At 38.4% G+C, this 72,089-nt stretch overlaps 4 protein-coding genes across 5 annotated transcripts in view; 2 read left to right on the forward strand and 2 right to left on the reverse strand.

The window, feature by feature from the left end:
* The first annotated feature begins 4,734 nt into the window (after positions 1–4,734).
* On the forward strand, positions 4,735–15,319 carry LOC145769058 (DNA polymerase zeta catalytic subunit-like). The gene is made up of 8 exons (XM_082580654.1): positions 4,735–4,900; positions 5,418–5,631; positions 11,397–11,471; positions 12,384–12,538; positions 13,110–13,223; positions 13,700–14,087; positions 14,547–14,712; positions 15,167–15,319. The coding sequence occupies exons 1-8, from the start codon at positions 4,753–4,755 to the stop codon at positions 15,317–15,319; spliced, it is 1,413 nt and encodes a 470-aa protein (XP_082436780.1). The 5' UTR covers positions 4,735–4,752.
* LOC145768483 (DNA polymerase zeta catalytic subunit-like) lies at positions 15,224–29,033 on the forward strand. Of its 2 annotated transcripts, XM_082579985.1 has the most exons (15): positions 15,224–15,315; positions 15,713–15,847; positions 16,485–16,583; positions 16,676–16,839; positions 17,460–17,554; positions 18,405–18,760; positions 18,850–20,566; positions 21,037–21,275; positions 21,809–22,127; positions 22,329–22,559; positions 22,844–23,032; positions 24,583–24,726; positions 25,131–25,442; positions 26,239–26,403; positions 27,062–29,033. In XM_082579985.1, exons 2-15 carry the CDS (start codon positions 15,732–15,734, stop codon positions 27,218–27,220), a joined length of 4,305 nt encoding a protein of 1,434 aa, XP_082436111.1. In that variant the 5' UTR covers positions 15,224–15,315; positions 15,713–15,731; the 3' UTR covers positions 27,221–29,033. The 2 variants fall into 2 exon arrangements, with proteins under 2 accessions (XP_082436111.1, XP_082436112.1); XM_082579986.1 differs by lacking the exons at positions 15,224–15,315; positions 15,713–15,847; positions 16,485–16,583; positions 17,460–17,554 and having other exon boundaries at positions 16,686–16,839.
* An 11,636-nt stretch (positions 29,034–40,669) lies between these two features.
* LOC145769485 (uncharacterized) lies at positions 40,670–49,868 on the reverse strand. The gene is made up of 5 exons (XM_082581131.1): positions 49,694–49,868; positions 46,122–46,249; positions 44,359–44,545; positions 43,626–43,774; positions 40,670–42,895 (listed from the first exon to the last, which is right to left on the reverse strand). The coding sequence occupies exons 1-5, from the start codon at positions 49,836–49,838 to the stop codon at positions 41,501–41,503; spliced, it is 2,004 nt and encodes a 667-aa protein (XP_082437257.1). The 5' UTR covers positions 49,839–49,868; the 3' UTR covers positions 40,670–41,500.
* Positions 49,869–58,388: 8,520 nt separating this feature from the next.
* The window catches only part of LOC145769575 (BTB/POZ domain-containing protein 16-like), a 19,854-nt gene continuing 6,153 nt past the window's right edge, over positions 58,389–72,089 (reverse strand). The window contains exons 7-15 of the mRNA XM_082581230.1: positions 71,129–71,244; positions 70,464–70,648; positions 69,644–69,757; positions 65,579–65,715; positions 65,239–65,330; positions 64,689–64,827; positions 62,878–63,001; positions 62,120–62,317; positions 58,389–59,472 (exon numbers count right to left, since the gene is read on the reverse strand). Of these exons, the coding sequence (XP_082437356.1) occupies positions 59,404–59,472; positions 62,120–62,317; positions 62,878–63,001; positions 64,689–64,827; positions 65,239–65,330; positions 65,579–65,715; positions 69,644–69,757; positions 70,464–70,648; positions 71,129–71,244 (1,174 nt within the window). The 3' untranslated portion in view covers positions 58,389–59,403. The remainder of the gene's footprint in view (positions 59,473–62,119; positions 62,318–62,877; positions 63,002–64,688; positions 64,828–65,238; positions 65,331–65,578; positions 65,716–69,643; positions 69,758–70,463; positions 70,649–71,128; positions 71,245–72,089) is intronic.

Genomic DNA, 72,089 nt, shown 5'->3' on the forward strand with positions numbered 1-72,089 from the left:
TTACATCTGTCTTGACTTTTTCTCGCAGTGCGTCAGCATCATCCGTGGAAACGTAGTGCAGAAATTGTAGCCACGACGTCTTGAAGGAGGGATGAAGACATGATGCCATAACGCATTTCATGTCGTTGAAGCACTTGTTGAATCGTTTCTTCACCCCTTCAAGGACTTTCACTCTCAACTCCTCACAGGTCACAAGATCACTGATCTCGGTCAACTTCTTCGCGCAAATTGTAATGGTTGGAAGCAGTGCCGGTCTTAGGGTTTTTCGGGTCCTGTGCGGAATATGCTTTTATGGGCCCCAATGACAATAATCCAATTCAGTGGCGTAGCTAGGTACTTTGAAAGGGGAGGGGTGGCGGTGGCGGTGTGATCGCCAAAGACGAGAACCAGCGGCGGGGGGTCTGGGGGGACTCCCCCAGAAAATTTTGAAAAATTACTTTGAATTTGGGACATTCTGAGAGCATGTTCAACAAAAATTTAGGTATGAATATTATTGTGAAATGGTGCTGTCCGGTGGCATAGCAAAAGGATAAGATCATGCTTTCTTTGGCATTTTTCGGAAATAAAGCTATGTCTCTACAGTATGTTGAGTCTGGATGCAACCTATTTCGTCCCCTGAAATCGTGTAACAAAATTAAATTTTGACTTATTTCGTCCCCTGAAAAGATCGAGAAATTTTGAAATGTTTGCGGCAACTCCGATCAGCGATTTCGGCTATGTCGTTTTTTTTTTCTCGATTTTTTCAGGGTACGAAATGTTCAGGCGACGAAATAGGTTGAATTCGTTGAGTCTCTATGTTTTCTTGTTGCGAATTCCTTTTCTGAATTCACTTGTTGAATTTTTCCTTTGAAAATGACAAAATTACTGCATTTTCTGAGTAAATTGCGGGCCCCCTAATTTGCGGACCCTGTGCGATCGCACGGTTTGCACATCCCAAAGACCGGCACTGGTTGGAAGCAAGACTCTGTAATACGCCTTGGACTCGCCCTGGAGAATGTCTAAAGCCTGGCAGATAGGTTTCATCACACGGAGATATTCGCCGAAGTAGTTGACGTCAGCTAGAAATAAATGAGCTGTTTAGAAATAAGACAAACTACGTTGTAACTTCAAAGTTGTAAGCAAAACAAACCACACAAAATTACCCTGTAATGATTTCTTTTAACAAAAACCATCGTGTAAGAAAATTTTATCAGCAACAAATTTCTTAGCTAACCATTTGTCAACAGTTTTACTTTAATCAATACGATAAAACCTTATTTTTGGACATCTTAGCATAGGTGATGACTGATGAGGCAATACTTACTGCATGCAGTCTATATTCTATAAACTATATACAACTTTACTTCGGCTATTATTAAAATTAAAATGAACATTATCGATTTCATACCTTGATTGCAGCATCGCAGCTCCACACCAGAAAACGAGATTCCCAAAAGACCGAAACTTTGCAACCAAACCGATCATATAGGATTATAGGCTATATAATATAACCATAGATATCTTACATATGTAAGATATCTATGATATAACTCCTTGACCACGCCAGTGTTGCGGAAAAAACGAGTATTTTTTTACTTTAAATTAAAAAGTAGCGGGTAGCGGGAGTGCGACTGAAAAAAAGTAGCGTCTCTCCCGCTACCGCTACTTTGGAAAAAAATAGCGCGCTACTGCAGCAGCTACTCCAACTAAAAAGTAGCGCCGCTACCTCTACTTTTACCAAAATAGTAGCGCGCTATTGCCCACCTCTGCATTTGAGACACTAAAGAAAAAGAACCAAACTCAGCAGCTACAAAAAAATAAAAACTCTCTAATTAAATCGCTCGATCAATGTTGACACTGACAGTAATCTATCACTATCTTTGATTATGGTCCTTTAGTTCAAATCTTAAAGTTGAATTCTGTCAACAAAAAAAGAAACCAGTGAAGCGGTGCAATTCACGCTTCAGATGATTCGATGTACACAAACGCAAAGGGGTTACTTCATGGCACTGAGCAAGTGACAATGGTGACAATTGGGCTGGCAACATTTCAGCAAGTGACTGAAGTTAGTAAATGATGAAACTGAGAAGTGAGAAAGTAGTAACTCAGCAAGCTGAAACTTGACATGTCATAAGTCAGCACATTCAGTTTAGTAAGCGATGACCAAGCAAGTCAGACATGAACTGGTCAATCTCATTTGCTGACATGTATTATACGGTTTTTCATTTTATTTTTTGTCATTTCTGAGTTGTCACATGCCGAGTGGTTCAACGACCAAAAAAATTTGTTTTTTCCAATTCCGTGATACTGCTACTAGCTGGCTAAGGTTTAATGTTTTATTGAAAGTATCGTACGTGATGTTCCATTTGTGAATGGAAAAATAATACCGGTACGGTAAGTCTTTAAAATTAAGCTGAATGCAAAGTTGGTTGTTAAAGTTAAAACCTCGGAAAAGTCAGCTTTCATGCATTCAGATATTTCTGGTAATTTAGCGTAAAGTTCATGAAATATATTCTTAACGCTTATCTTAACCATTCCCAGTCTTCGAAATTAGCCTCGGCAATCGGCAATTGCCGAGGTGATTGCCGAGGCAGATGCATGAATGGCACATTAGCCTCGGCAATAAAAATGCCGAGGCCACACGAGCGCTTGTAAGGACCACAAGGTTGCAAAAATAACCCTAATTTTCTTAGACCACACCAGACTAGGAGGTTGATTCAATCTTACTATTGCTTGATGTTTTTATTTGGGTTACTTTCTACTTCGCCGGCGCTTAGACACGTGCCCAGCTGGGAAAATTGAATCTTTCATAGAAATATCACCCTATTTGCATTGATTCAACGCCAGTAGACGTCAAATTATTGTAAGCATTTACTCCTTATCGCGCTTCGCCTTCCGTTATCTCGTCCAGCTGTATCAGAAACGATCGCGTCGCTTTCACAACGAACCACACAACATCAACAGACGTCGAATACATGTAAGTAAGAGGTTAACGCGTTAACCTTTAGAGTGAGCTTTGTTAATTGCGGTTTGTGATAGATGTCTGGTTCATGGGCTTCTAAATATACTACTATTTAGAAGTCCATGTCTGATTGCATAACAACAACAGGTGCAATTTTATGCGCTAACAATGCTCATGTGAATTATAAAAAAAGTTGGCAACCTTATAAATACTGGCTTAATTGTTACGCAAAAGTTATTGTTTCATCGAATGCTTGTTCTTTACCAGTGTCATTGCCAATATAAATTATGGTAAAGGAAGATACAGTTAAAAAGTGGAATTTACCTGCTATAGGTTATGAAACAGAGGGGACCGAAGGAAAAGTTAGTGTAGTATTTTGCAAAATTTGTAAAGAGTTTTATGACGGAAACAAATCGGAATTAGAAAAGCTACGGGGCCCAGTTAAAAAAGTAGTACAAAATTTGCAGCAACGGGACCAACTCATGAAAAAGTTCCAAATGGCCCATTTCTTGGCTTTGAACAATAAATCTTTCAAATTTTACAAAGAACTATATAAATTTGAAAAAAAAGTTTTTAATGCTGACTTGAGAATTGGATACTCTACTGATAAGGCTTGTAGAGAAATGATTCATTTTTTATCCAACGCATTAATGCAAGACGAGGTTACTGTGCCTTTAAACAGTAAAAGCAAGCAATATTTCAGTATTTTGTACGATGGGTCGTCAAATGCCAAAACTATGGACAAAAAGAAGTTTTCGTCATTAAGACGTGTTCTTTGGGAAAACCTACCTGTCACGTGCTATCTGTCGAGGAACCAGAGGACCGTAATGCGAAAGGTTTGAAGGATGCATTCGACGAAGCGTATTGAAGGGGAACTTCGAATTTCCGAAAAACAGCCGACTGATAGGCATTGGGTCCGATAGAGCCAGCGTGAACAAGGCCGCGTTCAACTTGCAAAAGGCAGAAGTAGGCGATCATTTGCTTTTAATGTTATGCATTGACGAGACAACCTCATCCTCCGATGCAGCATCTGATGATTCCGATTCTGACTAGTTCTTTATCAAACAGTATTTGTGTTGCTCGCAGTATTCCAATTGTGCCGAAATTATGCTAGTGTAAACGTAAATCGAGGCAATCTTCTCGCAGGAAGCTATTAATTTGTTACCGGCACCTGGTTGAGGAATTAACGCTAGTTTATGATAATTCAACGTCGCTAGATGTCGAATTAATGTAAAACTAATGTAAATTTCTTATTGGGCGTTGTTGTTACGCAATACGTAAATACAACCGGTCGGGAAAATTAAATCGATTTGTGCTGACTCGAACGTTGAATCAACCCAAAATTAACATATTCCCCCCCCCCGTGAGTTATTTAACATGAATTATCGTAACAGCGTGCGTATCGCGTTGCTCGCTTTATCGCTACTTTTGGTATTATTACATCACAACAAATCAAACAATGCGGTCTTGATAGACTACTTTAGTATATTTTTCGCTTCTCGTTTTACATGTTGTGGTAGCCTACATCGCCCTACAATTTTTTCGTAATAAACGTTCACAGCAATTGCCGAGGCAATTTCAACTTTTGCCATTTGGCCTCGGCAACGTTTTTGCCGAAGTAAAAATATGCTAATTTCGAAGACTGCATTCCTAACTTTAACCTAACTCTGGCAACACCTGATTGTAACCATGGCAACAAGTGGGTAAAAATAGCCATTTCATTAATTTTTTTATGATTAATACCTAAAAGGTGATTGAATATACAAAATACCTTAAATTGGCTGTCACTAGAAATAGCTTGCCATAGGTAGATGAATTCTGTATTTTCATTGCGCATTGTCTCCGTTGATTCGACCATTAGTAAACCAATCCCAAGCTTGGATGCTTCCTATTCCAACTTCAAGCAATCCAGGGTGTCCAGAGTGCCTGTTGTACGCGTTTTTGGTTCTACACCCGCAGGTAAGACAAAAGGATAATTCAGATACAGTAGAACTCGGTTAATCCGGATTCGATTTGACCGGCGATTCCATTCGGATTAGGCGAAGATCCGGATTAACCGATGACGGTTCTATCAAACCTGACTCATTTGTACTTCCAGTTTCATCCGGATTAGGCGAAGATCCGGATTAACCAAATCCGGATTAACCGAGTTCTACTGTATAAGCAAAAATTAACATACGGTATGCTTAAGCAAAAGTATGAGCATGGAAAGAAGTTCTATGCTATGTGATTACGGTATTAGTTCTATTTAAATGACATGTTTTCAGTCACCAAAGTGATCTGCCATTGTTGTCACAATATCTCATGATATTTAATCTCTCATTTTACTAAGTAAAATGTTGGAAGTTTATTTTTTTATTTCATGTTATCACCATCTTGGGAAAGTGTTCTACATTATTACTTCTATTGCAAGGTGTCTGTTGTGCAGTTCTTTTGTATGCTTTAATTTTTTTTAACATTTTCATCCTTTGAACAGGGCAAACCACTTGCCTCAACATTCATGGAGTGTTTCCATACCTTATGGTTCCATATTCTGGACCTAACTGCAAATCTACAGATAAGACAAATTTTGTCGAGCAGTATCTTCAACAAATGGCAGCAAGTCTTGATCAAGCTTTGAGTGCAGCTGCAAACATAGGCAATAATTGCATTCAGGAGCATATATATGATATCAGTTTGTTACGTGCGACGTAAGTTTTAACTGGGATTGTATTTTTTTATGTCAACTTTGGCAACAGTTTTATATTTTATTTTAAAATTCACAAACCTAAATTTCACTCATGTATTGTGGAAATTACATGTGTTGTATAACTATATATCTATAGGTTTATTTTACACTGATGTATATTTTTACATTGAAAACTGAAAAGGTTTACTGCAACTGCTTTTTGTTGTTATTATAACTTACTACTTTATTTGTATGTTATTAGCATTATTTAATTTGAACTTATGTAAAAAAAACTATTCTTGACAGTATTTTCAGATATCGTACATTATTTCAAATCATAAAAGTATTTTGGAATTAACATTTCATTTATCGTTTATTAGTTGTGACAGTAGTAAACATCTATGCTTTGCTTCATTTCTAGAGATATTTTATACAGTACCAGTCTTTGAAATTAGCTTTGGCAATCGGCAATTGCTGGGGTGATTGCCGACGCAGATGCATGAATGCCGCATTAGCATCGGCAATAAAAATTTCGAGGCCACACAAGCGCTTGTAAGATTAGGGTTAGACATTTCTCCCCTGAGTCGTTATGCCACAGCCATAGATTTGCTCCTTAGTCAACACCCTGATGGAGCTCTGAGAAAGAAGCGTGTGGAATTGCATGGGTAGCCTATCAAAGCACGAAAGCCGCAAAACGTGGACGCTTCATTGCGAACGGTGAAGACAGTGTAGATTTACAGCCAAGCGATGAGCCTCTTGATGTGTCTGATTTCAGTGATGACACGACAACCTCATCCTCCGACACAGCATCTGATGATTCTGACAACTAGTTCTTTATCAAACAGACTTTGTGTTGCTCGCAGTATCTCAATTGTGCCGAAATTATGTTACTGTATACGCATAGGCGTCGATTTTTTCTTAGAAGAGAGGAATTCTGGGTGGGCGAGAGTTTTCAAACAGATTTCATTGAATGTGTATGTTCGCAAATTCGCAATGGTTAGTCTTTCTCACAAAGACTGCGTTTAACGTCACGGCAGCAATTAAGTTTTAATAGGTTTGATGTTTCTTTTTTGCGCCTTGCGATCTTATGAGAGCTGCTAAACTAAACAAACTTCTTTCATGTTTTTCTTTGCGACCTAAAAAGCGCGTGACTCATGACCTGTTATCTTTAAAGTGGCGCTTTCGGATTTGCCGCAAAATGTTCGGACAGGTGACTGCTGACTGCGGATATTGCTGCTGTATAACTTCCGTTGGTCTGCGGCAGATAACCGATTGTTTTCCGAGGCCCACAAACAGCAGCTACAGTAACAAGTAGGCTACCATCAGGGTTAAGACGCATCCACTGGAATTCGGGAAAAAGCTTCCTTTGCAAAACACGACCTTCCCGAGCCGGAAGCCGATCCGGCAGCATGCTAACGTCAAATGGAGCAGGTAGGGATCCATGGCTCATGCTGTCTTCTACAACTACCGGTGCATTGCCTGAAACATTGACTTCACCACTGTCCATCCTTGAAGCACTGCTTTCTTCATCAATGTCATCTCTACGTTCATTCGTGCTGGACGTGGCTTCTTCAGCATTATCATCTCGACAAATTTTGAAAGCTGGTTTTAAGAATGCGCAAATAGATGTTTGACTTTGCTTTATGTTTAACTTTTCAATAATGAAATGACAACATCGTGCGGTGCCCCAATTTATAGCCTACCCAGCAACAAGTTTATGAGGAAAGATTTGTAAAAAGCGATTGTTTCAGTACGTCTTTAGTTTGTATCGGTTATTTTATTGCCGTGTTCATTATGATGTCATATTCATACTCCCTTACGCTGACCCGGAACTGAAGTTTGATTGTGACGTAACGAAAGTGAGACCATTCGGAGAAAAGATCAAACGTGGCTTTCTTTCAACAGGAATTGCCAGCGTGTGGCAGTTGCCCTACCAACAACAATGCAGTGAATACCGCCTTTTTCAAACGCAGCGTTGTTGCGGAATTGCTTTGTTCTGCCGGATACCTAGCGAGAGACATAGTGTAAAACAAGAAGTTGCGCTGCAGTTGGTTGGATAATTCAGCGTTTAACAAAGACGGAAATAATTGTAACGAACACTTCATAAGTGTCATGAAAACAGGGTGGACGAAACATATTTTGCCCACCTTCGTTTCACATCAGGGTGGGCGCCGCCCACCCTGGGGTCTGCTACTATTCGGCGAGTCCGATTCGGCGAGTCCGATTCGGCTAATCCGATTCGGCGAGTTCCCTATTCGGCGAGAGCCTTTTTCGGCGAGTGCCCTATTCGGCGAGTTTTTGAAATTTTATTTTTGAAAGGGAATTTTCGGGTACCGTAGCCTAATTATAATTGCCGTTTTTACATCGTTAAACGTTGAAATCGTGCAGAAAGGAATAAAAATAAAATGTTTGAACTATTAAATTAAAATTCGTTATGTCAGTTCAGTTGAGTTGTTTTTATTTCTGACCATCAATCCATCATATGAAAAATAATACAAACATAGCAAAGGTAGAAGCGACAAAACGCGAACGTTATAACGTGCTTGTGACCGAAGTAAGTTATTGAGTTGAAAGATATTTGGCACGGTTGCAACACCTTCAGAAAAATTTAAGAAATGAACGGAAAATAAAAAAAAGAAAATGTTACAAAAAAAAATCATGTTTAATGTCTATAAGTTAGTACTTTTGAATAGTTAAAATGATTAGTTGTTTGGATCAACAAATGTGTAGCCTACAGCTTGGATTGAAAGGAAATTATCGGGTACCGTAGCCTAGTTATCCCAACCAGCAGAAATTGCCGTTTTTACATCGATTTAACGTCGCTAAAGGTTGAAATCGTGTAGAAAAGAGAACTTTGCTGACTAGGATACGTTGAAACTGGGAAACATTCACAGAAGCTCTTCGATTTGTTCCGAGAACCCATTTAGCCTAACAGTTCATTTGTACATTGATTCAACGTCTGAATACATTATCTTAAAAATGCAACGTATCGAAGGGCTTCTGTGAATGTTTCTCAGTTTCAACGCAGGCCCTGAAACTCGTGTTTTTTTCCGGCAGCCATCGTGGCCTACCGAGAGCTCCTTCTCGGCGGCCAAATCTGCGTGCTTGGAGGCCAAAATACAATAACGATAGCACAAGTAAATAGCATTAAATTTGCAACAATGTTAAAATGATCACTTAGCGTTGTTGAAGTCTGGGCGACGTCCTGCAATAGAATCGTTGTAGCACGCAATAAATGCTTTATCGAGATTGTAATCCGGTATTGCAGGACCATCTAACGACCCTAAATTGTTTTAACTGCTCGCAGCTCAGTAAATTGTTTTAACTGCATACCGCTTTTCATAAAACCTGACCATTTATTCCATTATGATGTCACCATTGAGGGTGTGAAGTCACTAACCCACAGCGTTCTCAACTATGAAGACACGTGTTTTACCCACGGATGTCAACTAACCTAGTTTTCCTTTTTAACAACGATTCAATATCCGACAACATTGAATCGATATAAAAACGACAATATTACTAGCCGATGTAAATTAGCACTTCGGATTAACACTTCATCAAAATTAACATCGGGAATTGCAAACAAGACTTACAGCGCTGGTGATCGCAGCTGGATATATTCAATACAACAGTAGTGACTATGATGCGCTGACCTAATTCTGCGTCACTCTTTGATACTACATATTTTCGACATTCAATCCACGATCATTCTATTGCGAAATTAATATAATTGGCTAGAAGAAACTTGCGAAAAAGAAGCTAGAAGAAGAAGCGGCCAAACTTGGCCGACGTTGGAGGTAGCACAGGCGGTCATTCAAGCACTACTTAGCGACCATGACCACCGGCTGCTTTAAGGCTTGCAACGTATCCTAGTCATCAAAGTTCTCTTTTCTACACGATTTCAACGTTTAGCGACGTTAAAACGATAGGCCACACATTTGGTTAGCCTTTTCATTCTGTTACTACAATGTAAAAATGAACTGTTAGGCTAACTGGGTTCTTGGAACAAATTTTTGCTGGTAGGGATAACTAGGTTACGGTGCCCGATAATTTCCTTTCAATCCAAGCTGTAGGCCACACATTTGTTGATCCAAACTAATCATTTTAACTATTCAAAAGTACTAACTTATAGATATAAACATGATTTTTTTTTGTAACATTTTATTTTTTTTAATTTCCCTTCACATCTTAAATTTTTCTGAAGGTGTTGCGACCGTGCCAAATTTCTTTCAACTCAATAACTTACTTCGGTCACAAGCACGTTTTAACGTTCGCGTTTTGTCGCTTCTACCTTAAAAACAACTGAACTGACATGACGAATTCAAGCACGTTTTAGCGTTCGCGTTTTGTCGCTTCTACCTTTGCTATGTTGACGTGTATTGTTTTTGATATGATGGTCAGAAATAAAAACAACTGAACTGACATGACGAATTTTAATTTAATAGTTCAAACATTTTATTTTAATTCCTTTCTGCACGTTCAGCGACATTAAAACGATGTGAAAACAGTTAGGCTACGGTACCCGAAAATTCCCTTTCAAAAATAAAATTTTAAAAACTTCGCCGAATAGGGCACTCGCCGAATAGGGAACTCGCCGAATCGGACTAGCCGAATCGGATTAGCCGAATTGGACTCGCCGAAACGGGCCATTCCGCCCACCCTATTTCGACGCCTATGTGTATACGTAAATCGAGGCAATCTTCTCGCAGGGAGCTATTAATTTGTTACTGGTGTCACCTGGTTGAGCAATTAACGTTATTTTATGATATTCAATGTCTCTAGATGTCTTATTAATGTAAAACAAGCTTAAATTTCTTATTGGGGATTGTTACGCAATATAACCCGCCGGAAAATTAAATCAATTTCTACTGACTCGAACGTTGAGTCAACCCAAAATTAACTTTTCTCTCCGTGAGTTATCTAAAGTGCATTACCGTATCAGCGAGCGTATCGCGTTGCTCGCTTTATCACTACTTTTGGTATTACATTACAACAAATTAAACAGTGCGGCCGTGATAGACTACTCTAGTATATTTTTTGCTTCTTGTTTTACATGTTTTGATACAATTTTTTTGTACTAAACGCTTACAGCAATTGAAGTAAAAATATGCTAACTTCGAAGACTGCAGTACACATTGCTTATGAATGAGTTTATAATGGTAGGTTAGTTGTGAATGTTTCATGCAAAGTTGCAGACAGTTGTTTGCTCAAGCTACTCATGCATATTATGTTTTTTGTGTTACTGCAGAAATCAAACATTGGCAGAACTTTAAAAAAATATCAGCAAAAAAATTGCCAGCTTTTGTTTGAAATATTAGGTGCCATTAAAGTATGAGTCTCCCATGCTGTAGCAGTGATTTACTCCCCATTACCACTTTTAGCATGAGGTGTACCAAGCTGTATTATCATAACTTAAGTAATAAAACTAAATGTGTTATCACACATTTCCACGCACTTGTTTTAGTGATACACACTTTGTGAATACGTGGAGAGGTCACATAAGCTGCACCTGGGTAGAGGACATTATGCTTTAATCCTCATGCTCAAATAGCACCAAATTTTGTTGTAACATTATGACCTTTGAACTTGTCCATTTTCATTTTTCAGTGACAAATCCCCTACTTTTACCGTCCCTATACTGTACTATATATTTAGCATTGCTATAGCTATATACTCAGCACATTGTTGCATTACATCTACCGTATGTAAAAAGTATTTCAATTTTGCAATGGACTTATCAGCAATGTTAAAATGCAATTGTAAAATGTCATATTTTTATTTCAGGCCATTTTATGGGTACCATGATGTGGAGCAACTCTTTATGAAGATTTATTTTTACTATCCAAGTGATATTAAAAGGTATATATTGAAGTACATTGAAGATTTTGAATAAACTTATTGTCAACATGTCTATCAAAGCTTGTGAACATTTTATTCTACGAAATAAAATTTATAAGAATCTGCAAAGTTGAAAATGATGACTCAGCATACCAGATAACAATTAGGGGTTCAGCTGTTACACATGTTGATATTTTTTCAGTTTTTTTGTTATTATTCATGCCAATGTAATCACCATTTTAACCAATACTGTTAATCAGATGGACTTTATGTCTAGAGTCGGTCTGTGAGAAATCACAGAGTTGTCAGGTATTTTTTGGTTCAGCTTGACACTTCTGCAGGGCAGTGACACAACAATGTTTTACTAACTTTTTTGCATTGTTGAGCTTTCAAAAATACCTGAGTGAGGTGTTGTTGTCTAACTTTACAGTCCGACTTTTACTAGTTTCAGTTGTAGTTGGGTATTCGTCGGCTGCATAGCCGAGTGGTGAGAGCACTGGAATGGCAATCGAAAGGGCGCCAGTTTGACACCGCTCATGAGCATGCAGCTGTGTCTTTGGCAGGACACTTAAAGGCACGCCTGAAGGTGGACATGAAGATTGGCTTCCTTGCCTTCCCGTCCACATAATCTAATTCTAAATCTTCAACCACCAGGTGTAAGCCTGGATACGACAAACAAAAAAACAAATATATAGTTTTGTACTGGAACATGCCAGTATTGTTTATGCATACCAGTATTATGATTGAATTTAACAATGCATTACTTCTTACAAAAATAAGATAAAACTTAGTAAAAGCAATGCTTCCAATAGGCCTTGCTTCGTCAATTTGAGAAAGTGAATCAGATTGATGTGAGACTTTATTTATTAATTTAGTGATTTGTAGATGCAATTACTGTGATAGTAAATTATGTCACTGCTTTTATATCGACAGGGCTAATGAACTACTGCAGGCAGGTGCCGTTATGAATCATTCATTTCAGCCACATGAAGGCCACATACCTTACATCTTGCAAATGTTCATGGATTACAACTTGTATGGAATGAATTTACTGCACTCCAAATCATGCTGGTTTAGAAAACCTATTGGTAATATATTAGAATTCCTGATTAACAATAGAGAGTCAAACATAACATAGGTGAATTGTGTTTATTATTTTAAGGCAGTGATACCATTTCTTAAAGGAGCTAAAACTTATCAGTCTATCACAGTTGGAGGGTGAGAAACTTAGCCTATTGTTTTAGTGTTTTTTTTGAAAATGGTACTGATGACGTCACCAATCACCATTTGTGCAAAGATTGTTGATGGCCTCTCACAATGACTTTTAAGTTTTAACATAAACTCACTGCCACCCTCGAGTGATTTTCATGGATCTTGCTCCCAAAAGACTTTAAAGTGAAAAGTGTTGAAATTATATAGCTTACAGAATTTAATGCAATATTTAAGGAAAGAGAAACACTTCTCTCAATTCATACTACTTCATGATTATACTGTAGTATGAGAAATTCTTGCCGTAGTACCTTATCACACAATTCTCTTCATCCACTTATATGATAGACGTTGGCCTACTACTTTTACTACCAGCAGTTGTTAAATGTTTCTGTTTTTGATATGTCACATCTTGTGCGTTATGCTTATTATAGCTTTGTTTCATGACAGGAAAAGTGAATGAATTCATGATTGTACCTCGGATAGCATCAGGACAGAAACCCCAGGACAGTGACAACTCGAACGCTGTTCAACCCCAAGCAAGTGCAAGCGCTGACAATATCAGTAAGAAAATTTCTGTTTTATTTTATTTTTCTATCGAACTGTGTTGTATTCAAAGTTACATTTTTAACTAAAAGTAGACCACCTAATGTAAATACAGGACATTGCAAATATTAACTAATTCTGAATGTGCAAAACATATATTTTCACTGTAATTGACGAAAAAATTGGTGAACCTGTAATAAAGTTTGACTACGACTTCTTTCACTTAGACTGAAAAAGGTGTTAGGTCACGACCATCGAGTTCCCGACGGTGGTTTAGCAAACGTGACTAAAGGTAGATACGAATAGGGATTTTTTTCCGTTTTTGTCTGTTTAATCTGCATCTTTATGCAAAAGATTCGATGCGATGAAACAAAAGTATTACCGGTATGTAAATCACAGCTAATACAGCCTACAATAATAGTTATGCTGGGAAATTAATGTACTTTTTGCAACTTATCTATCTTTAATCCATAAGCGTTCTGTCTATATTACAGACTGCAGCCAGCAGTTCGGCTGGAATAAACTGAGAAAACATGAAGTAAACTCTGAGAGTGTTCTAGAAGAAAATGACAAAAAGAGCTCTTTCTCTCAGTCGAGAAGTTGTTCGTCATCAAGTTCCACATCTGTCAAAAACACTACGTCCTGTAATCAATCCTGTGTGGCCATGCTATGTCGAACCCTAAGCAACAGTCGAACTGATGAACTGATGTCTACTTTTCATTGCGAGAATGATGAAGAAACGCTATCAAGTCCATGTCCCCTTCACACAATTTGGAATTCTGAAGTCATACCAACTGACGCGTATGTGCCAACAGAAATAGTCTCAAAACAGACTTCATGTGAAATTGAAGTCGACATTCTTGCAGCTGACATTTTGAACAGGTATTTTCTTTAAGCTTACCATGAGCAATGCCAATGTGAAGTATGTAGTTATGAGCTGTGACTATATCGATGTAGTCTGGTCTACGGAAATTGAAAGTCTGAGATGTCGACAGTTTCACATGTGTTGTGAAGTTGTCTTATGCACTCAAGGTTCCACTGAAGAGGTTCCACGTTCGTTCGCGGTTCTCAGCTACATTGTTATTAGAGACGTATGCAGTTACAAAGTTATCATTGATCTGAGTCTTTATCAAGTTGATCCCGCTGTTTTTTTGTTATAGTTCTTCTCTTGAGGTGTAGAAAAATAGCCTTATACTTTTAGTTTGAATAATAGATTGGTTTTACATTTCATTCTGTTACTTTTTAAGTTTTTTTCTAGTAAAAGTGCATGATAGACTACTCCTCCATATACGGTTATTTTCTTACGCTTATAGAGATTAAGTAATGTTTTATTCTTTTTAGGGAAGACTTGGCGACATCAACAGGAAAAAACCCTGGTTTGGCAGCAATATGGGCCGATGAGAAAGCTAGAAGGAGAGCGAGACGTGAAAATTCTTTGATTGAGTCTCGAGCGCTTGAAGAATCACGTTCCGTCGAAATAACGGAAAGAGAACAAGGTTATCTCAAGGCAAGATTTTTTTCGATGAAGAATCATAGATTGCAGTCACTTGAAAAAAAAATACAAAAGTAAAAACAAAATAGAAGTTACACGTATGCTTTCGTGACATTCGCTACCATCAAAAACTTACGCCAATTTCTAATAATTTCGAATCGTGTACCAACCAATTTCAAACGGTTTTACTGTTGTAGAGGCTGTTGTCCAACTTGTAACCAATGCAGTTAGATAGAAAAACTTTTACAATTTCAAATGTTTAAATATGTCAAACAGTTTAAACGACGCCGTTTGTTGTAATTTTCCATATTACGAATTATCCTGGCCTTCTCATATTCATAGATATCGGTTTACACAATACTCATTTTTACTCGAATCAGTTTGAAAATACTTGTACAATGTACATGCATTTCATATAGCACATACACATCACCATATCTTTTATCGTGATGAATTTGCATCTTGACAGATTTTGAAAGAAAATCTGTTGAAAGAGTTTGATGATTCCATGATTGATGTAAAAGAACATCTGGAAGATTCAATTCACCCGTTCCTGGAGGAGATACCAAACATTCTTTCCTCTCAAACGCAACATCATGCAACGCCAGACAAATCAAGGTGAAATTATCATTCTGCCACCTCTTTGTGTTCGCTTAAATCATGTTGACTGTCAAAGATCAAAGTCAAGGTCTTCCAATTTAAAATAGTCATCAAAACTTGCTAATTTGAAAATTTTTGTGAATTTTGGAAAGTTCTTTGTTTATTACGAAACCTGCAGTTGCTAGTTAAAACTTCATTACCTGAAAGTCAACGCTTGAGCCACTATCCAGCTAGCAAATAAGCCCTTTTTTTAAATTGATTCTACATTTGTGCGCGAAGAACCATTATAAAAAGTGCTGGTGATTTTGACACGCAGTCATCAAGTTGTAAAAGAAGGAAAGAATGGTATTGTCACTTAAGAATAGACAGAGATACGCCAGGAAGTGGCGATTTAATTATTTCTCTGTTACCGTAGTATTTCTCCGGTCGTGGACATGAGCATAGTATCACAAGTTGTATCTCCTAGTGGACTTGACTTAACTGTGCGACCACCTGAACAAATGCACGACTCCTTTTTGAACGATCTAATGGAACTGGATACTGCGGAAAGGTATATCAATTAAATGTAATTTAACTAAGAAACCACCTTTAAACCACCCACTACCCAGACAGCAAATCAGTCATTTTTTACATTGATTCAACGTCTGCAGACGTTGAATCGATGTAAGAAACGACTGATTTGCTGTCTGGGATAAGGCCCGGTTATCTACTGTACGCTGATTGTTTCTATTTTTATTTGAAGAGTTGTTGCATCAAACCGTCACGTTTCATCACTCACTTTGTGTGGAAGGTGGAGAGATACTTGTAGTATGCTACCTCACCGCTTTACGTTGAACTGTCGTATCCTCATTCTGGGTAGAACTGCGGTTGTTTAGTTCCGTTGTTTCACTGTTTTCATGACACAATCTAATGTTCTAAACCTATGCGTTTTTGACGTTTGGCGATTGACGTAAGCCGAAAATTTCTCCCGAGTTTGAAATACTCAAAGTTTATTTTTGCAACAATCTTGTTAAATTAATTTAACTTTTTATTTTTTACTTTCAACGCACACGCAGCAATAAACATTAAATACAGTAGTTAAAGATTGCATTAAAAACTCAATAAACTTATCGTTGCCACGAGCAAGGCAACACTCCCAGTGCCTTTTTAACAAACACCTCGTGCCAGTTTTTATATATCTGTGCCAGAGAGACCAACCATTCGTTTATCGGATCTCAGCACAGTAACGGCATTATTGAAACCGACAGTGATGAAGACGATTGTGGTTCGATTCTCCTCCAAGACAGGTAAGTGGTTGATTTTTTTTAAACTTCATTAACATCAACGCGCGTTGTTTAGATGCAGAGTAGTTGATGTATTTTTTCTGAAACATCTTCAGGGATCATGACCTTTCAAATGCAATGAAGCGAGACGAAAGCTACGTCATGTCCCAGCCATGGGAGAGTGGGATTGAAGATTTACTTGTGGATTCGCGTGAAGAGGAACAGGAGGAAGAAGTCATTCCTCAATTGGATGGGAAGTCGGATGATGTTCCAGATGCTGGTATGAAGCTCATACGAGTTATTTTGAAAGCAAAATCTAACGTATTACGTACCGATCTATCACTTTACCTTGTATATTTTTTCTCACCCTTTTTTGTTAATTTTTTCTTTTTCCCAATGTGTACAATCGAGCATTTGCAGTCGCACGGTCGACGGGTCGAAGCGTGGCTAATGTGCCTCAGAATATCCAAAACATTTTGAAATTTTTGTTGAATTCTACTTTTATAAAAAGTTGGTTTACAAAACAATATTCAGACGTGTGTGAGACATCTGAACGTAGTTGCAAACCGGCGAAATGTTTTGAATATACTTTTTACACCAAATAACAATGCCACTTAAAGATCAAGGCAACATGAGAGAGTAGGGGTGCGAATACACTCTTCGACACGAGCTTGAAGCAATTCGTAGACTGTTTTACAATACCAATTTTCAGCTTTTTATCATTCCGGAAATTCTTCTGACTGATTTGGTAATTACGTTTAGCGCCCAAACACACGTATAGCAGCGATTAACATAAAATCATTTTATTCAGTGATGTTTTTCACATACACTAAAAGCTAATCTGTGGATCTTGTGTTCATTTAGAAAGGTAGCATCTTTTTATGTTTTGTGCATTTTTAGATTCATCATCTTTTGAAGGTCAAGTTAAATTAAGGAAAATTTTCCCCACCTCGTCAAAGGCCAAAAGAGACTTTCAGTCTTCTGTTTTAAAACAAGTAATATTTTGTGTATGGTGTTTTTGTTGCATCGATGACATTTATTTTATTTGACTTTGTATTATAGTTTTACTTTTGCGCATCATTGCGTTTTTGATGATCACCAACGTACGGTACGTGGCATTGACGATTAACGCGTATTTTTGAGACAATTTTAATGAATAGTTATTAGTTATTCTCAATGTTAAACTTACTTAATCGTGCTGGTTAATTTAGAGTGATCTCATATCCAGCGAAGGTATTGCGAAAGTTAAAGTGTTAAACTTCTTTCAACTTTCAAGTATTAATTAGATTTTTCTTTTGCCGCTGCATTATTTTCAGCAACCATGCTCAACCAATTTATTACAACTTGGTTTTAGGAGATTGGTGCGATTTTTCAATGCGTACGTCTTAGTAAAATCTGTTACTTTTTGCTGAACAAAATTCAATTAAGAACAGGTTCTCTAAATTTTAAACTTTGAAATACTGCAGTCCCAGGATAATTTCTGTCAGCTGACAAAACCAGTTCTACTTATATTAATTCAACGTCACGTTTGATCACCATACGACAGAGAAAAACTTTTTTAGCGCATCCAGGCTTATGTAGGGAGGTTCAAAGTTTATATTAAGTTGACGAAAAGACAAGGAAGCCAATCTTCGTGTCCACCTTCAGGCATGCCTTTAAGTGTCTTGCCAAAGACACAGCCGCATGCTCTTGAGCGGTGTCAAACTGACGCCCCTTCGAATGTCGTACCAGTGCTTTCACCACTCGGCTATGCAAATGATGAGCCGACTTGTTTGGTTAACTATGTCGTATTTGTTATGTCGCAAACGTGTTTCACGTGATAAACACGAACACGTTTTTTTACAGGACGAAACGATTCCAAGCACACCGCCGGACAAGACTGGATCCATGACAAGAATAGCTCGAAAACGCTTGAAAATACACAAAAAGACGAAGAAAAACAAATCTGACAACTACACTGATCATCAAGATGAACCCGACTGCGTTGTCACAACACCGGGATTAAAATCTCCGAAAATTGCAAAGGTTTCCAACCCTGTAAGGCAACCGGATGGAGAAGATGTCTTGAAGGTTCAAACGTCACCTCCAACTTGGGTTGATGCTGAGGATTTTTTGAAGAAGTCGGGCTTGACTGACACTGTCTGCAACGAAGAACCATTTTACAGCAAGGTTGCTGACATCCAGCCGTACAGTTCGTCACGGTAAGGTATTACTTTCTCTTGAACTGTACGCATGTTTTTGATTCATTGGCATTTCACCACGCATTAGTTCTTTGCTTACTTAATTGCAGGTTACTGACAACTTTACCGGTCAACACCAAAAGTGTTCGCTTTTCTACGTCCTGGCAAAGGTTGAAAGACTTTAATTCGCGTGAATTTAAATCCGGATTGCAGCACTGGAAGTTGGTGTCTTCAACCGTGTTCGGAGCAGCAGAGCCTCTGAAAGCTGCTCACCATCATGATGTAGATTGGGACCGCCGTGCTTCAGAGCCATCATCTTTCTCAAAAGATAATTTTGATTCCTTCAAAATCGTTGTTGTGAAACCTTCTCAACTTCCTCCATCTCCCGCTAAAGTGTGGGATTGGGTTGAGGCTAAAAAGAAGAAAATAAAACCAACATCATCAGGCTCCCAACTGCATGAAAAGATTCAACCCGTGAATTCTGAAAGGAAATCAACTTTAGTTCTTGAAGTGACTCAAATAGCACAATCCCAAACAGAAAAATCGAATCAAAATGATGTCAGTGAACGTAAGATGACAACAGCTACTCGAGCTTCTACTTCATCAAGTCAAATGAAGCGGTCTGCTGAAGAAGATATTTGTTTACAAGGGGAAGTTTTAAGTGATAAAGCTGCTCACCAACACATTGCCAGTATCAACACGACTGTGACTCTGAAACGCAATTTGAAAGAAAATATTCTTTCCAGCCAAGACACAAAAAAATCTCTAAATGACCAAAGTGAAAACGTTTTATCTCAAAACGCTCCTCCTCGTGATGATCCAGCAGAAAAGATGAGGACGACCCAAACTCCTACTTCCCGAATCAGAGACGATTCCTATGGCTCGGAAACACAAAACTTGACTCTTCAGTCGATGAACTACAACGAAGAAGCGCCATATATGTCAAGGATAGTCGGTCCTATTCAAAATTCTTACGGCTTTCGTGCGTCACAGCAAGATCTTGGCGAGAGCAAAGCACTCCACGAAATTCAACACATTACGACAATGAGCATGGAGCTACACGTGAAAACGCGACTCGACTTTCTTCCCGATCCTGAAATCGATCCCATCCGTGCTGTGTTCTATGCGGTGCAGAGAGATTCTAACAAAAGTAAAATCGAAACGGGAGTTTTCGTTGTCGAATCGAAAACGAATGTTTTCGATTGCACTTTGCGTAAATGCGGTATCACCACTTTGCCAGCTGTCTTTGTTGACTCTGAGCAAGATCTATTCAACCACATCTCAACTTTAATAACAAAAAGTGATCCTGATATTCTTCTTGGTTATGAGGTGCAAATGTTATCGTGGGGCTACTTGCTATCACGAGCGTCACAATTAGGTTACGATCTTTGTCGTTACATATCACGCGTGCCCTCTGATCAAAGAAACAATTGGTGCAGCGCCGAAAGAGACATTTTCGGCGCCGACAACGCATCTGAGATCCATATCATTGGTAGGGTGGTTTTGAACTTGTGGCGCCTAATGCGTACAGAGGTTGCCTTGTACGCCTACAAGTTTGAAAGTGTAGCGTACCACTTGCTTCACCAGAGATACTCGCACCATTCGCACAAAACCCTCACTCTATGGTTCGATCAACCGCAATCGTCGATAACAAACCGCTTTCACCAAAACCACTCCCGTTCCCGCGTCATTGATTACTTCATGTGTCGTGTTCTTGGAAACCTCAAGTTGATATCTCAACAAGACATCGTAGGCAGGACATCCGAGCTAGCCAGGCTCTTTGGAATACAATTCTACGAGGTTTTGACTCGCGGATCGCAATACCGGGTAAGAAGTTAAACTTGTCATGTTTTGCTGTTAAGTTACAGCCAATGAAAATTATGTGGTAAATTTTGCATACCCTGTTGTACAGACAATATCATCGCATCACGGCCCTCTGAAAGGCCATTGTTTGTACACTTTGAGTCTAGATTTAGGCAAAGAAGGCAACATCGCCTTTTGTGTAACTCCCCCCGCATTTTAAGTATTGGCAAAATAAAACATGTTAATTTACTTTATTTAAATCATTGAAGTACTAAAAAATGGACAAAATTTTTTGAGATTTTCTAACTTGCTTTGTCGTTCGAGGAGTTAGCCATGTTAAATATATTTTTAATGTTGTCGCTACATCTGAAAGTGGTCACTACATCTGAAAGACAGTTCTTGTAAATTCTTGTACAACATCTTAAAAAGTAATTCGTCTGCACTGCTGCATATGTGGCATTGTTTAAACTATAAACCATCAACCTCCACCACAGGTTGAAAGCATGATGCTGAGGTTGGCACATTCGCTCAATTACGCCGCTGTGTCACCTGGCACCAGCCAACGTGCCATGATGAAGGCACCGGAGTGTATTCCACTTGTCATGGAACCAGAATCAAGATTCTACGCCGAGCCTGTGATAGTTGTTGATTTTCAAAGCCTCTATCCCTCTATTATCATCGCCCATAATTACTGTTTTTCGACTTGTCTTGGCCGAGTTGAGCATTTGAAAAGGTATTATCATTGAACGGTGATCATAAGTGTTGATGAAGTAATTAGTTTTACTGATATTTTTATACGTATAACAACGTGATTTGTACTGTATGAATCTTCGTCTGTGAAGCAGCTTTGCGTCTGTGAAGCATGTACTGATTATCAGGTTTTTTTTGAGTGGTTCCAGAGGTATTATAGTTTGTAAGAAACTAGGGTATTTGAGAAATTTGAAAACCTTTTTATTTGTTTCAGCATCTTGATAAAGTTTTTTCATTAACACCATTTTCTGCATTCGTTGACCCTGTGGCTAGAGCGTCAAACTTCAACTTCAAAGGTTTCTGCTAGCCACCCATCCAGAGCACGTCACAATCTACTTATTTCCACTTTCAATCACTGTCATAAGCAACGATACGACATCAAACTCTTGCTTCACATGTTTCAAGCCGTTTTGTTGTGGATTTGTGCTTTTTTTTAAAAAAGAACACGAAAAATTTGCATTGACAAATAATTGACGACTGAAATTAGATTGACGGACCATTTATTGCTGTTTTCAGCGTTGGTTCTTTTCCTTTTGGATGTACTTCATTAAACGTGTCACAAAAAAAATTGCGACGGCTTTTAAAAGAAGACGCCATCACTGTAGCGCCAAATGCGGTCGCTTACGTGAAGGCAAACGTCCGTCAGGGGGTTCTCCCTGCCATGCTCGAAGAAATTCTCAACACTCGTATCATGGTGAAAGAATCTATGAAGAAATGCGACGAGAAAGCCACGAAGCAGATGCTGGATCACCGCCAGTTGGGCCTGAAGCTGATAGCAAATGTGACGTACGGTTACACTTCTGCGAGTTATTCTGGACGGATGCCTTGCGTTGAGGTGGGTTGTAAACAAAAGGAAAAATGTGAAAACCACTTATGTTATATTCATGTTAAGAATTTATAAGAGCTTCTAAGGTCGCACCAGGTTGTAAATAGATGTTAAAAAAGACCGTTGCTTGTTTTTCAAAACTTTCTACAACAAATTCAGCTGTGTAAAGATTTACGAAAAGCTGTGATTTTCAACATCATTATTTTTAAGATTGCAGACAGCATTGTGAACAAGTCTCGTGAGACTCTTGAACGAGCCATTCGGTTGGTCAATGCCAACTACGAGAGGTGGCAAAGCAGGGTTGTGTACGGAGACACGGACAGCATGTTCATTGCTTTAAAGAAAGGTACAAGCAAGCAGAGAGCGTTTCAAGTCGGCCGGGAAATCGTTGACGCGGTAACGAAAAGCAATCCCCCTCCAATGAAATTGAAATTTGAAAAGGTGAAGCTTGTTACTCTAGTTATATTTTTAGTAGTCGATGTATTCTTAATAATTCTTGTGTGAATTGCTGTATTCTTGATTAAGAACGGCTCGAATACAGAATTCTATAGCCCACTTAGCTATATATGTACATTTAGCTCACAAAACATGTAACAATTTCGAAGCTTTTCGCATTATATTTTCAAACTCGAAAACTTCAACTGTTTTGTTCTACACGGCAAAAAACTTAATAAACCTGTGTGTGAAAAAGCTGCACCTTTTTCATCAGTCATGTACACCCCCAGGTCTACTACCCTTGCGTTCTTCAAACCAAGAAGAGATACGTTGGCTATGCTTACGAATCGGAGGACCAGAAAGAACCGATATTTGATGCCAAGGGGATTGAAACCGTCCGACGCGATGGATGTCCTGCTGTTGCCAAAATATTGGAACAGTCCCTGAAGATTTTGTTTGATACCAGAGACGTTTCTGAGGTGAGAATGGTTAGCAAGGCCGAGATTGAAAAGACAAAAAGTTGCCAAATGTGCATCGGTAACATGCATTTACTAAATTCTTGCATAAGTGTTAATGCATAAAAGTTGCATAACAAGCTCAGTTAAAAGAACAAAAGAAAATATGTTGCCTATTCTTATTGCGTGGGCACTGACATCAAAGTCTGAAACTAGGGTTGGGATTTCGGGATCAAATTTGAAATCCCGGGATTTTTACTCCTTAATCCCGGGATTTCTCGGGATTAGCAAAGTAGGAAAATTCACATGCAAGCTACACAAACCACATTTATTTATTGTAATACTGACGCAAAAACATGAGAGCATCGAGAGTATCATCGTTAAAGACGATTTCTGATTTTGAGGGCAAAATATCCAAGAGCTTAAAATGCACAGTTCAGCCTCAACAAGCTTAATACTTTACAATGCTGCATATAAATCGTTCAGGTTTTCATATAGCAGCATTTCTTTTTGCATTACTCGAGCGCCGACATCACAGTTTTGTGCTTCTTCACTTTCATCTTCTGCTACGAAAGCATGCAGCTCTTGAGCTAAAGTCATTTCAGTGTCATGGCTGCTATCCTCCGTAATGGTAGCCTATCTTCATGCAGTTTAGTAGAGACTCGATCCAATTCAACAGTTGAGCTTGGAAACAATCTTTGAAGAACGTTTGTGGCCAGGGCAGCGATTTTCTGACGCTTTATTTTATGACCAAGCTGATCCTGCGGTTGATCTATGTAGGAAGGTTTCTTGAGGTACCGTACCCAAAAAGTTCAACATTCCGACACTCGTCGATTCGAAACCTAAAGCTTTTTTTCAAGTTTTTGCTAATTTCCGAATTTAGTTGTTAGTTCCTTTGTACTGGACCCTGAAGCTTTCAAAACGGCTTGACACAAGTTAGGCTACATTTTGCTTTTTTCGTATATTTACAACACAAAAAGTTTTGCCACACCTCGGATTTTCTCTTTGAATTTACATCTTCAAAATTCGCCATTCTGAGCTCAATTTTAATTTCTCCATTGCAAAAAGCTAGGGCAGAAGTAGCAGAAACTGTACTGACAGCACAATGGCACAACCGTTTTTTTAACGCTACGATACCCAGTTGCACTAATGCTACAACTGCGAAGTTTTTTGTTATGCCATGGTTGGTATTATTATCACACTAATGTGGAGTGTTCAAGACAACCAGCTGATATTGTAAAGCTGCTTTAAAACCAAAATGATATGAGCGTCAAGCGATATGGCGCTACATCAGCTTTTGTAGATATTTTCTAGAAATCCCGGGATTTTAATAAAATTAATCCCGGGATCAGAAAAATGGGCTAAAATCCCGGGATTCCGGGATCGGGATTTCCCGGAGTCCCAACCCTATCTGAAACTACTTCACCAGCATAGTTGAAATAGGACGGATTTTTTTTTGCTCATTGAAATTCTTTCATCAATTTTAATCATTTTGTTCTTGTCACATAGCTTGTATATTTTCATTTTTTGTGCTACTTTCACTCGTTTTTTCATTTAAGATTACAACATTCCAGGTTAAAAGTTACGTTGAAAGTCAATGTCGGAAAATTCTGGACGGGAAATCAACTTTGCAAGATTGCACAATCGCTCGGGAATACAGAGGGATGAAATATTACAAGCCTGGTGTGTTGATACCTGCGTTGGTGTTGACAAGGCAAGTACTTGCTGATCACTATATTCACTAGAATATTTTTCATATTTATGTTCGTTCAAATTTCTATAAAATTATTGAAATATAGTCGTATTTTAATACATGTGTAGAAATTGTCAGATTTAACCTGTTGAACAATTTGTTTATATTATACAGCCCACTGCATAACTATTTAACCAAGTTATCTTGGCCAACAAAACTCATACTTTTTAATTTGTCTGCAAACGTCGAATCAGTGTAGAAAAGACTGACTAGGCTAGTGCACCTTGTTATGTGATGCTTCATATAAAAATCTATTATCCTGTTGCTGCAACTTGTGTTGCTTCCCTCTTGCTACCAGTTGTGTCGCTGTGTTGGTCTTGTATGTAGAAAATGTGAAGAAAATACAATATGTTATTTGTCCTTAGAAAGATGATAGCTGTCGATAGACGATCAGAGCCTCGTTCGGGCGAACGGGTCCCCTATGTTGTGGTCCATGATGCCCCAGGAACTCCGTTGTATCAGCTTATACGACACCCCAAGGACGTGTTGCTCAGCCCCCATTTGAGATTGAACGGGGCGTACTACGTGACTAGGATGGTTCTGCCGGCCCTGGACCGTGTCATGTCACTACTAGGCGTAGATGTGTACCTGTGGTATCATAATTTGCCACGTGAAGTTAAGCTAGTGCACAACGTAATGACAGATGATCAATTGCCACAGGAGACCAGCAAGGTCAAAAAGGTAGGTTTTGTTTCAAAGTTAGATAACTTTTCGTCAAACAATCTGAACCTGTAGCGTTTTAGATTGAAAACATTCATTTGTTACAGCCAGGGATATCTAAAGATGGGGATACGAAGGCTTTTATTAGGTCTGACAATAGAAGGGCTTCTCTGTTTATTGTAAATAATCTCTGTTCATCATAAAATGACAATTGGCACCGATAGTAATTTAAGAAATCTTGTTATGATAACCTGCATTGCGCTATTAGCATCAGACTATATTCGATATTCACTGCATGCTCATTGCTCATGGTTTCTTGTTACTTCAACTACCCGTATACTTGTTTTATATCTAGCTTGTTGTAAAGGCTTTTTTAAGAAAAACAGCTTTCTGGTAACCTTTTTAACTGTGTTTCCAAACTAGTATTCTTTAAATATGCTTTGCATAACATTTGGAAACTGTCTTCTATGGCTGACTGTACCAGCAGCACTACAAAACTTTCTACAATTTTAAAAAGTTTAGCATGTTTAGCGCGGTACCAAGTGCTACCCTTTTAGTGTGAGAATAAGGCAATCGCTACGAGCCTTCGCATCCCCCTCTTTAGATATCCCTGATTTGTTACAGGCCGAATAGCGTCTTACAGGTTGGCACTAATTTTTTTGCTAAGAATTAATTGAAAAAAATATAAATTACCATAATTTTCGGTGCAATAAAAAAAATACATGAAGCGGCAGAAAACAGAGACGAGCTCATTCGCCCAGAGAGGCCATGCTGTGACGGGAGTAACTTTCTCTCAACGACTTTTCTTTGATTGCAGGCGACCCTGTCTCAATACTTTGGTTCTCGGCACTGCCTTTCTTGCAAAGAGGTAACAACTGAATCTATATGCTCCAACTGTCGCCAATCCAAGAGTCAGGAGTGTCTCGTTAAGTTGATGAGCGAAATTTTGTACTTGGAAAAAAAGTATCACCGAGTATCCAAGGTTTGTGATTACGACTTGAACTGAATTAGTGTTTTACCATCAACATAGTCTTCATACAAAAAAGTTATTTACGTTATCAACCGTAGTAACCGACTCTGCGTCAATGGTTCAAGGCCTCTGCAAGTAGGCTATGCCTAATCGCTAAACTATCAGGAGCGACCTTTACAAAAAGCTTTTTCTGTTCAATGTTTGATGTCCGCCCCGATGGCTCAGGTGGTTAGAGCGTGACTTCGTGAACGAAGAAGCTTTAAAACAAACGGTGTTGGTTCGACTTCCGGAGTATGCGCTTGAGCAACGCATTCTAAGGACTGCTCTCCATTTAGCGGCACCTAATGGATAGAATAATTCCCTTGCAACAACAAACAGAAAATTTCACTGCCAATCTCATTAACCGACCGTGCGTCAAAAGCCTCTACAAGTACGTGAAACTACCAAGAATAACCTATCAAGGCTTTGTCAGTCCATTCACAACCAAACCAATGTTGCCACATTTGAACGAATGCGAAGTTGAATCTACTTCACACCCATTCAATATTTTCAGACGTTACTTAAATGCAATTAGAACATAAAAATGATATCACGTTTGCGTTTGGACGATGGATTTACTATTAATAACGATTTTTTAAAAGCATCAAAACAAAAAAAATCTTTTATTCAGATTTGCTTATCGTGCACCAACGCCGTGTCGACGAACGACATCAAATGTGAATCAATGGATTGTCCCATCTTGTACAAACTCATCAGGTCTCAACACGGTTTGACGAGATGTCAAAACCTACGCAGCGTACTAGCTGCTTATGATTTACTGACGTTATGATGCATAAAAAAACGATGCCATGCGTCGACCTACTTGCGTCACTTCATGACGTAGGCTACCACGTAAATCGACGTAAAAATGCCCGATTTTGATGCATTACGTTTTCTGTAGTGCATTTCAATCGGTAGTTTGAACGTAGTTATTCATTAACTTCCATGTTTCGTTCATAATGCACAGGAAAGAAAGATTATCACGAAAAAACTCTTAGACTACCATTAACAATCATAGTTCGAAGTTATTAAAGTTTATTATTGCATTCAAACACTTCCGTGTTTTTCGTTTATTTTTTCTTCTATGCAATTGTTTGTGTTTTCTTTGTGCCGTCATATGTCTAGTAATTTCTAACTTAAAAGCTAATGTTTGCTACTAAGCGATTGCAAATTTTGCAGCAATACACGGTTCCAGTTGTTACCTTTTAGGGGAGAGTGGGGTTAGTTGGAAGGCGGGGTTAGTTGAAAAATGATCATTTTTTTAACTCTCGATAACTTTTTTAAATATTTACTGCCAACATGTGAGGTAGTTTATAAAAACACATAATCCATGTTAGTTTCGATTTGTTGAGTCAAGGTATACCTGTTTGGCTGACAAATTTCTATTTTCTTACTTTCGAAGTAAAATTTTTGGTGTATTAAAAACATCTTATGCGTCGATATCGTTAAAAATAGACAGAAGTTTTTTGGTGTGTGTCAGCTGTAGGTGTTCAACAATACTACGACATAAACAAATTTTAGTCCAATGCACCATGCTTCAATATTTTAGGAACATAGTTTGTCACATGCTAATGGGGTTAGTTGGAAAATAGTGGGTGGGGTTAGTTGGAAAATGGTTTGATAACGGTATGACTATGTAGTACGATACGAGTATATCGTCGTGGTATGATAATAAGTAGTATAAGCTCCAATGGGTTTGTTTTAAGCAGACATACATTGTGAAATTTTAATTTGAATAACTTGGAAAGTGTTATATATACGGCATCACAAGTTTTAACAATGCGTTTATTAAAAAATGGTTTTACGATGATTAGGTGTAGAATTCATTGCATTTGATTTTAAAGCAGGTAAACATATTTGCTTACAACCCCATGTAAATGTTTGTTGGTTGAAAAAAGGGCATCCAGTTCATTAGTGGGCATTAAACTGACGTTTTTCAACTAACCCCAGGCATGGGGTTAGTTGAAAAATCAATTGAATGTTTGTTTATTTTAAATTTTCATTAAAAGCTGAATTGACTCAATACTTATTTTTGGTTGTATGATAGAGGACACCATAGATGATAATTTAAGCCACTTCACGTTGTCAGGTTATGCACCAATTGTTTTAAATTTCACTTTAAAAAAAAATCTTTCCGACTAGCCCCACTCTCCCCTAAATTGAAATTTTTACAACGCAAGACCTGATTTCGTATCTTGGCTTGGCTGGTCTGTGCTTATATTGTAGGCCTATAAGGTTTAAAATAGCTCCGTGAAAAGTACCTTGTTGGAGATACCTTTGTTGTCATTAACTACCCGCTACAAACCGGTGCATCCGAAGTAAATGCTAGGCCACACCAAGATTCCCGGGACGGGTCAGACATCTGTTTTTCGTCACTCGAGTGTGGCATGAATTGACAGGGATGGTGTTTCGCCCATGAGGCTGGGCTCATCAGTATTGCGCCACTAATTCATGCCACAGAGCGCTCGACTTGTCAGGCATTGTTGCTTTCCTTCTACTCATTGATCGAGTTAATTGCTGGCCCTGCATCACTCAACACAAGGTTTGGATTACATCACCTGATGGAAATTTGTCTGCAAACAGGGTTACAATAAACTGGTGGTGTCTCGTATAACTGGTAGTGTTGTCCGAAACTACTTTTCCAATGGCTCAGTTGGTCAAATGGCCAAGCTCCCGACTTTGTACACGACGAAACCTCAAGATCAAGCAGCGCTGGTTCACCTCTCGAGGTGTGCACTTGAGCGAAGCCTTTTGGACTGCTGTCCATTCAGCAGCATCTAATAGATATCTCAGCTTCAACTGCCGACTCAGATACGAAGGCTCGAAACGATTACCTTATTCTCATGACACTACCAGGGTGGTAGTTTGTAGTGCTTTAAACATGTGTTTCTTTTTAAAATCACACAAAGTTTTGTAGTGCAGCTGGTACAATGAGCTACAGAAGACAATTAGCAAATGTTAGGCCTACGTAGAGGATATTTAAAGAATACTTGTTTATAAAGACAGTTAAAAAGTTACCAATAAGCTGTTTTTTAACAAAGCCTGATACGGTAGCCTAGATGTAAAGCAAGTATATGGGTAGTTGAATTAACAAGCAACCATGAGCATGCTGCGATTATCCAGGCCTGATGCTAATAGCGCAATGCAAGTTATCATAACATGATTTATTAAACTAACTTACTATCGGTGCAAATTGTCATTTTACGATAAACACAGATTAATTATTTACGATAAACAAAAGCCCTTCTATAATTGTCAGACGTAATAAAAGCCTTCGTATCCCCTTCTTTAGATATCCCTGTGCCGACTCTCAATAGACCTTTTGCATAACAAACCAACAGAGCGTGACGTTGGAGTCGTGAACGACTAGCCGCTGTTCACAATGCTGTGAGATAGGGTTAGTGGCGTAGTTTGCAGGCGAATAAATTGTTTAACGTTTGCTTGATCTGTTGTTTTGTGGTCTTTACAGGCGTGTATCAGTGTTTCAGTATAATTTGCCAGAAAATAAAACTTTTTTAAGTAGTAAACTTAGGCTACAGAAGTGTAAACCTTCGACCAGTTCTTTGCTGTATTGGAAGCGATCTTGCCAGGCAAAGATAGGAAGAATTTTTTGTATTATACAGCTTCAAAAGCTAAGCATGCAAATCAAAATATTGATGCAGAACTTAATGACGAGGCTACTTTCGAAATACCTCAAAATGCTACAGGAGCACTGCATCTAGGCCTACATAGATTAGCGGTGGAAGATTCAATTTTTGCTGGTGTTGAAGCTTTGCCTGGGTTTGTTTTATACAGACTTAAAGCACAAGGTTTGGTATTAGTTCTGCATTCGTACTGTAGGTACTGTACACCGTATTTTTCATTCATGAATGCACCTCATGTATTTAAGGTTGATTGGTTTGAACATATTCCCTCATCGTGACGTTATCATAGCAACCATGAAGCCAGACTTCAAAAAAGACTACCCAAGCACCATGATCATCATCGACTGCACTGAAGTAGGCCTACGTCTCGAAACACTGTCCTCACTTCACCGTCAGTCGCAAATGTACTCGAACCATAAAAGTACGAACACTGCAAAGGCATTAGTCATTAGTGGGAGTTGATCCAAATGGGGGTAATATGTTTATATTTCAGTTGTACACTGGTAGGCTAATGTGAGTGACAAAGAAATATATCAGAGGAGTGGATTTTTTCACCTTTTGAAGCAGAAAATAGCTGCTAATGAACTGCACTTCATGATGCTGTTATGGCCGATAAAGGGTTTCTTATAGAAAAAGACTTAGCCTACATGGTATTGGTCTACATTTGAATATCTCACCGTTCCTAGGTAGAAGGTCTCAAATGAGTGAGGACGAAGTGTTGAATAAACGAAGTATTGCACGCCATCGCATTCATGTAGAGAGGACCATAAAAAAATTCGTCAATTTCACATCTTCGACAGGAAAATACCAGTGACTATGCTTGGTATCATCAATAAAATGTGGTTGGTTTGTTGCATATTATGTTATGCAGAATGAAAATAAAATGTTGCAAGACAAGGTGCCACTATCGTGGTCCATAATTCTCGGTCAAAATGCACACGCTTCACAATGGCGTCCTAAATTGCCTTTCCTAGTCTGTTAGCCAACACTATGATTAAAACGAACAAGAATTGAAGTGTGCCGATAATCTACAACAATTCATAAACACAAAAAATTTACTTTCACCTGCCACCGACCTCACGCTTGCTTGCAATAACAAGAAACGCCTTCATAAACCGTAGTAAACAAGCGATTCTCAACCCTCAGACTCCGCATAACTCAAACGTCACGCTCTGGTGATTTTGAATGTGCAAAAGGTCTATTCCGACATGTGGAAACTGTCAATTCCTGTGAGCGGGCATGCGTCAATACTTCAAAGCCTCTGCAAATGCGAACCCGCCAGGATCAAGCTTTCTCAGGCTGAGCAGATATTCTCACAACTAACGGAAACAACTTATTTTGAAACAAATTTTGCGTCGAAACGAAAAGTTTTGTCTGAAAGTGGAGTAGGCCTACTTGGCCTTAACCTGAAAAAGTGTTTTAAACTTCTAACGACATGAGATTCTTTTTCTATATTAAAAAAAACCAAACATTTTACATTACTACAAAACTAAATTTGTTTTTAACCCTTAGGTACCGGCGGTTAGACTCGAGACGATCTTTTTAGGACTGAAGAAAGTCCAATTGCTTAGAGTTGTAAGCCTGCCTAAAGCGAACTGTGATTGATTGAATCTACAGTAGGCCTACTGTACTGTACATCCTCGGACTGGGAAAGCTTCTTGCAGCGCTTAATCCTGGCAGTTTTGCATACTTGTAATGTAGAGCCTTGAATCGCTGACACAGGCCTGGTCACCGAGATTGACAGAGTGAAGTTTCCGATTGTTGAAGTGTTGTTTGCCAGGGAATTATTCCATCCATTAGATGCCGCTGAATGGAGAGCAGTCCTTATCGTGCGTTGCTCAATCGCACAACCCGAGAGTCGAACCAGCGCCGCTTGATCTTGAAGCTTCATTGTTCTATAAGTCACGCGCTAACCAACTAAGCTATCGGGGCGGACAAATTTTTATCCCTAATTGGTTTCGCGTGAGGCTGCGAGACTAGCAGTAACGGAACGTCCAACAGAAAAATTATGAAATAAAACCGCAGTTATTTGCTATCCGTCAATGTCATTTTTGGGGCTGCACGAATGTCATACGACTCTATTCACTTCCTTCCTCTCCTTGTGACGTAAGCTATGTTGCCAACCTTATGACGATTGTAGCCTAACTAGCCTACTCGAAGAACGTTGCGTGATATTTGAACTACCTCTTAGACTTTTTCTGTGGTGTAGTGCTAAGAAAGAAATGTGGGCGCACAATTTTCATTAACATAGGCTAATAGGCCTACCGTACCACAAAAATACCTTTTCAAAAGCATTTCCACGCAATTAAGTTATATAAGCTTCTTTTTTTGTCTTATCCAGGCTTACTCCTGGTGATTGAAGATTTAGATTAAGTGGACGTGAAGGCAAGGAAGCCAATCTTCATGTCCACCTTCAGGCATACCTTTCGATTGCCGTTCCAGGGCTCTCACCACTCGGCTATGCAGCCGACATTATACTGTATAAGCTATTAGGCCACTAAGGTCAGATAATGCTGGGTGAAACCCTACGCTGACTTTTGAAACCTTATTTTTTCCATATTGATTTTTGGGTAAGGTAACCACATTTTCTTTTCTTTATGCCCCTTACACCACTCTAATAAAATGTCAGCAGTTAACTGAGTTGTTGATTCCATAAAAGCAACTGTCTCAGGCTACTTCTAATTTAAACGTTTGGTGGCGCATTTGAGCTGAGATTCCGCTTTTGAGTTGATACGCCAACCTTTTCTCATGAAATGCAAGGAATGGCATTTAAATATACAATAAAAACATAATATACATTATATAATACATACAGCAATTATCATTTATTGGTTGCATTTGTTAATTGTTTTGATGTTGCAAGAATTTATCCAACTCTCACAGGTAAAATACAGCTACATTTTCCAAAGCTTAGCTGCAGGTAGGCCTTAATGTTTTCTGCTTTGTCTCAATGCTTGATTTTCCTCGCCAGTTCATGCCATTGATCGAAAAGTTCAGCCTTGTATCACCCTTGAGAGGGTAGCGGGAATCTGAACTAAATTTCGGGGCAGTGTCAAACATTCATTGTGTTGTGCAATTGACATAGCCTACATCTTCTGGAGCGCCGTAGATTGTTGCAGGCCTTTATTTGATAATAATGCAACTTGCCGCTTATCCAAAAAAAGAAGATAACATTCATCCATTGGATAAGACAAATAAACTACTTTGTTTTATTTACTTGACTTGGTTCACTTCGAATTAAGTCTGTGAAAATTCTTGGTTTGTCTTGTTTGTAAGTAGAAACAAAAACAACACGTACGAAATCTTCGCTAACATAAAGTGGTTGGCCTTTAAACGATTGTTTTTGACAAAATACCATTTCTTTAGGCAAGCAAGTTTTCGAAAATTTTGAAAACGAGTTTCACACAATGCAGAGACGTAGCACAGGAGGGGGGCTATGAGGGGCAAAAGTTTATCTTGGCCCCCCAACATTTGTTTTTGCTCCCTAAAAATTTCTTTCTAGCTACGTCACTGACGCAATGTATCTTTGATTTGATTTTGTTTGAGTTAGTTTTTGTCCAGAACTTCGTTTCGTTTTAACTTGAAAAAAGTTCGTGTCAAATAAAGTATGTAGGCTACCTCTAATGTAAACAGCCTTCTAAAATTGCAATCATGTTTATTGTGATGTGTTTTGACACAAGAAACGATATTTTAGACTGTGATTAAAGTGCCTGAATCATGCAGCAGATCATCAGGTAAAGCCTCAAATAAACAGTTTAATAAAAGCTTTTAAAGCGACGTTGTAATATTGTTTAATTACGATAGCTGTTGGAAAATAATACAACAATACTTCGATATGTTATGTTTCGTTTTAACCTAAAATCAGTTGTTTTGTTTTGAACAATTCGACCGCCCCATTTCCATGAGAAACGCATAGGTGTACCCAATTTTATTTCTGCAGTTAATTTTCATTAAACTATAGTGAGATAATGAATATTTAATAATAAATATGACAAGCAATTTAAAATAAGTTTAAAGTAGTATCAGTGGCATTGAATCAATGTAAACCAACGGTTAACATCTAGTCCAGATGAAGCTATTTCTCTTTTACTGTTTATGTTTGGACCAATGCTTCATCATTAAGGCCATGAGGTTTTCTTTGCTGAAAAGCTCAAGTTTCAAGCAGCTGAGTTGTGCATGAAGTTCGTAAAATTTTTTTAAATCTTTTACTGCATTGAAGTGGAAGACTTGCAAGCAAACAAGCCACGGACTTAACCAACAGTATTGTATGACAAGTGCCTCTCATCTACCAATTAACCCTCCAAATCGCTTTGTTTCTCTTAAGGGCATCGGGTTATTTGATCGCCATGCTCAAATTCCCTTGTCCGATACGCCGGTCAAATTTCAAATTAATTCGATATTTTGCAAGAGAAACTGCAAAACAAGCCCGCTTTGTTGAATGCTAGCGGATCGCATTTTCTAAGCTGCCCTATCAAATTTCAAGAGCCTGAACTTACTGCAGTGTTCAAAACAAGGTCACATTACACATAAAGTGCCAGTGGTTGGTTTTTTATAACATTGGCTTAACAACAAAATAGTTTAGAACAGTTGTTGTTCTCAATCATTTTACCACCCAGAAAACGGGTCGGATATTTTTTGAAGGTTGATTGCATTCGGCAGATGTTGGGTTTTAAACAAAGTTCACTGTTAAGTTATGGCGTAAACTATCCTTGTAGTTAGTAACCTGTAGTCAAGCAGCATCATAAAAACATTAAATATTTATTAGGTAAATTTTCTTAGCTTTCAGTCTCTTATTTTTCATCACAATTTTTTTTGTTGATCACAGCAGCTATGAACCACAAGTAAAGAGTGACGTAAAGACAACCGAGCAACGGTACGGTACATGCTAAAAGAAACGAAATTGCAAACGTTTTTTTGTTCTCCATCATCCTTTGCAAAACACAGCTATAAAATACACTACTTTATTCGTTTATAGAATACAGCTATGAAATACATTCACAGGACTGGACTCGTCAGTTGATGACGATGATAGTGAACAAATCACATGAACCAACGGAATTCCGGTAATTCTTCTTCTTTTATTGTCGCACTTGATTCCAAGCATTGACAGCCTTTTGTATGAAAAGTTTTCAGGATTCTCAGTTGTTTGCTGCGTGTATTAGCAGTGGCGTAGCAAGAAAAAAAAAATTGGGGGGCCAAATATTTGATGAATTGAAGAGAACGACAAAGTGTTTTATTTAAGATATCGCCACCTGATGTGCAGTGGCGTATCCTGGTGGGTAAAGCAATAAAACTGATGGGGGGCTATGGCGTGCCGAAAGCACGCGTATTCTAGGGGGGTCCGGGGGCATGCTCCCCCGGAAAATTTTTGCAAAATTACACTCAAATAATGGATTATAGCGCTTTCTGGAAACACTTTCAGGGTAATATTTGTATGAAATTTATAGACAGATAAACAGCTATTAACTTATTAAAGATAGCTGTTACACACAAACGCGCAAAAACTGCGGCTAAAATTAGAGAACACAAAACTCAGCTACACAAAAACTATAAAAAAAAACAACAGAGTAAGCGATTCTGAAATTGCTTCCACAGATTAGTTAAAAGAAGCGTAAATCGCGTAAACTTTGCGCGATTTACAATTTGCAAAATTTATTGGTGTCTTTCTGTGTGTCTAAAACAAGTCTTGGGGGGTGTTAATAGCCAGATGTCTTAGAAAACGATATAAATTTATACAAATTATATTATATTTTCAACAAAGGGTTTAACTTCGGAATCCAAACTTTGAAAATTTGGGGGGGCCATGGCCCCTTTCGTTTTATCCTTTCATGGCCCCTTTCGTTATTATCCTTTTAGTTTCATCACGTCTCTATAATTTTTTTTTGTAAATCTTTTTCACTTGTTCTTTTTCAAACATCATCTCGTTTACAACAAAAGCAAACCGATTTCAACTCAGGTTTTTACTGCACCTAGCCTACGTGAAATCCAATACTTTTCTCTGGTTAAGCTTCAGCGATTAAAGTCTGCGGTCAAACGGGGAAATGACTTGTGACGTAATTTGAAAGTCTCAATTTCATATTCATTATGTGAAAACGCCCTTTGCCTATAAACACTCGTCATATATTTCTAATTTTCAGGTCTGCCACGATGCAAGCGTGGCCTAACAATATTCTTTCTTATTCCTTTGTTTGTCGTTTCCAATTGTTTAACCTACAGTAGCTTTGATCGTTTGTTAGTAACACACTTTCCTTTCTCACAAGAAAGGTTTTCATAAAGTTTTAAATTTAAAAAATGAAACACTTTGAGGTGTGGAAAATTTTAAATTGTATAAAAAACAGTTTTCAGTAACTCTACTGCTCAACGAAATCAAAACGGCTACTAAAAGTTTGGTTGAGCCATCTAAGATTCAAAAGAGTCGGCAGGCCTTTCGAGAAGGTTTGGTCAACAAGTAGACTGCTTCAAATTTTGTAAATGCAATGGTGAAAACTGAAAACTCGGCTCACGTTGCGTCTTAACCTAATAAAACATGACATCGGATATTTGTTAATCAAGGGCAGGGCCGGATTTAGCTGATGGGGGCCCGGGGCACTTTTAGATCGGGGGGCCCCCGTGCAAAAAAATTTTTCGCGCCTACGGCGCGAAAATCCACCTCTGCGTCTACAATAGCATCAATCCAGCACTGCACAGCATTTTGCAGAAACTTCAAAGGCTGAAAGGAAGAAAAAATAACACAAAATCACATTTTTTCCACGTAGGGGGGCCCTTCAAAAGTCGGGGGGCCCTTCAAAAGTCGGGGGGCCCGGGGCACCTGCCCCCTCTGCCCCCCCCTAAATCCGGGCCTGATCAAGGGTAGCCTATAGTTGCGTGATAGGAGGTAGGGCGCTGGAGTAGTCAGATTTAATCTTGTTTCCCGAACTAATATTGTTTCGAATGTCAAATACACCTTGTTAGGACTTAAAAATAAATCAGGCAATTGCTTAAAGAGGTTAACTGACTCATATGGATAACTTTAAGTTTTTTTCATCCAATGAAATTAGCCTATATGATTACATTCAGTAACCAAATTTGAACTCTATCAAATAAAACACGTGATTAAGTTCAAGCAATTGATTTTTGTATATTCTAAATATGCGTCCAAAGTGACAATTTTCCACACACCAATTAGGTGCTATAGTTTACTCTAGTGTTTTTCAACCTTTCTTGAGCCACGGAACACTTTATGCATTAAAATAATCCTGCAAAGCACCAAACGAAATTCTATGATGATGTGATAAAACAAACAATACAACAATAACTTCTTCACTTTCAGTTTTTCTAAGTGCTATATCTGCACCTGTTTGGATAAGCACAAAGTTGATATTCAGGCAGAAATTGCAAAGCTTTTAATTGACAAACTGAAATTGAAAGACAAATACGAGGCTCTTGTGAGTTTGATTTTCGACTGGTCTTCCATAGAACAATGGTCAAGTTAACAAAGTTCTTGAGGAACATCTGACGATCTTTCAAGCAGCACTAGTGTTCCACTAAACCAGGGCCGTGGAGACGGGGAAAAATACTCGATTCCGACTTTTCGGTTTATAACTGGCCGACTCCGTTCCCGACTTCGGACACCTCAAAATCTCTCTGACTCCACGATTGCGACACCACAGCACTAACAGAGCTGTTGAATCGATCAAAAAATATACGACTCCAACTCTTCGGTTTATCTGGCCGACTCCGGACACGCCAAAATCTCTCCGACTCCATAACCCTGCGCGGAACACCGGTTGAAACCACTGGTTTACTGTACAACTGCCCAGAAAGTCGATGTGGTTGGGGAAAAGTTTTTCAAACAAGCAGTTTTTGATTTGTTTATGTGATGAGCGTTTTCTTTCTTAACTCCGACGCAACGCGATCATTACTTAGATTCACAACTATCGGTTTAAACCAGAGGTCACCAAACTACGGCCCGCGGGCCGGAACCGGCCTGCAAGATGATTTCATCTGGCCCGCCACGTGCTGCGGAAATAACAGCCGCACTACAACAGTTAAGGGAAAAAGAGAAAAGGTTTTTTGTTTAAATTGTTCGTTCTTATAGTTCGTTGATGTATGTTGAATTTGTGTATTTTTCCGCTAGGCAGCCTACAAGTTGGTGTTCTGTTTTTATCATTAGGCCACCACAAATGGAGACAGCCTAGGCCAAATTGGAAAGATGTAATGTTTTTTCAAGAGAACGATACCATGTAGTGTATCACACCAGGGGATAACTTTTCCAGCAACCTTTCGATTTTCATCACAACTTTGCTATTCCACCGCCGACTTTGTTATTTTTTGTGCTCAATTCAAGTCAATGGAGATTGTAAATAGTTGTATATCTTATCGCAATCTGCATCCGGCCTGCAGCTGTTAATCTCGCAGCAATCCAGCCCTCAGTGAAAAAAGTGTGGTGACCCCTGGTCTACACTCAGCAGAGCAGATCATCTGCTAACAGGTGATCTTCCTAGTACCAGAAGACTGCGTCTTGCAAATGTTCTAAAACGATCATATTGCCTCGTACAGCAGATGCGTTAGCGCTTTCTCAAAGTGGCTAAAGCTGTGAAGCTAAAATGTCTGCTGTCTGTCATGGTGCACTCAGCACATGTTATGTGTTAGAGAAAACATAAGGTTACAGCTTAGACAACCACTTTATCTGATCCAGATCTTTACCAGATCGGGTACGGATCTGACCAGATCAGGACCAAATACATGTGGCTGTCTCGGAGACTTTTTAGCACGGTTCTGAGACTTTAGTGAGGGGCAATCAAACGTCTTCAAACACAACCAGAGTGATTTTGCTCTGTAAAGAAATCGATAGGCGTCAATAAAGTCAGAAGTTTCGTTTGCACATCAAAGTTGTGAATACGCGTGATATCGACTTTTTCCATACATGCTGTCTTCGAGTTAAACAGTATGACAGAATTTTGCTAGAATCTTCCAGAATTGGAATCTTCCATCTTGGCGTCATCCTCGGAGCACTGCACTGCACTGACCAAAGAAGAAAGTTTGACCTTGCAAGACAAAAGTGAAATTGTGGCAAAGTTTGGTTATGTTGGAGATTTACTGACAATAACTTCCAGATAATAAAACTGGTAGAAGCTTATTGCATTTCCTCTTGGAAGACTAACTTCATAACTTAAATCAAATTAACAAAGAAAGACCTGCTCATTTATTCCACTCATTATGGCAACTTGTTTCTACTGTTGACATTGAGCGTGAATTAAAACAAAAAGTTGTTCTACCATTAACGAATGTCTTTGATCTTGTCTAACCCTAACCCTTTCTTAGAGATGTTTTCTACCAAATACCACTATGGAAATCTTGTTCTTGAAATCGGTGAGATAGCACTCTGAGATAGCACACAAGCTCGGACGCTTAAAAATCTAAACTACAGCCCCACACTACAGTAGCCTGCAACAGTTTTATAATATTATTTCCAATCCCGATAGAGACTGCGAGGCTAGATTTTGCGGTCGTTTTGTCGTAACTTATTTATTCTTTCTGATAAACAAGCGATTGGTATATTTACCGATAGGCAGATGAGTGGTTATTACAAATCATAGCGAGCTACACATCATTGACCATACATATGAAAATGTGTAGGATCTATAGACTTTGTTAGGCCTAAGGGAATAGCTTAATGTCGATTGAAACAGTCATACATGAGTGTTGAGGATAACTCTGCCTGGCATATAATAGTAACGCAGGTCTCATCACATCTGATACTTTGTATAAAGTTACATTCACGTGACAACGATACGATGTTGAAAGAGGAAATAGTACACTGGAGTACCAATGGTAAACGGAATTTTCTCCCGTAATAGAGACTCCAACCTGTGCGAAAAATTCCGTCTACGGATTGAGTTTCTTTTTAAATCGTTCTCAAATTATTCTGTTTTGGCGTATATTTTGTTTCTTATGACGTTGTCTTAATGTAATAAAAGAAACCAGTCGTGACTAACCAGAGCTGATTGCAAGCACCAACCGAATGCAAAATTCTATCCGACTCCAAGTCTCACAATGGTACGGTTTCATTATTATGTTATAGCTGGCTGAGCAGCAGCCATTTACTTGTTTTATTTGTGACTTGAAACCTTCTGTTAGGTTTCAAGTTTTTAATAAGACTTCCATTTGGCGAAGATGCTTGCGTTTCAGCTCAAAGAAAAATAACGTTTCAAATTTTTTCGTACGAGTCAGCACTTGCTAAAATTTTGGCGCACCAAGTCATGTTTTTTGTCTTAATTTTGAGTAGTGGTACTTGATAAGGAATCGGCCTACAAAATTTTGCCATTTCAAAGTCATGCAACAACGTCCTGTATTAGAAGAACAAAATCATCGCGTTATTTTTCCTAAATCATTATTTTTTTGTTAGCAGTTTCTCAGGTCGACAGCAGTTATGATTGAGGAGCAAAAGTAAAACAAACAAAAAACAGTTCAATCAGGAAAGTGCTGTACATGAAATAGAGGCTAAAAATGCAAAAAAAAAAAAAAACATATCAGTTAAAACCGATACAATATAGGTTAATATATCAGTTTTGATATTGTGAACACATTGTCTATAACTTGACTAAATACGATATAATGCAACTTAATTTTAAAATTAACATTGAGATTTAAATAAACAATTAGAATTCTATGCTGGATCTTTTGAAAATATTAAATGCAAGAACACAAAGTTTCAAGTGCTTGTATCTCTGCAGCTGATTGCAGCACGAATTGACAGCAATAGACACCGGTGTTTTGCTCGTGAGGCTGGGTTCGTCAGGATCGCACCACCTGGTTCATGCCACAAGAGCTCCCGACCACCGCCTTTACCGCGTTAAATTTATCTATTTTTTTTGTATGACAAATAAGTTTTTTTGTAGAAAAACTACAAGAATTATATTACTCAGTAAAGATGTACAGGATAGCAACAAGTGACAATTGCATCGTGTGTATATACGACGTTCAGACCGCCTAAGCTATGAAAGGCGTGCAGCAGTGCAATATCAAAGATGGTCCATACGATTCATAAAAGAACATAATTCCGGTCGATCTGTAAGTTGTTTTGAAATTTTTTTAGGTTATTTTCATTTTATTTTGCCCAAGCCAACAGATTCGTACCTTTGGTTCAATCAGCGTTTTATACGGAAAGAAAACTGACATTTTTAACACAACCAAGGTTTCGATCAGCACGAAATGAATGAAAGACTGTATGATGAAGCAGAGCAAAAGAACTAATTGTTTTTTCAATTTTTCTGTAAATAAAAATCTGAATGATTGGAGAAGCAAACTGTTTCGTTTGATGTCAAAAACTTCCAATCGTAAGCTTGGTATTCTTCTCGAACTTTTAACTGTTAAATCTTAATTTCTAGAAAAGTTTTACCAATGCATAAGTATCTACCAAAGTTGTTCAGATTTCGATACTTTTTTCAACTCAATTTCATAACTTTGCTTTTGGAATTGGACTCTTGGCCATCGTCTAACTGTCGTTTTGAGTGACAACCACAAGAATAGGAAGTTTCACTCAAGCTATCTCTTGTCCGAACGGAAAGATCAATGGCTGCACATGCAGTACCACCTCTCTGTTCTTCAAGAGTTTTCAATGAACCTAAGCAACTCTGTTCTGTTTCATGGTCCATTGAGTTTGACACAAATTTATTCTTTTCCGTTTTAAGCCCCCACGAAAAATGTAAGGAATGCGTTTTACTATTTTCACCTCCTATATCTTTGTGGCAATGGTCACTACTTTCAGATGAAACGTTTCCTGACTCATTATTGTTTGAATTTAAAGGTTTGGTGCCATCAAAAGGAACAGGCAGTACAAAGGGAAAGGGGATAGGAATAGGAAATGGTACCATAAGAAGCGGAGTCGGAAAGTTACGAAAAAACGGAAATGCGGCATCCTTGTCATCATCTGGCTTATGAGTGGGATCACTGTTATTTGTTTTTAGCTCATTAGTCATCGGCTTAAGCTCTTCTTTGTAAGACGACAGTTTTTCGAGATTTGACGAATCATTTTTTTCAAAGTTATTAGAACAGCTTGCTAACCTGTTTGAGGTTAAGGCAGTCTTGACACCGTTTTGGAGAAAAGGTGTCTCAAAATTAAACCCACTATCATGCAAATGACCGGGGTGCGTTTCGGGTTTGGTTTGGCTGTAAGCCGCCAACATTCCAAGTCTAAAACTATCCAAATCTAATTTCGGTGGCCCAATTGCTGAATTGAGCAAGCTGGGAAAACCCACAAAGGGTTGATTTAAGTGAGGTTGAAAGTTAAACACGGGTGACTGGTTAAGCGAATTTATGTTTTGCTGATCTGGTGCCTCAAGCGAAGAACGAAACGAATTTTTTAAATCCGCAGAAATTTTTCTGTCAGATCTCCCTCTTTGTTTGTTTTGTCTCACACCCGACTCAGATCTATAATCAACAGAGTTTCCCGCAACTTTTTTGGAAAAGTTATAGTCATGCTTATGTTGCGGTGGCGAGTTCTTCCTTTTCGTTTTGTTTATTCTTTCTGAAACTAGATCCGCAGACCCATTACGTAAAGCATTCTTTCTGACAAATGAGCCACGTGTATCTCCTTTCTTTTCAGTGTCTTGATCCTTGATCAACCATGTAGGCTTATTTTTGTAAGAACCATCACTAGAGCCAACTACAAAGCGTTCCTGGTTGTCATTTTGGTAAAACATGCCCTTCCGTTTCACTATATTGGAAGGAGAAGTGCAATTCGTGATTTCCGTGTGCTCCCTGTCGCTTTCTGAGGAACTGAGGTTGCTCATTTTTCCTCTGTATATTGGATTTTCGTTCAGTGAAGTGTTGGTGTTGCTCTAGGAAAAAGATTGTGATTAGAAACAGAGAACACGAAACAGTCGGAATGCTATGCAAACCAACAGTTTAAAACTATATAGCCTATTGTACTGTAGGCTATAGAGTTTCTAAAACTAAGCTCATACAGTGTTTAAAAAAAACGTGTTAGGAAATGAAGTTTTTAAATCTTTAGCGATGTAATTAATTAAAGACGTGTGTTGATCCAGTTGCTGCATTTTAAGTATTGTATTTTGAAAACACTGATTTCACAAAAATATTAATACCCTCTTTTCTATTTTAACTAGTTAACGCCTATTGCTCTTTTTAGTAGTGTAATCTTCACTTCGGTTCTTTAAATAATTGTATAGGAAACGTTTTGATAACGCAAAGTTTTACGGTTTTTCTGCAGAGTTTGTTAGATGATCTATATTTGTGGTAAGATTAGACAACTTAACTAGTATGCGTCAGGGTAAATGGAAATAAATTGAAAACAACTGGATAAGACAAACGTCTATTTACATGATATAGTGTTACGTTACAGTGTCTTGATTTTCAAATTATAGCGTGATTCATGCAACATCGCACGCTAATACAACATATATTTTCCGGGTGATACTTCTTGACGTGATCATGGGAATAAAAGACGTGTTGGTAGCCTAGATGAGCGTTAAGGAATGACGAACGAGAACATAAGTCTACATTAAAATACACCAATGTAAAGCAATATACGTGCTTCCTTATTCAGCTTACCTTGGCTTTTTTAAATTTCGCTCTTCGACAAGCAGCAAAACACTTTTCACTGCAAAAGCTCTTCAGCAAATCATCCTCCTTCAATGTAAACGCTGGATGACTTGGATTCCCACACCACGCACATTTTACCTCATCATCGTCGCTGTAGCCTGAAACGATGATACGATGATATGTTTTCTAGGCCCAATAACACTCTGTTGTTTCAATTACTGGTTGTTGTAAATTCGGCGTCAGTGAGCACAGTTTGTTTACATCTTGGCTATCACTTACCTTAACCCAAAACTCCGATGTTTTTGAAATAACATTTTAAGGAAGCCCAGAGCCTACGTATTTACTATTCAGCAGTAACATTGCAGATATAGGCTAATAGTGGGAGCAACTGTGTTTGAAAAAAAATTAAGCATCGAAATTTTTACTTTAAAGAAAGTAATAAATTTATTTTCACGTCATTGGTGAAGATGACAAAATGGCATAGTCTACTTTTTATTTATGGGAGCGTTGTAAGTTACGGGTGAATATATCATTGGAGATTGGACTGTACTCAACTGCTGAAAGGCGTAACGCGTAACCTACTGCAATAGGTTAAAATTGAGACTCGTTGCAAGTGCATACAAACACGACATAGAACTAATGTGGAAAGATTACAATACAAGCTAAAAGGCTAACCACTTGCGCACCTCTTGGTTCAACCCCAAACAATAGATAGACCAATCGTCTTATGTAAGCCACTCACTTCTCATGGATTGGCTAGTGCAAGCCTGAAGTTCAGTTGGTGACAACTCTGACAAGTTTTCTTGTTGTTTTTGTAAAGAAATTGGAACTTGATGTTTGATAGGACGAATCCTTTTTATGTCACTTTCACCAACCTGTTCGTAACCATAGAGACCAAGCAGCTCATTCATCGTATGATGCGCAAAGGTCTGAAATAAACGTTTTTGTAATTTTTGTGAAAACACCACTTCATAGATTTATCTGTCTACACAGGGTGGTTGAGAAGATAGTTTGAGCTCAGTGCCAATGAGATATTTGACACCCAAATAAAGATACTTCCGACAAAACGCACTAGGAGGTGGCTTCTTAAAGCTCCCGGGCTTCTTGGAAAGGTTACGGGTCCATAAAATCATCTTGGGATCGGGTATAAAAGTACCTCCTAGACTCTCTGGCAACACTACTGGGCCTACGTATATTCATACGCTATGCATATGAAATCGTAAACAACAACAACCTGTTGTATTGTAAACAAATCTACAGTAAAACGTTATAAATAACAGTAGTTCATCTGCTCAGCGAAAACACTGCATGAAATTTCACTTCCGCTATAAATGGGAACATCAAACTACCATCTCGATGACTAATTCTGCATCAGCGGCTTACAACCAAGGATGCCAGAGCTTGGTTTTTCCACCTAGATCTGGGTTTTTTTGACCACATCTGGGTTTTAAGTTTTTTTATTTCAAATTTAGGTAAATCTAGGTTTTTTTGGTTTTTAACTTTGTACAGAATTTGCACGGTATTAAAGCACTGGGATCTTCGATAAATGGTCCACACTGCAACACAAAAATGATAATGTTTTTTGCATCAACTACTGCAGTCAGTGAGGTACAGGATGCTGAAGAAATGATCCAACTTTATGAAAATGTGGATGACTAAAAATTGGAGTAGTACAACTATTTGTGTTACCGTACTGAACATTTATTTATTGTGAATTTGAGTTATTCTTTTCAACAGTATGTTCAAATGAAAAAGGCTAAGCAGGGTTTATTGCTAAGAACCAAGTTATCGTAGTTGTACACCAAACTGTAAGCACGTATGATGATTCTCCTCAGCCGCAGTCTACAACTCACACCGCATAAAGTTTAGTTCAAACGTCAAAACTAACCTTAATGGCTAGCCTATACACTCATACATCTAGTCAGTTTTAGAAATTTTGGTTAAACACACACTGAACCTTGCTAGGTAGACGCTTTACCATAAAGGTAATTTTGAACCAAAGTCTTTGCTGTGAGCCCACATAGGCCTACCAAGCTCTTATTTTTGTATATAGTTATATTACATTACACATAAGTTAATTTACATTAGCTCTGTCTTTTAAACATTGAGCACTTTTATTTGCAACTGCTGCAATCAATTTCTGGATTAGTTATGGTATATATTAACTACCATACCAACATAAGCATGAATATTGTATAATTATATATAGGCTATGGTACGTGTTACTATTTGTAGCTTTCTGAGGCTTCTGTGTAATGCTTTAAAATGGTGCTGAAAGCACACACAGGTTTTTTTTAACCGCTTTACTACATATTTTCTGGACCTGGGTTTTTTTTTGCCTCATCTGGGTTTTTTTAAGCACACAATCTAAGTTTATTGGAAATTTGTCGCTGGCATCCCTGCTTACAACATGTGTAACTGTAGCCTGTCGAGTTGCTAGCTAAACTATAGAGTTAAAAAGTTTCATTTCTAGAAAAAAAGTCTTCAGAAAAGAAATTCTTTGACCTGCATTTCACTTTCCGTTGGCTCTTGTTTAATGTTTCCAGCATGAATAAATGAGTTTTCATCAGAACCGTTTGAAGATATTTTGTCACGCCCTGATGCATCCGACTCACCGCTGCATGACTTGTTGTCTGAAAAACAATAGTTTTTGAATGAGATCGAAATAGTAACTGTGGAAAATTCAGAAAAACGACGTTACTTACTCAATGTAATTGGTTATTTAAATAAATGGGGTGTAGATTAAATAGGCTGAAGTTTTAGGCTAGAAGTGTAGTGAGGTAACCTATTTTAGAAAAAATGCAGACTCAGCGAAAATCGAACGTGAAGTTTCAGGCTTCATCAGTTATCAAAGCCGCCACTTTCTTCCAAATTAGTGATGACTTACGTCACAGTTCACAGGTATAATTTTCCCAATTAAAGTAGACTGTTGTGGAGTGTGGACTCACTGCGATGTTGACGTTTGAATAGGCTAAGGGCAGAGTTCAAAACGGAATAAATTTAACGATTTTTGACGAAAAATAAAATGGTTGATGATTGAATGTGACGGATTGCAGGTAAAAGAAGTCAAACCCTTTTGGAAACCTACTTCTGAAAATTAGGCCTCTATTTGGTAGTATTTTGGCTCAAAGTAGTTGCAGTTGGGTTACAAAATATGGCCAAGCCGAGTAGTCTACCCGAGGTGTAGGCATTCACGTTATAAATATGTCTAATCATGCTCATACCATAGGCGGATAATTTGCTCAATAACTTTTCAAGGAATGATTTTCAAATTTGGTAAGCAGGGTTCATCACCATTACATTATTTACTTCTTTAGCCAGCAATGTAAAAGTGCTTTTCTGAATGCCTTTTGAAATTTTTTTTTTCACATTTACCCGACCGCAGTGTAAATGTTTCTGATGTCGTGTGAAAACGTCAGAAAAGCAATAAAACAACTGTTGATGGAACCTCAAGCATTAGTGGTACAAATTGGTGGAACATTAGTGGTACAAATTATGTTATAATTTGGAATGAAACAGAAATTTAACAAATATCCAATTCCCTGCCTAGCTTAATAAGAATTAACTGCAAAAACTTGATTACAATTTGATTAAAAATTGTAAAAAACTTGATTAAAAAGTGTATTCGTGATAATTCAGACCCTTATTTGGCATTTCTTGAATTTAGAAATACTCCACAACAAAGTACTAATTGTAGCCCCGCTGAACTTGTGTTTGGTCGAGCAACTCGCTCTATCATTCCTTCTGTTAACTCTACCCAATGTACTTTTGATCCTTCGAAAAGGATGAACCGTCAAAAGCAGGTGAAACAATCCTACGACAAAAATGCAAAGGATTTAAGTGTCCTCTATCCAAATCAATCTGTTTATTTCCAACATCCGGATAAGCCTGGCTGGTTTAAAGGAACTGTAATAAAACAATTATTTGATCGTACGTATTTGATCATCACGAGTGATGGCGCCACTTACAGGAGAAACAGAGTTCATGTGCGCTCTAATCATTGCAAAACGACGTGTGATGAATCTTCGTATTATTACTACCCACTACCAGAAGCCAGTCAACATTGTGAGCCTTGCAAACCACAACAACTTGAACAGCAAATGGAGTCTGTCCGAGAGCGTCCTCGGAGAAGTCGAAAACCTCCCGCAAGATTTGCTGATTATGTGTATTATTAATGTTATTTTGTATGTTTATTGCATTGCTTGTATTCCTCATAATTTTGGAAACGTAATTCACTATTCTTAAAAGAAAGAAGGATGTTGATGGAACCTCAAGCAACAACGTAAATTGTGTGACGTCATAATTGGTAGGCGTCGTGTTCTTAGTTCTGCGTTCAGTGTATTCATTCTTTAGAACCAGCTCAGTGGCCGAGTGGTTTCGCCTTCGGCTCTGGTGCTGGTAGATCTGAGATCGATTCCAGGTCGGGTCAAACCGAAGACTTTAAAAACGGTACCGATTGTGTTCTATCCTGCATAGCGCAGTGAGAATGAGTCGGGTAATAATGTGGTAACATCGTAAACCTGATACAAATTAAAAATGAGCCCTGTCGCTAAAAGACCTTAGCTGTTGTAGAGCGACAATAAATAAAACCATAACATTATTATTCATTCTTTAGTTGCGCCTAGTACAGTTGACACGTAATATTTGTTCTCCCTCTCACTCTTTTGTTAACAACAACTTATATGTTTCTGCCTATACTGTCTAATACTCTAACTCAGGGGTGTGCAACGTACAGCCCGCGGGCCAAATGAGGCCCGCGAAGAAAAATTGTGCGGCCCGTCAAGATGTGCCAATTTTGAATTGTGCACGGCCCGCGAAATGTGTTTTAATTTAGTTTAGTCTGGTAGGCCTACGTGTGAACAATTCATTGTGGAGTGGATCATTGTTCTGTAAATCATTGTTCTGTAAATTTAGCACCTTCTGTTAACCATTTTAGAAATCTTCCACCAGCCACCGCAAATCCATTGTATTTAATCATTTGGAACGTAAAAATGTATGGTCACATAAAGGGCTTTATGAACAAATTACGACTTTGGAAAGCTCACATACAGACAGAAAACCTTTTCCACTTTCCAACTTTGAGAGACTATGGAATGCATCCTGAGAAGAAAACTGAATTTGCAGACCAACTTGAAAAATTGTTGTATGAATTTTTGGCTCGTTTCAAGGACTTCAAGTCTCATGATTCAAATCAAATCTCTCATCTCAATCAAATCTCATCTTCAAATCTCATCTTCAAATCTCATCTCATTTGTTATTTTCTTCGCCATTCAACACAGACATTGACAAAGCACCAGCTGATATCCAACTTGGACTCATTGATCTTCAAGAGAAAACGGATTTGAAAACAAAGTATTTAGAAATGAACCTTGGCGATTTTTACCGAAAACATCTCAACCAAGATAACTTTCCACATTTGAAAAAACTCATGGCTTCAAAAATGGTTCTTTTTGGCTCAACGTATTTGTGCAAACAATTTTTTTCTAAAATAGGCGTCATGAAATCTCCCTATCGATCGGTTCTGACAGACGAACACTTGGAAAATGGACTTCGAATTGCGAGCACTTCCATTAAAGTAAATTGGGAAAAAGCAGTCAGGAAAAGAAGCCAGCTGCAAATTTCTCACTGAACTCGTATAAAGTCGGTGTGAATAAATTTGAATAGCAGTTTTCTTCAGAAATTTATGCGTCTTGACTTATTATTTCTGCAAAGAGATAACCCCTAATAATGCCATAAGAATAACATGAATAATTAAAAACTACTTTTTTGTGCCTGTAATTAGGCCTACTAGAAATCATATGTTAAATAAACGTGCGGCCCGCGGTTTCCCCCAGTTATTTATATCTGGCCCTCCTGTAATAAAGGTTGCACACCCCTGCTCTAATTCATCAGCTCAATACTGCAAATAAGCTATTGCTACAGAAGATATATCTTTATAAATTTTTAGAATAGGGCTAAAGAAATTTAGGCCAAAGAGTGATACCTATACGGTATAATAGATCAGAAGGTTCAAGAGTTAAAAACTATAGGCTACTTATTCAGGCTACAGGTTAAACAAGAAAATTCTGAAAACATACCTGACAATCCTTGATGTTCGCTTTCAAGCTTTTCAGTCTCTTTCAATAACCGTTTAATTCTTGAAGCTTCACAAACCAACCCCGTTTCGGGATTTTTAAGATTCATTTTTGTTTTCACTTTTTCTTCTGAACTTTTTCTTTCCATAGCATAGCCTACTTCCTATCTAGTCTAGTAGTAATTCATCTTTGACCTAAAATCAACGCAAAAACACAATTTTTTTATGCGACCTTTGGCGTTTTAACAAGTTTTATTGCGAAGGCAAAGATTCTGCTGGGCAAAACGCCAAGAGATATTACCTAATGTCAGCCTATTTGTCTGTTCAAAAGAAAAAAAAAAAAGGAATATTTTTGTATCGAAAGCTTAAACGTCAGGTCAGCAGGGTTGAAATTTCAATTCAGTTAGAAGCAAAATTGAGAGCAGTTCTTTTGAGCCCATGCAAACTTTTGTCGTTTTGACAATAATTAGCAATTATTCGGCAGTACTTATGTCTCCCGAACTGATATGTTGATAGACTATTCCATTTATTACACTCTATATTCTGTTCGTGAAATCTGGAACTCGAGTCAATTCCTTAAGCTACCTAAACTCTTAAAAAGTTAAATTATGCTAGCCTGTTTATTTATGTGTTCAAATGTTTCTAAATTAAACTATCTGAATATTGGGTGAAAAGCCGATCATTTACAGTCACTCTAATCGAAAGCTACACTCATCCCTTTAATTCCCTCAATAGCCTGGACAACATTCCGAATCATCAGGGTTGTCGAATCCGATTGCATACAAGGATTAGTTATTTTGTTGCATGCGAGCTATACAGAGCATAAAGATATCATCACAAATCCCAACGTCATTTCCAGGTTTCTTTTTTCTTTTTTGCAGATATAATTGAAGAGTGCTTGCGCTACCTGACGGAATTACCTAATGCAATAGCCTACAAAGGATAGAGCTTCATCTAAAAATGGAACGTGGGAAGAGTGAATAAACGTGTAACAAATATGATATTTTAAAATGTGTTAGCTTTCAAAAGTTCTACCCCCCATCTCCACCTGGGAGATAGTTTTCAAATTAACTTATAAACGACTATTTATTTTATTTATTTATTTGCATCAGACTCAAGATGGTCCATATTACACAATCACACATAGCCTAGAAAGTAGAAACAAAGCAGATACTCAACTCCGAAGAGCTGAGTCGTAATGAACCAAATACAAAGATTGATAATAACAGTCTGTTCGCATTAGTTCATAAATCCATTGATTGGAAGACAAGTTACATCGGGTTATGAGCTGATATAATCTTTTGCGAATGAGAGCTTGAAAGGTTGTGGTATTGTTATCAACGAATGCAGAGGTGATGCTGCATCGTCTCTGCAGATTAAACAACATTCTGTAACAGTTATTGTATCCAACACGTAAGCGATTACTACTGGATGAAAGATAGTTACACCATAGTTGACAGGCATATAAAGGCATACAATAGGAACAAAACAACACATTTTTAACAGCAATCGAACATTTGGAAAACCTTGCTTTTAACATGTTTCCAGCACAATACAACGACCGTAATTGTCGTTTCATATCTTCATCATCGGATAGTAAGTCGTTAATTATTACTCCTAAATATTTCACAGAGGTCTCAAAGCAGATACGTTTTTCATTTAAATATACGATCGGGTTAAAGTCAAGTTTCAACAATTACTATGTCCTATGTAAATAAAAGGTAAAAACCGGAACGCTACTATTCAATTAAAGCGTAACTCAACGAAACGAAACGTAAAAAATGCAATATTTATTTATCAAGAAACTTAACTAGGCCTATTAAATGTAACATTTTCTGATAGGTAGCCAACTTACAACACTTTTTGACGTAAGTCAATTGACTGCTTCAAGCAGGCAATTTACATAAGTTATCGCCAATTTTAAGTTTCCGAAAGGTTGTAGGCTTATTACCGCTTTTATCGTTATCATCCGTTCAGCCAGTTCCGACTCTCAGTCATTCTATAAAGTAATAAACCTTCTCCCTTCACAACTCTCCTCTCCTCACGCGATAACCGCTTTAATCACGAGTAAGTTTTGCTACTCACTGAGCTACAGAAAGCCACAAGCGCGTCGTTATATCGAACAAACATATCTAACACAGCCGTTTGCATTGTTTTATCAGTGCATTGTTTTGTAACAGTGCATTGTTTTGGAGGCCTGAGAATGTTATTAGAACCGGCGCAATGTGGTCTCTCAACGGGCCTACTCATGGCAGAATCAAGAGGTGTTGACGGCCCTTGCCACTCATTTTTAGTTTTTTTAGCCCTTTTTTGTTATTTAAAAAGAAAAAAAAATGGAATATTGTCACCGAAGCTTAATATTTCATAGATTACCGTATATGGAAACTGGGGTAAAGTGTGCAATGGGGTAAGATGAGCAACCCCTGTTTTTGGATGAACAAGTCGGCGGAATTTATTTTTTCTTTGTCCTGAATATATCTCCCGTAATGCCACTTCAATCAATAGGCCAGGGGTTCTTAACCTTTTTTGTCTCGTTTACCCCTTGCAGAATAAAAAAAGTAAAATTTACCCCCACCGTTTTGGTGGCCCTTGTGATGTCATCGTGTCCAGTCAACCATGCAAAGAAATGCAAAACATCCTTTTTTGTCTGGATTTACCTTGGCAAATATCAAAAACAAGCTGTTTATTTGCCGAAGACACGATTGTTCTTGACGGGTCCTGTGAAAAATAATGTCTTGGAACAGTCGTTGAAAGAGCTACTCGCATGTCGTCTTCCGGAACTAAGCGAGATCGATGTTTTGTTTTAATAGTCAACAATGAAGAGAACTCTACTTCACACAGATAGGCTAAGTAGTTGGAAAAGATATAGGCTAATAACTTCAAATGCACGCTTAGTCAACGTAGGAAACTCTTTGACTACTCCACACCAAAACTTGGAAAAGTCACCATGGCACGATAAGGATTTGAAACAAAGCGTTGTTGAACATTGAAGATCAATCAATTCATCTTTGCAAAAATCAATGTCAGCAACACTTTCAAACTTGGCTTCGAAGGGATAAGTTATCTAAAGAGCCATACTGTTAAAACTTTCATCTTTGAAGTATCCGTCAAAGTTCTTTGTCTGAAAGCCTTAATTTATGATTCAGTAAATTTACCCCCTCGGTATGTGAAATTTACCCCTGGTTAAGAACACCTGCAATAGGCTATATAGCCTACTGTATAGTAAGCTATGTTATGTCCAGTGAGAATCGCATTTTACAATTACAGACAATTAAGCCTACATTGCTTATGTAGAAAATTCTAACTTTTTTTGGTTTTGAATCTTTATTCTCGGACTGACAAAGCCTTTACAGGTTATTCCTAGTAGTTTCGCATACTTAGCCTACTCTTGTAGAGGCTTTTGACGCAGGCCCGGTTACCGAGATTGACAAAGCGAAGCTTCCGATTGTTAAAGTGTTGTTGCCGGGGAATGGTGCCGCTGAATGGAAAATAGTCCTGAAATGCGTCGCTCAAGCGCACACCCCGAGAATCGAACTAGCGCCGCTTGATCTTGAAGCTTCTTCGTTCACAAAGTCACGCAATTGAGCTATCGGGGTAACTGAGCTATTTGTTGCAAGAAACTGAATAATTTTATTGTTACACTATATAAATGTTTTCGGGCCTGCCCTTTTCATCGGTGAACAGATCCACGTTTTTTTGCTTGTGTTTCTCTTAAAAAAATATATATAGGCTACAGTAGTACTATTTTTGGTGCTTACGTATATTTTTTTGTTTCTATTGATTAATCGAGCCTCTGCTCCACATTTTTATTCGAATTTTGTCTGCTACGAGAGCCAAATTATCCTTAAATAGTTGACTCTCTTCCTCGTGGTAGACCACAATTTTATCCGCTCTGTCTACTGGCAGACCGGATTTCAGAGTCAAAGTACCTGCGCCGAGGACGCGTGAAGGAAACGTGAGCGGCGGTCAATTACTGCCGGTTCCAGCGTCCACACGCGACGGGTCGCCGGCCCGTCGCAGGTCATCTTTCTGGGCTATTCAGAAAGAGCCTGTCTCCCTGGCCCGATCCGCCATTGTAAATTTGTGGACGGGTCAGGTAACGTTTTCGATCTACACTCTCCCTCCACAGGTATCTCGACTCCCCAGCGACCTAAGCTGGTGGACTTACCCCTGCGGGTGCATCGTCACCCCTAAATCACGCCGCTCCCCGCCGCCGCGGGGTGTGGCAGGCCGGTTTTTTAAAGTCTTCGACCTGGCTATGTTTGTTTGTGCTCTTTCGCCGTGTCAATCCTTTGTACCCGTGCGCTGTTGATGCGAATAAAACAGTTGAACACTGCACTGACGAGACCGAAAGGTCGAATGCTCAAAACCTGATCTGGCCCAAAAAGCTCAGCAGCTCTTTCCTGAAGCTGCGATCTTGAACAACATCAAGATCCTGGGCATCTGGCTAGGAACAAACAAAACAGAACTTGATAAAATGAACTGGCAGACCGCCATCAAAAAAACACAAACGATCGCCAACATCCACAAACCAAGAAGACTCTCCCTCTATGGAAAGATCTCCATCATCAACACTCTCATGGTACCTGTCACTCTGCATCTGAGTAGAGTACTGATGCCAACGAAACAACACCTCAAAAAACTCAACAAAATCCTATTCGGCTTCCTCTGGCATCCTTCGCCATTTGAACAGCTCTAGAGAAGCAAAACACTTCCTCCTGTCAAAGATGGAGGCATCAACATGGTAAACATACAATCAAAATTCCAAACAAGTCGCATCGACAGAATTCAGCACCTCTTCACACTAGAAGACGCCACCGAAATCTGGCACGAATGGGCCATGTTCAATTTGAGTTACAGAATGAGACACATTAATCCTCTTCTGTTCTCCAACAGCATTCCGCATGCTCCAAATCCAAACGAAATCTATACGGACATCTTCAAGTCCTTTTGCAAATTCAAAGGCTTGAAACATGATTGGGATAATACTTCCTATAAAAACATCTACCTCAATCTGAGCACTTCCATTAAAGTAAATTGGGAAAAAGCAGTCAGGAAAAGAAGCCAGCTGCAAATTTCTCACTGAACTCGTATAAAGTCGGTGTGAATAAATTTGAATAGCAGTTTTCTTCAGAAATTTATGCGTCTTGACTTATTATTTCTGCAAAGAGATAACCCCTAATAATGCCATAAGAATAACATGAATAATTAAAAACTACTTTTTTGTGCCTGTAATTAGGCCTACTAGAAATCATATGTTAAATAAACGTGCGGCCCGCGGTTTCCCCCAGTTATTTATATCTGGCCCTCCTGTAATAAAGGTTGCACACCCCTGCTCTAATTCATCAGCTCAATACTGCAAATAAGCTATTGCTACAGAAGATATATCTTTATAAATTTTTAGAATAGGGCTAAAGAAATTTAGGCCAAAGAGTGATACCTATACGGTATAATAGATCAGAAGGTTCAAGAGTTAAAAACTATAGGCTACTTATTCAGGCTACAGGTTAAACAAGAAAATTCTGAAAACATACCTGACAATCCTTGATGTTCGCTTTCAAGCTTTTCAGTCTCTTTCAATAACCGTTTAATTCTTGAAGCTTCACAAACCAACCCCGTTTCGGGATTTTTAAGATTCATTTTTGTTTTCACTTTTTCTTCTGAACTTTTTCTTTCCATAGCATAGCCTACTTCCTATCTAGTCTAGTAGTAATTCATCTTTGACCTAAAATCAACGCAAAAACACAATTTTTTTATGCGACCTTTGGCGTTTTAACAAGTTTTATTGCGAAGGCAAAGATTCTGCTGGGCAAAACGCCAAGAGATATTACCTAATGTCAGCCTATTTGTCTGTTCAAAAGAAAAAAAAAAAAGGAATATTTTTGTATCGAAAGCTTAAACGTCAGGTCAGCAGGGTTGAAATTTCAATTCTTGAAATTTCAATTCTTGAAATTTCAATTCTTGAAATTTCTATTCAGAAAGAGCCTGTCTCCCTGGCCCGATCCGCCATTGTAAATTTGTGGACGGGTCAGGTAACGTTTTCGATCTACACTCTCCCTCCACAGGTATCTCGACTCCCCAGCGACCTAAGCTGGTGGACTTACCCCTGCGGGTGCATCGTCACCCCTAAATCACGCCGCTCCCCGCCGCCGCGGGGTGTGGCAGGCCGGTTTTTTAAAGTCTTCGACCTGGCTATGTTTGTTTGTGCTCTTTCGCCGTGTCAATCCTTTGTACCCGTGCGCTGTTGATGCGAATAAAACAGTTGAACACTGCACTGACGAGACCGAAAGGTCGAATGCTCAAAACCTGATCTGGCCCAAAAAGCTCAGCAGCTCTTTCCTGAAGCTGCGATCTTGAACAACATCAAGATCCTGGGCATCTGGCTAGGAACAAACAAAACAGAACTTGATAAAATGAACTGGCAGACCGCCATCAAAAAAACACAAACGATCGCCAACATCCACAAACCAAGAAGACTCTCCCTCTATGGAAAGATCTCCATCATCAACACTCTCATGGTACCTGTCACTCTGCATCTGAGTAGAGTACTGATGCCAACGAAACAACACCTCAAAAAACTCAACAAAATCCTATTCGGCTTCCTCTGGCATCCTTCGCCATTTGAACAGCTCTAGAGAAGCAAAACACTTCCTCCTGTCAAAGATGGAGGCATCAACATGGTAAACATACAATCAAAATTCCAAACAAGTCGCATCGACAGAATTCAGCACCTCTTCACACTAGAAGACGCCACCGAAATCTGGCACGAATGGGCCATGTTCAATTTGAGTTACAGAATGAGACACATTAATCCTCTTCTGTTCTCCAACAGCATTCCGCATGCTCCAAATCCAAACGAAATCTATACGGACATCTTCAAGTCCTTTTGCAAATTCAAAGGCTTGAAACATGATTGGGATAATACTTCCTATAAAAACATCTACCTCAATCTGAAAACGCAAAATGAAAAGAAAATTGACAAGATTGATCAAAACGGAAAGAAGATTCCCTGAAATGAGATCCTCTTGAAAAACAAGGAAATCAAACTCCTTCTTTCACCTTACCTATCCTCCATGTCGTTTCGGATTGCTCATGGAGGATACAAATGGGGAGAATTTAACAGATCAATACAATCTGATAGAATAAAAAATTGCAAATTCTGCAGAAAATCTGAAGACAACATGGCCCACGTCCTAATCGAGTGCTCCTTTGCACAAGGAATATGGAAACGCCTTCAACAACAATACTCTGATCTGACCAACAAAGACATGAAAATAACAAAGGACATGATCCTCTACAACCAACTTCATGGAGGACAAAAGAACAACCTGATTCTTTTGACCATGATGAACGTCGCCAAGCACACCATCATCCAAAAGAAGATATCTCTGGACATAGGCGACACATACATACAGGACACAAAACGGTCCACCATTCAAGCCCTGTGGGTGATCATGACAAAAACAAAAGACATAACACAAAAGCACAACATACCTTTGTCATCTGACATTTCTCCTCCTTCCAAACCTCCTCCTACGGTCAGAAGAAAGAAGAACCAGTCGAGACTCTCTCTTCAACCGCCCTCTCAGCCGTCCTCGGTGGTAGGGACGACTGATTGCAGCGGTGAGTCTCACTTGCACAGTACGGTCGTAGAACATCTTTGAAGAAGCTTAGACAACCAAGGGCGTAACAACCTACCTTTAACCCGTCCCTCTCACTTATCTGCAACGGCCTGATGCCGGAAGAGTGATTGCAGCGGGAAATCTTTAACCTTCCCTCTCCGTTGTCCCACTCGCCCTGGGATGACAGCGGCCCATTCCAAGATGACTCTGGGGTCAGCGAAAGCTACCCTCCCTCTGGTCGCTCCTCTCTGGCATCTCCGCCAAATGAGATGTCAGACTGCAGTGGCCCGTTTCCCACAACCAGGTACCCTTCTTCAAGCGGGCAACAAGAAGAAACACACACACACAAACAAACTCAAATAAAATTAAAATCACCTCTCTACTAAAACGCGCTAGTTCTCGAGCTTGACCCGCCATCTCCTAGACTGCTCCAAGATCAGCAGGAGGAAAGTCGAGACAGGCAAATCAGCTCGAGGCAGCCAATAACCCTTATTTATTTCCACAGATTGCCGTCTGCCGCGGTGGGTCCCTTCGGTCGTGGTGAGTCCCTCGCCTCCCTGGTGGGTAGCCTATCTTCCGTGTAAGTATGGTGTGCCTGCTGAGTGTTTGGGTGTGTGGACGGCTCCCGGAGCGGACGCACTAATGATGAGACAAGAAACAAATCCATTTGATATGGAAAATTGTAAACCTGCAAGATGTAGTGGTATCCATCTTGAACTCTGAGCGTTGCGCGAAAATATAAAAAAAAAAGTTGAAACGGTGTGCACTGTCTGCAGTTACTGTATATATATATCTTTGTCAGAGTGACACGTTGAAACAATTTAAAAGTGCCAGTTTGCAGGTCGATCGACTGAAGTTAAGCTTTAGGTACAGACAATATAATTGCAGCCTATAATATTGAAAATATTCAAGTGTTAAAGTAAAATGAATGAAACCTACTTACGCTAGAATGTGAGTTAATAAAATAGATCCTCAGTGACTTTCCTAAAAAAAACTTTCATCTTCTCTCTACGATAAGTCCAGGGGCGCAACTAGGGTTTTGCCGGTGTATCAATCCGCACCAGAAAACAATTTTAACACAAACTACTTTCTTGTAAAACAGCTTTTTTGAACGCTCCTTTGCGTTTTTGATTCAGCCAACACCTTCAGTACCATCCTTAAAGAGAATTAAAAGATATCTATTAGGTATTGAAAACAAATTTTATCAACGCAGGTTAAATTGATAATCAAAAGCAAAGCAGTGGCAACAACAAAAAGACTTCAGTTAAGCATTTGAAAGAAGATGACAATTTCACTTCTTAATCAGTCTATCGGGCTGAGTGATGCTGCCTCAAGTTTTGCACAAAGCAAAAGTGATCTCGTTACAACAGTTGTAGGGTAAGTGATAAATGTCGTGCAATATGGTACAGTTTTCGCAGTAAACAGAAAAAGCTAATCTCAGTAAAACTCCGTGGCAAGAAACAAACGTATTTGTATGAAAAGGGACGCAACATACAATCTTATCTACAACCACTACAGTGAGCTTAAATGTTTCTTGATCAAAATATCCAACATTGACATAAAAAGCAAAAAGTATCAACTTTCCAGTATAGTTGCATTGACACAAATGCTTAATGGCTTATACACATGAATAATACAGTAGGCCTATATCATTGATATAAATCGTAAAAGGATGAAGTGAATGCTAAAAGCTTGCCTAAGTCGTCGATGTATTGTGCACAATGCAATCAATCAATATGGTTAGTAGCACGAATGGCACTGGTTCAAATATTAGCAATGGCTATGAGAACTTTTTGGATACGAACTTTTACGATAATCTCATAAACAAACAACACAATTAACGAAAATTTATACGAATTTTAAACATGACAATTTTGGCAACAGTTCCAAAATGCGCAGATGAAACCAACTTGAGAAACAGACTCATGGCTCGACAAAGGGCAAGATAGTTTTTTGCATCGATTTACTAAACATGCAAGAGGCAATTTTCTTCACCAGGAAACCACCAATGACCGACGATAAAAAATAAACAGTGGAATGCATTAAAAACAATCCGAGCCAAATCAACAATAAATCGTGCAGGGTGCGATGCCTAAGAAGGAGGAAAGAAAATGGAAAAGGAGACGTAGACAGGCGTCTGCGCATCAGCCACTTTTAAAACCTGAAAAAAAGTATTTGAAACAGTAAATAATGAGTAATCTTGCAGAATAGTAAGATACTTATGAGTTATAAACAGACATAACTAAGCAACAACACTACATTTAACATTATAAAAACAAAAAACAACAAGCGAACGTTTTCGGCTAGTCATATAGCCCTTTTCAAGTCTATAAGAAAAATACATTATTGGAAGAAATGCTAAAGAATCATATAGTATCACAGCAAAAATATGGTCAAATCTAAACATTTGAGAAACTGCCTAGCTCACACAAAATGATAACTGAAAATTACACAGCGCAACGGGTCAAGTATTTCAGAGGTAAAAATAATTGAGGGCATGTTTCTATACAAAGATAAATTGTACAAGCAAATTGACGGAGTGGCTATGGGTTCGCCTCTGGGTCCCACCATGGCCACCTAAAGATACGGCCTGATTTGTCACATTTTGCAGAAATTTCCAGGTTTTTCTAACTTTGGGCGAACGTTTAAATAATTTTTTCTAAAAATTAGGTTTTTGCGCTTTCTTTATTCTTTTCTCCAGATGACACAATAGGGTTTTAACATTCTCACATGTTGAAAAACAAAGAAAATTTGATTTTGTAGATTTTAGTCAGACTGTTAATTTTCAATAACAGTCTGATTTTGCGTTTTTCAACTTACTTTTTCTCATTTGCTACTGCTTCCCCAAGACAACAAAAAAGCTTTATGTCATTAGGAAACCACAAAAAGCAAAAACATCTCAAAAAATGTCAGTCAAGCACTAGCAGTAGCTGTAATCAAAATCTGCAAAATGTGACAAATCAGGCCGCATATCCAGGTGGCCATGGTCCCACTCTTGCCAATTTCTTTCTAGCCCACCTTGAAAATAAGATTTTTTCTGAAAATACTTCCCAATTCTTTCCCAAGCTTTACTTACGTTATATTGACGACATTTTTGCCATATTTGATGACGATAATCCTTGTTCACAGTTTCTTGAAGTACTCAATACGCAACATCAAAACATAAATTTTACTGTAGAAAAAGCCACGGAGACTATACCTTTTTTGGATGTAGAAATCAAAATAAATGGTAATGGATTTGATACTTGGGTCTGGCGTAAACCGACAAACACTAATCTTTTCCTTAATTTCAGCGCTGTTTGCCCGTCTAATTACAAATCTGCTTTGATCAAGTGCCTTATCTCGCGAGCTCGAGACATTTGCTCGAACAATGACTGTTTCAATAATGAAATTAATAAATTACGCTCATACTTTGGTGCTAATCATTATCCGACTTGGTTTTTTAATAAGGTTCTTAGAGGGTTTTTGAATTCGGTTTCCACTACGTCTCCAGTTGAGGAGCCTGATTTCAAAAACTTTCTAACAATCCCGTTTGTTGGCAAGGAATCCAAACGTTTTGCCACAAGTTTGTCCAGATTTATTGCATTGAAGTTTAACGTTAAGATTTTTCCCGTTTATAAAACATTTAAAGCTGGTTATTATTTTCAGTTAAAGTCCAAAACTCCTTTCCGCTTATGTTCTAACGTCGTGTATAAGTTCACTTGCTCGCATGATGCGAGATCGTCATACATTGGTATGACCACGCGACATTTGGTGACGAGAGTGGGAGAGCATTTGAATTTGGCTAATTTTAATAAAAACAGTGCAATTAAAGACCATATTAGAAACTGCCAATCGTGCTCAAATAATAAACCGTCATTGCAGCCTTTCAAAATTGTACGTAAGTGTTTGTCCGAATTCGAAACCAAAATTCATGAGGCATTGATCATCAAATCTTTAAACCCAGGGCTCAACAGGCAATTATTTGCTTGCGGAGCTTCTTACCTTTTAACAGTTTTTTGATTAAATTATCACGTCTTGTGCTTTTCGCATTACTTTGTTTTGTGCCACTATCTCTTGTGCTTCTGTCTTTCTTGCGTAATCTGCCTGAGTCCTTGTCTGAACAATCAATTATTTTTACCTCTGAAATACTTGACCCGTTGCGCTGTGTAATTTTCAGTTATCATTTTGTGTGAGCGAGGCAGTTTCTCAAATGTTTAGATTTGACCATATTTTTGCTGTGATACTATATGATTCTTTAGCATTTCTTTCAATAATGTATTTCTCTTATAGGCTTGAAAAGGGCTATATGACTAGCCGAAAACGTTCGCTTGTTGTTTTTTGTTTTTATAATGTTAAATGTAGTGTTGTTGCTGAGTTATGTCTGTTTATGGTTTAAAAGAGTTACCTCTCTACCCAAATTGTACTTATGAGGTAAACACTATTCAAATTTAATGATGTTCCCATGTACAAGAAAATGAAATATCTTCTGACAGGTGTCAAACCCACAACAATGCTTGATATGAACGACTCGGTTACATGTCTTGTCTTACTAGGAATGTTCCCATGTACAAATCATAATTTAATTGATCAATTTTGAAATTTAAAATCAGACTGATCACAATTTCAACGTTTTTTCGATGTCACCTGATATCGCATAAACGAAAAGGAGCAAGTGAAATAAGTATCGAAGATTCATAATCGAATACACATAGTTATTCCGAGAAAGCATGCTGGTACAGAAAAACAAAGAATATTTGAATAACCAGCTCCACAAATGACTCTTTCTCAATAAGTGTCAATTTAAGTACAATCACATTTCTATGTACCTGGCTTCTGGCTGTCTTATGGTCAAGTCCAAAAGTTTGCTCCAGGATACCTGTGGATGAGTGGCGCCACTGGCAGTCATCACCAGGCGTGGGGTGCTGGACAGTGATCTGGTACCTCACCACTCTGTCACGCCTCATGGAGAAGGTGGATCGGTCACAGGCTCGGATGGACAACGATGGGTCAGTCGGTCGCAATCTCTGCGGATGAATACAATTTGTAGAAACGTCACTTTTACGTCACTTACAAAGAGTGGTTTTCCCTGGAGGCGGGAATTACGTCCACAACCTCAGAAGTCTGTGCCAAAGGAGTGGCCTCAGATAACCAACTGATATGAAACCCTTTTGAATAACCGACAGTAAGTTGTGTTACCGAGAGACTAATTTCTGTACATTTTTAAATTGAAAAGCACATGGTCACCTTAGCCACTGCCACAGTCGTCCATCGTCCTTTTAAAGCAATAACTTTTAACTCTAAGTCACTTCGACCCTTGAAGAAGTACGTAGTTTACGCAGCTGGGAAGCATGTGAAGGCTTGCTAGTTTAATGTATCGGTCAGCATACTAACCAAGTCAAAATGAATGAGGTACAGTATGTAAAGCATAAAATCTATACAGAAGGAATAGGGTGTCAAATTATGGTTGAAGATATAACTAATAGCTATGGTGACCACTGATCACTCAAAACGCACAAAACAAATTCGATAACTTTTTAGACATCGTCTTCATTTATACAACCAACTTATTAAAAGCCAATCTTACTTGGAGATAGACGATGTAAGTATCAGAAAAACCGTGCTTCTGTGCCTTTGCTTCAAAATGGAACCCGTGAAGGGATATAATCTCCGAATGGTAGCCTGGCTCATGCTTAAGTATGAAACCGTATCTACATTGTAAAACATCAAAGTTTATGTTAAAAACAATTTTTTGTATGTAAACATCAGTTAAAGTACAAACGAAAACTTGATCACTTTAACTAGTTGGCCCGTACCAGTACTTCAGCTTCAACAAGTACGCTGCCTGAAACATCGGGAAAGGATTTCAGTCTGAGGATAAACCTTCCTCAACCACCAGCTGTTTGATTAAAAATCCAGACATTAAGGATTGGATGCACGAACAACGGATCTACTAAGCGGTTGATTAAATAAACTGTCTGATTAGTTAACCGAAAATCAGTTCGTGTAAAATCAATCTGCAAATCTGTAATCGACGATTGCAATCCGCGGATTACTTTTGAACCATAAAGATAAAACAGGATGCGGAATAAGTAGCTTGATCAACCGATTAGATCCATGGTCGGTGCGTCCAACCTTAAGCTGTTCCGAAAAGCAAGCCTAGCTTATGTTAATTGAGTATTATTTATTTGAATCAACGTAATGCTCAGTACCACTTAAGTTTACATAGTAAATTCCTCAACACCTAACAACAACACACCATGTTAGATCATTACAAAATACATCAATGACCATCAGTTTTTTTTTGCGAGAACGAGATTTTACTGGTTTTGATGTATCCACAATCCTATGAGAAAATTGTTTTAATTTCGCCACGCGTCATTTTATACGGCTGATCACAGCTAAAAGCAGCAAACCACCTAGCCAGCGAACTCCATCTTTTTAACATTTTGACGTAAAAAAGAACGTATTTTTCTAGCTGGAAATGTTTCCCTCACAAGGGATCAAGAGTACACATTGAACAAAATATCCACTGCACATAAAGCAGCACGCGAGATAAGGGTCGGTTAGTGATTCATCTGTTCAACATAACACCACTCACTAAACACAAACATCAAATTCCAGAGTATTGTGCTCTGAGGGTGTAACCATCTTCACAGTTACGCTGACTTCACAATTAAGCTGATTTGTCAAAAATTTGTTTTTAAAGATATGTTTTTATGATTAACATAAAGTGTCCAAAAAATTAAAAACTCTTTAAAAACTTTAACGGGGACATCACCGAATTAAAACTGTACTACTACTATTACTTTTAATAATTAAACTTTTAAAGCAAAACGTTCAGAAAAGTGTCAATAATCAATTTAGCATCATCAGATAGTCAGTATTGTTAAAACTTACATTTGAAAATTCACTTCTCCACAAAGAAAGCCACAGAAGTGTTAATTACATTCTTCTGTTGGTGAAAATTCACGATAAAATACAATTTGAGTTTCTAAATATAAAAACAAATAAACAGCCAATAGACGATGCAAATGACATCAGTTAAATGAAAAACAATCAAGAAAAATATTCAACACATTATTAATACTAGTGTTAACGCTACAGGGTAATAAAACACTTGATAAATAAACACTAGGAATAGGTTAACGCAGCTCCAGAATAAAATGTGAAAATGTTAGGAAAATCACTCAGTAAAAACTATTCACTCAAAATATTAACTAAAGCAATGAATGCAAAATATCACTGCAATGTAACATTGGCACTACAATCGTTGTGTAGAATCCAAAGTGTCAGCAAACCGAAAATTGCAGCACTACGCAAGTACACAACATCTACATAAAAGCGCGACTAATTTCTATAACTTTTACTGCAATATATTTTTCTGGATTGGGATACCTGTTGGCTCCAAGAGAAAAGTTAAGGAGAAAGGACATGTCTCCTCCTCCCTGCAGAGCGTGATAATGATGACTGAGGACACGGAGCAGCCAAGATTGGGGGATGATGTTCATGTACATCACGTCTTGCAGGTGCTTAGCTAGACAATAAATGGTGAGATTAAAGAAAAGTGATAGCTTAAAATAAATATTTTTGGAATAGAAAATCTACTTATAAAGCATAGTATTAGGAAGTATGACATGGCAACACTGGTGCAAACCAAAGATGGCAATTCAAGGCTTCGCCCAGTAAGTTGGTTGGATGAGAATCCAGTTTATCCGAGGTTAAAATGTGAGGCCGGCCACATCTAAGTTAAAGACGTACTGGAGAATTTCACAAATGTTTTTAAAGTGAGTCATGCAAAAATTTAAAACATCATGCATTTAACTTTGATCATGTCAGGTATTCCTGGACCATATGTTTACCAAAAGAACATTGTTAATTGTTGCTTGTATGAGTGGTGAAAAATACCGTAACGAAAACAGGTTAGGGAAGGTCTACTTGAACGTACTATCCGTGATCCCATGTAAACGCAAGCAGCTGAATGCCGTGCTGAATGGAATGCCTTCTTCTCTCTCAAGAAAGGAACAAGTTCGCGTCATGCTGTAAAGCAGATGTTCAACATGTGCCAAGGTAAGCAAAATTAGCCGATAATGCATTACTGTGTACATTGAAATTACACATTACATGTTGACGTTACTGAAAAACCTTATCAAAAATATAAATCAGTTTATAACTGCTTAAACTGAAACAGCACATGGTAGTGCTGCTAAGGTAGCAACAAAATAGAAAATTACAAAATTGTTACTAGAAAACAACAGTGACACCATTTCACTGCACGTATCACTTGCCTGCTGAAGTAAGTCATAACAGTTGTCAATGGCGGCATGAACTGAATGTCTGGGTGAAGCTGCATGAAGAGCCATATGCAGAGTGCCTTGTACAGAGAATATTCGTTGAAGGTAAAGAGGCGGGAAGACTGAAGAATCTGCATTGAAATGTTGTTCGACTTGAAATTGAATTGGTTTTAATCGTATATCACCCTGCTAACAAAATCTGTCCTTTTTAGTTACATTGCTTCCTTCTTTTGCATTTGCATACGTTAAATCAATGTAAAAATGACGGTTGATGGGTGGGCAAGCATAACTTTTTCAAGTAAAATTATCCTCCGAAGCATTTAGAAATATATTTTAAGTGTCACACCAATACTGTTTTACTTTTTTGTTTATATATCTAAACAGCATTAAATATGTTTTAATTCATCATCATCATAATCCATAGTCGGTTTGTTCCCCACTAGTGGGGGTGGCCGATTGTTTCCGCGCAGCAATTGTTTTAATCCCTTGTCTCCATTTCACCCTGTCCCTTGCATCTTCCTCCTTCAGTCCAACTTTTTTAAATTCATCCTTCACTTGTTGTTTCCACGTTCTTCTTGGACGACCGCGTTTCCTCTTCCCATCCACCTTTAGATCTAGTGCCTTTCTAAGAAAACTTCCTTCCTCCCTCGTTATCACATGTCCAATTGTCCATACCATCTTACTCCATTTGCCCTTGCCAGTTGGTCTATGGTCTCTCTCATCTCTAGCATATCCAACAATTCTTCAGTCCTTTTTTCCCTTCTCGTTTTCACCCTACACATTGCTCTCACCATTGACCTTTCCGTTCTTCTCAGGATTGCCAGTTCACTCTCTCTCAATACCCATGTCTCGCTACCATATAGCATTGCAGGCCGCACACAGCTCCGATATACTTTTCCTTTCATCCTTAGTGAAAATTTTCTGCCATGCAACATTTCCCCACATTCCCTGAACTTTGCCCAGCCCAATCTTGCCCTTGTTGTCACCGCTGCTTCACATCTACCACTTCCATTTATCCGATCACCCAGATAACAGAAGTCTGTCACTGTTTCGATGCCATGGCAGAACTCATCATCATGGCATTCCACTTCATTCCTTCCTTTACTGCATTTCCCACAAACAAAACACTTCGCCAATCTTGTTGTGGCTCTCTTGACATTAGCACATCTTGCATGTACCCACTTTCCGCATTCCTTGCATTACATTGAATTTCTCATCACTCTCTTGCCACATATTCCACAGGGATCTACTTTGTTCTCAACAACTGTTCCTTCTGCTCCACTCACCATCACTTTTGTTTTTTCAAGATTCACCTTCATACCCTTGGTTTCAAATGCTTCTTTCCATTTCTCAAACTTTCTTTCCATTCCTTCCATACTATTACTTGTCAAGACCAGGTCGTCTGCACACAAAATTTCACTCAATAAGCCCTCTCTCACTCCTTCAGTTACAACGTCAACTACAATAGCAAATATCAGAGGTGACAAAACTGATCCTTGGTGTACACCAACCTTCACAAAAAACTCGTTTGAATAATTTGATCCAACTCTCACTTTTGTTCTTGCTTCCTCATACATAGACATCACAGCTCTCACTAATACCCCCGGTATACCTCTTTTCCTCATTGCCCACTCCATCACTTTCCTTGGTACTCTGTCAAATGCCTTTTCTAAGTCGACGAAACACATATATAGTTTTCTCTGCTTCTCTCGGTATTCCTCCCGCATTCTTCTCAATATAAACAGAGCATCCACTGTACCTTTTCCTGGCATAAATCCAAACTGCATATCATTTAATTTCACCAATGTTCTCAACCTCTTTTCTAGTATTCGCTCCACAATTTTCATTCCATGCTCTAGTAGTTTTACACCTCTATATGCACTGCAACTTCTCACATCCCCTTTTCTCTTGAACAGTGGAACAACAGTACTATGCTTCCACTCCTCCGGCATTCCCTCTCCATCTAATACCCTTTGGCTAAGTTGTAGCATTACTTTAATTCCCAACTCTCCACTTGCTTTTATCATCTCTACGCTCCGCTCACTTCTGATGGACCGGCTGCTTTATGCAGTTTCATTTGCCCCATTGCCTCCACCACTTTATCACGAGTAACCTTTCCCACTGGACCCTCCACCAGATCAACCTCTGTCATATGATCCCATACATTCTCCTTATTCATAACATTTTCCATATGTTCCTTCCACATTTCTCCTCTGCTTTCCGGGCTGAAATGCAACTTCCCATCTCCACTCCTTATACATCTTCCCCCTACAATATCTTTCCCATTCTTTTTCATTTGCTTTATGAGTCTGAATACTTTGTTTTGGCTTTCCCCCATTTTATTAAATTCCTCCTCAGCACCATTCTTCATAGCTCTTGCAACAACCCTCTTTGCCTTCTTTTTCATACTCTTATACTTCTTTTTATTCTCTTCTGACCCATTTTTGCGCCACTGCTTGTATGCATCTCTTTTCTGTGAAATCGCATGCTTCACCTCTTCATCCCACCACCATGTGTCTCCACGATCCCTCCTCACTTTCTTTTTCCCACATACTTCATCACATGCTGCTAGGACACCTTTCTGAAATGAAGCCCACAAGTCCTACGCACTCATGTTTACCAGCTCTTTTGCTCTTTTCACAAACTTAATTCTCGTTTCTTTTTCCTCCAGTTTCCACACATTTCTCACAAAAACTCGTTCTTTCTTCACAATTTTCTTCACTTTTTTCATATTTAAGTCTCCTACTACTAGTCTATGCTGCAACTCCCACGGAATTACTTTCACATTCTTCAAGTACTTTCTCTGTTCCTGCCCAACCACAATAAAATCAATTTCCGACTCATGTCCTCCTGAGCTGTAAGTCACCTTCCTTTTCTCTTTCTTTTTAAACCATGTGTTGGCAATACAAAGTTTCCTTTCATCACAAAATTCAAGTAGCATTCTTCCTTCCATGTTTCTCTCCCCAAAACCATACCCTCCATGAATGCCCTCGAACCCATTTGCTTGTTTTCCAACATGTCCATTAAAACCTCCTAATCCAAACACCAACTCTTTTGAACTCCGTAAATCCCATTTCTCTGCCAAAACATCATAAAAACTTTCCTTTTCTAAGTAATCCCTACCACTTTGAGGTGCATATGCACAGATTAGCCTCACTACCTCCTCTTCAAAAGCAAGTATCATTGTCATCACTCTGTCACTACTTCTTCTAACTTCTATTACTTTCTCACATAATTCCTCTTTTACCAAGAAACCAACACCACCGATTCCTGTGTTATTTCCTGACCACCATAACTTATATCTCCTCCCATTGGCACCTAAAAACCGCGCTGACTGTCCCCTCCATCTTACTTCCTCTAGGCAACATATATCCACCCTTCTTTTTCTTAGTTCTTCACATATTTCAGTTCCTTTACCACACAAACTTCCCACATTCCAGCATCCGATTCTAACACCATAATCTTTTTTCAATGTTTTTTTGTTTTCTCGGCACCCAGAGATTCTTCGCACCCCTTGCCCATCTATGGGCTTCTGGGGACTAGGGGCCATTTTTAGCTTTTGCTGCATTTAAATAATATTTTGGAGCATAGATTTTCCAGCCGGATGCCCTTCCTGACGCCAACCACAGTTATTGGTGGTGGGCCTAGCCTTATTCACCTTTTAAAAAATTACAAGATGGGAAGGATAAGAATTTAATAACTTATTTAAAAAAAAGAGGTTAGATGTTAAATTGGCGTTTAGCAAAGGAAGGCGGGTATTTAAATTATTATGTAAGTCGCTACAAAGCTATCACAGTAACATAATACGAAATACCTGAAGAAAAAAAACAGATTTAAAGCTAATGATAATACAATGGCAATCCGGAGAGGCAATTAACACAATACGAAGCAACACAGAGACAATGGTAATAGCGTGGCGTTCTGTGATTTGTGTTTATTTACCCTTTGGGCAATACTTTGAGCTTCCAAGCTTTTAAAATTGCTTCCAGTTACAGTAATTGAACGTTTAGCAACGTCGAAATAACGTAATTGAACAAAACATTCTAATAAGCCTCATACCTTATCTAAAGTCTCAGCTGGTACGTCTTTGATGAAAATCGTGCAAGACAGCTGGGAGACGAAGTTTAGTTCCAGCCATCTCTCGCAGGCCAATATCACTCTCTCTTGCTTGTACTGGAGAAGAAATTATGTTGCAAACATAACAACCTGGCCATTGTTAGTTAAAATCTGTAAATCCCTGTATCTTATCAAACTCAGAAAGACAGCTGAACAAAACTCCAGCTAACCAAAGGGACTATTTTTGCATTGATTCAACGTCATCAGACAAAGGGCAATGGGGAAAAGAGAAAATTTTGCTAGCTGGGACGTAGACAACTACTTGGATAAAAAAGTAGTTTTCTTTGTTTACGCATGCACATAAAAAAATGCTCTTGTTGAATGTTATAATGTTAGTCACTTCATAAAAATTATGTTCAAATTACGTAAAAAAAATTATGCAAAAATTACGTACAGTTAGTTTTATCAGCTAAACAACAAATTCACTCCTGTACCACTGTTGTTGGTACACTATTTAAGCATGTTTGAAAAAAATGTACTGCGATTACCACTGTAGAACTTCTTTGGCTTCAAAGTTAGATAAAATGAAATGTAACTGCTAAACGTCTTTCAACAATAAACATACCGGATCGTTGTTTTGTAAAATATAAGCAAAAAAAAACAACTTTTAAAATCTAAACCAGTAACTTTTTAAGAAAAGATATATCTATTTGAATAAGAACCTTCTGATGATTTCCCTTTTAGGATGAAACAGGCTGTAGAGGTTTTAGAAAGTTATAACTATGTTTGATGTACGGTATCTTATATGTATATGTCTTCTTACTCTGGCTGCAGCTTGGAGGTACAGACAAACTGTATCGGCAGAGAGGTTGTTTATCATAACCTGACAGCATGACTCGGAAAGTTGGTTGAATTCTAGACTACATGCTGCTGCAAGGGTTTCTATGGCATCCCCAGTTGACACTATGTTCTCCTCCAAGTATAAGTGGCCCAATGCAATTGCTAATGCTGCAATATAAGTTGTAAAATTGAAGCTAATATAACATTAGTAGAAAAAATTAAAAACATCTGACAGACTTACATTAACGTTCGATAAAAATGAGTCAGCCATGCGTCTTGCAATAGAGTATAAAATCAATTGTATTAGCCAATGTAGAATAAGATTGAGAAAGCTAATCCCTTGAGTAAGCTTGGCTGGAGTTCATTTCATGTGGCAAATACAAACAAAATGTATAATGCACGTACTCTTCTACACACCGCAACAGACGAATTATATAGTACCAGATTACAAATAGCATTTTCCTAAAGAATCTTAACAACTTTGAAAACAATGTACTTGTAAATGATTTTGTATTCTACAAGGATCAAAAATAGCAAGGAGTCGTTTGGCACGTTTTTTAACGAGATTATGACTATTTCAAATCGTAGGTTATGTAAAACAATTGTATCTTTATACAACACAGATTGTAATCAGCAAGTGCCCCTCACCATGTTTTGTAACCCAAGGGTCAGATATTGGCAGCTTCACGTCAATGACCGAGTGGGACAGAGAAGCTTTTAACTTATGCTTCAAACGAAGATCTTCGCCTTGTTTGGACGTCAACCTGTTGAGAGAGCAACTTAACACAACCGACATCAACACAGTTAAAGACTTTAAGAAATTGAATAATTCTCAAAGTAAATCAAGAAAAAGATTTTCACAAAAAGGAAAAAGGCGGTAGCCGACGTTACGTCTATATATTTTTTCAAAGAAGCAATCATGCAAAAAATACCAAATTATTGATCCCATAACCTTATTTTCTTTCAAACATACATTTCACCTTGACGACACACGTCCATAAAATACACGTGACATCAATGTTGCGATAAATATTCATATATTATTTATGGTATCATTGATATTTCGTGCATTAGGATATCACTAATAAATAACTATTGTTATCTACAGTTTCTAAACTACGATCACTTTCAAGGTATCATCGGGGTGAATTTTAATTTTCTACCTTGGTAAAACCAGAACCGTAGTTGAAAAAAGACCAGGGACAAACGGTCTCCCTCAAAAGCTAAATTATGTAAACTTTGGCTCAGGTTCTTTTGATAAAGTTATGCTCTAAAAATGTAGCTAGTCTCTAAACCAGAGGTGACGAACCTGCGGCCAGCAAAACAATTTGACAATCGCTCATGCATTAAAGACAAAAGACATCTCAAAGTTGTTTTATGCCTTCACTGGTACACCTTTCATGATGGGTGGTATTGTGGCATTGCATTATTCACTAGCAAAGCCTTTGCGCAAAATCTGTGAAGTTTGATCATGTGATATCGGTAGTTACAGACTGCATTAACTCTATTAAAAAAAGAGATCTAAACAACCGCATATTCAAACAAATTCTCAAAGACTTTGATGCTGACTATGATGATCTCCTATATTTCAGTGCTGTTCGTTGGACAA

This window comes from Aplidium turbinatum, chromosome 4, assembly GCF_918807975.1.
Source record: "Aplidium turbinatum chromosome 4, kaAplTurb1.1, whole genome shotgun sequence".
Taxonomy (NCBI): Eukaryota; Metazoa; Chordata; class Ascidiacea; order Aplousobranchia; family Polyclinidae; genus Aplidium; species Aplidium turbinatum.

Bases quoted from the DNA above. Each gene is read 5' to 3' on its own strand.
- LOC145769058 (XM_082580654.1), top strand. From the start codon at position 4,753: ATGAATTCTGTATTTTCATTGCGCATTGTCTCCGTTGATTCGACCATT. The intron at 11,472-12,383 runs GTATATATTGAA...TTATATCGACAG, and splicing joins TATCCAAGTGATATTAAAAG to GGCTAATGAACTACTGCAGG. The intron at 14,088-14,546 runs GTATTTTCTTTA...TATTCTTTTTAG, and splicing joins GCAGCTGACATTTTGAACAG to GGAAGACTTGGCGACATCAA.
- LOC145769485 (XM_082581131.1), bottom strand. From the start codon at position 49,838: ATGGAAAGAAAAAGTTCAGAAGAAAAAGTGAAAACAAAAATGAATCTT. The intron at 44,546-46,121 runs GTCAAAGAATTT...CGTTTATTTCAG, and splicing joins CAACGGAAAGTGAAATGCAG to ACCTTTGCGCATCATACGAT. The intron at 42,896-43,625 runs GTAAGCTGAATA...TCTTTTTCCTAG, and splicing joins CGAAATTTAAAAAAGCCAAG to AGCAACACCAACACTTCACT.
- LOC145768483 (XM_082579985.1), top strand. From the start codon at position 15,732: ATGAGCATAGTATCACAAGTTGTATCTCCTAGTGGACTTGACTTAACT. The intron at 20,567-21,036 runs GTAAGAAGTTAA...CCTCCACCACAG, and splicing joins CTCGCGGATCGCAATACCGG to GTTGAAAGCATGATGCTGAG. The intron at 25,443-26,238 runs GTAGGTTTTGTT...CTTTGATTGCAG, and splicing joins AGACCAGCAAGGTCAAAAAG to GCGACCCTGTCTCAATACTT.